We start from the raw sequence: 71,262 nt of genomic DNA, 5'->3' as shown, positions 1-71,262 counted from the left end.
TAGATTGCTTTTCGACCGAACCAGCTGTATACGCTGTCAGGTATATCTTAATTACATTTCCCTTTCCTCTCTTTCTCCTTCCCTTTTTATTTTTAAATTTTGTTTTATTTTTTTTCATCGCTATCGTCATCGTTATCACCAACTTTCAGTCATCATCACTATCATCATCATTGCTATCACCAACTATTGCTGTTATCACTACTATCTCTAGCACTATCAGTAGCTGTCATCACTATCACTGCCATCCTATCACTATACCTATCTCTAGCACTATCACTATCGGCAGCTGTCATTATCACTCATTACCATCAACTATTGCTTAATCAAATTTTACATTTTAGTTTATTTACCACACAACTTAATGCGGACAACTTCCGTCCATATGCCACACATGAGCCAAGGAAGGTCTTTGGTTCGTTTAAAAGAAAAGCCAAGACGTCCATATACCTTAGATGCAACGTTTTTAAGGTCTTGACCCGCCGCGGTGGCTCAGGGGTTAGGGCGCTCTGTTACTGATCCGGAGTTCCCGGGTTCGAACCCGACCGCGGCGGCTGCGTTGTTATGGAGGCAAAACGCCAAGGCGCCCGTGTGCTATGCGATGTCAGTGCACGTTAAAGGTCCCCAGGTGGTCGAAATTATTCCGGAGCCCACCACTACGGCACCTCTTTCTTCCTTTAATTCTTCTTTTACCCCCTCCTTTATCCCTTCCCTTACGGCGCGGTTCAGGTGTCTGCCGATATTTTATTTCTTATTTGGCAAATACTGCCGGCCTGTGTTACAGGCTTTAGGCAGGAGTGGGGTACAAACATATTGATAAAAATGACAAGTACATTGCAAAAGAAGCAGATAGCGAACAGAGCAAAAACCAGTACATACAACATAAAATCGATTACAGACATAGAACATATGACATCGATCCTGGCAGCAAACGAAGGCATCGGACTTGGCCCAAAACAAGAATACATAAGAGCCCTATACATCCTTCAGAGCTTGTAAAAATAAATTCACCGATTCGCAATTGACAACATCAGCAGGTAAACCATTCCACTTAATGATAGTATGGGGAAAGAACGAATACTTAAATACATTAGTTTGGCATGAAAACGCGGCAACTTTCTTAGTATGGTAAGAGCGTGTAGGGTGTCGAGATGTGTGCTCAACTAAAATTTCTTCATCTATTGTTAGTTTATTGTGATAATACAAGTAGAATAACTAATTTTTCTCGATGACGACGCATGGCCAGGTGTTCGTCCTGCGGTTTGCAGTAGGGTTGTTGGGGAAATATTCCAACTGTAACAATTAAAGATAAATCTAGCAGCTTTGCGTTGGACATTTTCTATTTTAAGTTTGTTACTTTCGGTCCATATGTGAGAGATACTACGCCATTTCCTTCCCCAAAAACCAATTTTCCAGTTTTCAAATTGATAGACCTGCCGCGGTGGTTCAGGGGTTAAGGCACTCGTCTACTGAGCCGGAGTATCTGGTGTCGAACCCGACTGCGGCGGCTGCGTTTTTATGGAGGCAAAACGCTAAGGCGCCCGTGTGCTGTGCGATGTCAGTGCACGTTAAAGATCCCCAGGTGGTCGAAATTAGAGTCACTAAATAAATATTTATTGTTTTAATAAGGTTTTATTTAGTGACTCTAGTCGAAATTATTCCGCAGCCCTCCACTACGGCACCTCTTTCTTCCTTTCTTCTTTCAATCCCTCCTCTATCCCTTCCCTTACGGCGCGGTTCAGGTGTCCAAAGATACATGAGACATACTGCGCCATTTCCTTTCCCCAACAACCATTATTATTATAACGCGACAGCGGTAAGGAGCTCGTGTCGCAGAAAAGTCGGTGTCGTCGGTGTCGGCTGTGAGCGAAAAATGGCTCATACCGGTGGACACCTGAACCGCGGCGTAAGGGAAGGGATTTTCCTTCCCTTACGGCCCGATTCGGGTGTCCACCGAGATAAATGAGACAGGCGTCCTTTCATATAATTAAATTGTCCAACGGGCCACGCGTAGCGCCGAGCGGGCGATGGCGCGTTCCGTGCACCGCTTGGCAACGCTGCAACAACACGCTGTCGCGTCTCTTAATTCTTAAAGACGAAGCTTAAGCGTCCTCCAAATTTTTATCGTTCAGTCTTCTGCATGGTGGTTATAAAAGCACCGGTCGAAAGGGTCAAGCGCCGGTGTTTGTAATTTTAGCCCGTGTTTGTTTAGACGAAGAAGCCACATACGTAGCTAAGCGATGCGCGTGTCTGAAGAAGGGCGCGCGAGCGGCATGTACAAATTTAAGCACGAGCCACAAATTTTTCGTGCCATTCGAACGCTTTCCAGCTCCAGTGCTAAGCAAAACGCTCTAGAAACGGCCCGAAACCGCCGCCTGAGCACTCGCCGAGCACGCAGAGCGCTTAGAGGCGGAGCTACAATAGGAAGCATTTATTCAGGCTACTCCAGTAAACTCAGATCGTGAACAGCCGCCGCGGTGGCTCAGAGTTATGGCGCCCGGTCGCTGACTTGACCCGAAAGGCGCGGGTTCGATTCCGGCCGCGGAAGTCGAATTTCGACGGAGGCGAAATTCTAGAGGCCCGTGCGCGGTGTCAGCTCACGTTAAAGAACCCCAGGTGGTCGAAATTTTTGGAGCCCTCTACTAAGTTGCTTTGGGACGTTAGACCTCATAAACCATAAACCATCGTGAACCATCAAGATCGTGAACAAGTAGTTGCATTTGTTGGCATGCGGTCATTTTTAAACAGCGCACAGAACGGGGCAGCACACATATGCGACTCAAGTGCATACGCGGTACGCTTCTGTCAAGCGCCGGTTTACGGTAGCTAGCATAGCCAGGCGTGTTCACACTGTCCAACCCACACACTGAGGAACTCTATGGGTCTATGGTCCAGCCCCTTGCTCCGAATCAATAGCGAATTGTGCCGATTGCAACGTCCTCTATGATGATACAGCATTTTACAGACCGCACTAAGTGCAGTAAAATTTTTAATTATTCGTCTATATATAGGTTTAAACGTGGCGCTACAAATCATAAAAGGCAGAATTTAGAGAGGAGTGTTTAAAATTACAACACGCAGAATTCGTGGCTCGTTTAGCGACTAGTATGAATGAACAGCTCCAGCCGTAAGATGCTGGCCGCGGCTTCCGAGCCCGGCGGCGGCTGGGAAGGCGCGGCTATATTTGTAGACGGTCCCCCGAGAGCGAAAGTTGCCAAAAAAATGCCAGAGAAGCAGGATCCACGCCCAGTTCGGCGGCCGAGGAGAAGATGGCGTCCCGCGAGAAAGCCAAAGGACAGCACGCGCCGAAAAGCGGACGTCTTCCGCGGAGATGGGTGGCCTGTTTCGTGCTGGCCATCCTGCAGACCATCATCGGCCTGGGCCTGCTGGCTGTAGGAGCAGCGGACGTTGTGTTCACGCTGGACCACAGCTGCAAAGACCGCACGGGAGCCTCGTTCCTGCAGGCGAGTCGCGTTCTTCGCTTTTGTCCAGCACCGTGTAAACACACGCGTAGCGCACGCGCGCTCACCCGCGACGTCGTGTGGGAAACGTCGCGTGCACGTGCGTACAGGCGTTGAATATCTGCCCTCGCGGCTTTTCTCACTCAGCTTCGCGGTCACCGCGCAAGAACTTCCGCGAAATGCGCGAAACATGCTGAGGGCCCTGGCGAGCGCGGCGTGTTGCTAGGGTACGTTGTACTGAGCGCGTGCGTCGTTGGTGTACGTTGTAGCGAGTTCCAAAGTCGTCGCCGCACTTAGTCTCCACTGACATCAAGTGTTACTTTTTAAGCAAAAGTGGCGAACTTTAGCGTTACGGACACTGTTCGTTGAGCTTAAATTTACTTGCTTCCATAGTGCGCACTGTAGATGAATGATAAAATAATAAACCTGAAGAAAACCCTTTTTCTTGAATAGTAATAGCAAGTTATCTGTTTTCTGATTAAAGACATACTGTTATGGGCGAGAAAATCTTGCCAAAGGAAGGGATATTTATCTGCCTACATGTTTCAGGTTATATATATGCTATATTCGGCGACTAATTTGCTGAATGTGAAGTGCAAAATTTGTTGCACATTTTTACTCTTTTATTTACAAAAGCTGCTATCTAGCTGTCTGCCTTCGTGTATGAATAATCTGACAATAGATAACTGGACTGGAACTCAGCTTATAATGCTTGTTGCAGCAGACAAGCACCACCTCAATAAGCTTGCATTAATATCTTCTTATTTTTGATATGCTTTCCTAGGGACAGAGATTTTAATTAGATACCCTTTCATCTTTTAAAGTGCTTAAAGAATGAAGCACCCGTGCAACACTGCAATGCATGGTTAGTGCACCATATAGGATACAACTTCAAAAAAAAACCACTTATTAACACTGGGTCACGTCCGCGGTGTACTTTGTTAGACCTCTGCCCAACCACAACAGTAAAAGAAATCAGTTTTTTAATGTGCGACATTATTAAATAAGCTAGGTATCAAAATTGTCAAGCTTATGATTTTTTTCTTGTGATTAGCTTCTTGTTTAGGTAAAGAGAAAAGCTTTATCAACGGAGTACTTTTTGGTTGTGGAGGAATTCTGTGCGGCGGTCCCAAATATGGGCGGAGCTTCACTGCAGACTTAAGATGCATCGGACTATAACTCTACTCATATCTAGAAGATAGTAACTCTGACATCTTAACATTAACAGAAACGTGGCAGCACTCGGGTATAACTGACGACAACATCTTACCTGATTCTCGCGGTTTTGTTGCTTACTGCGGAATGACAGACCTAATAAAAGAGGTGGTGGCGTAATGATTGCCATAAAGAAATACATTCCTTTCTTTCATATCAACATTTCGTCCCCCTCTAGAAATCTTGTGGGTTTGCATAAGTCTCTTCTTGGTATACATGCTACCAACCACCAGACAGAATTCGGAAACTTCAGTAACAAATTTGCGTGCCAACCTCTCAGATATCAGCTGGAAGCAACTTCCCAAAAGCCGACATTTATTTATTGTGATTTTAATTACCTGAATATCAACTGAGGTACGTTAACTGCATCGGCACAGGACTCTGTTAATTTCGTTGAACTAACCTTAGCCTTTTCTTTAACCCAACTAGTTACTCAACCTACATGCGGCCTTAACATATTAGACCTTGTTCTCACATTGGCTTCATACAATGTAAGCCCGACCTTCCCCATGGATGGTTTCAGCGATCACAAACTACTCCATTCACTCTAAAAATGCGGTCATGCCAACACAGCCCACCCCAGAGATAAAACTTCGATTATAACAGGGCAAACTAAGATGCCATTAACCTCGGCTTACAACCCTTCTGCGATTCCTTTCTGCAATCCCTTCCTAATTGATCTCTTAATGAAAACTGGCGTCAGTTCAAAGATAAACTCACGCAGTTAATGAATACCTATATACCCTGCATATCTTTCCGTGCTAACTCATCTAAGCAGTGGTACCACAGGAACTTTCGTACGCTGATGAAAAAAAAAAAACTTTTCAAAACAGCTAAATGGTTGGGAACACCTATATCTTGGGCAAAGCATAAAAACGCTGATAAAGAATACTGTGCGGCCCTACATAAAGCTAGGCATAAGTTCATGGCTCATGATCTGCAATCCTTCAAGCACATTCCAAAAAAATTTTGGAAAGTATTATCACATTCTGAAACTTCTGCAGATTTTCGTTGATTGATGAGGCTGGATTGTTCAAGACGAATGCCCTCAGACTTTCATTAACTTTTTCGCCAATATGTTCACAAAGGAAGACTATTCCGATATTTCATTGGCACCAGATTATGACCGACTACATGAGCCTCACAGATGTTACCGTTGATGGCGTTGCATCATTGATTAATAATCTAAACTGAACTATTTCATGTTATGTTGATGGGATTAATTAAAAATTTTTGGAACATACCGTGGCTCATTCCAGCGTCATACTCACTCATATCTTTCGGCAATCACTTTCAAGAGAAGAGGTACCATACGAGTGGAAAATTGGAAAAGTTAATCCAATTTTCAAATCCGGTGACTGAACTAACGTTGCCAATTATCGCCCAGTATACATATATAGCTTGTAAACTTCTCAAACACATCATTGCATCTAACACGGCACTACATTTAGACGACAGCAGTTTCTTCTTTTCAAAACAACACAGGTTCAGAAAAGGGTTATCATGCGAGACACAACTACTAGAGTTTACTAATGAGCTGCTTCACGGTATGGATGAAAATCTTCAAATTGACTGTATATTCCTCGATTATGCTTAAGCCTTCGATCGCGTTCCACACTGTCGTTTAATAGCTAAACTCTCATCCTTGCGCCTCGATTCTTAAACCATTCCTTGGATAAGAAACTTTTTATCATTTCGTAAACAATTCACTTCTATTGATAACTATTCACCTCCTTTAATTGATGTAACATCAGGCGTACCGCGAGGTAGTGTAATAGGGCCGTTATTGCTTTTAATCTACATCAGTGACCTACCGTTAAGCATTACCTTGACCATCAGACTGTTTCCTGACAATTGCATTATTTATTGCAAAATCCACTCTGTTAATGACCATATCGCTCTTCAGGAAGATCTACACCGCACTAATGACTGGAGCTCATCATGGTAAATGTCCCTTAACACTGATAAAAGCCAATTAATTATGTTTAGCCGTAAATGGTTTAATTACCTTTTTTTTATTCGCTTAATCATAGACCACTCACTCTTGCGTTATCATACAAGTACCTTGGCATCAACTTTTTACCTAATCTCTTATGGAAAACCCACATAGAAAAAATTACTGCCAAAGCTAACCGCGCACTAGGTTATTTAAAACGTAACCTCAGAGGTGCGCCTTCTTTCACACGGCAGCTCGCATATCGTGCCACTCGCTTTATTGCTCACAACTATTGCCGACATTCCAGCATAACTAGCATTAAGACGTATACTGACCCTTCCATCCTTAGAATCTCGCAGAACAATATCACTTATCTGCCTTTTTCATAAAATTGTTTGCAGCAATGATTCCTTCACCCTACCACTTACACAACTGGCCCGCACATCTCACCGATTGCATAATCACTTCAGTTCTAAACGCCTTTCAGGAAGGACCACCGCATTCAACTTATCAGCCCTGCCTCGTGCAGTCAGTTATTGGAATGGTCTTCCTGACAACATTGTTCACATCTCAAATGATGTTATCATCAAAAAAAAAAAAAGATAAGCAGCATTTTGTTCGGAAGTATGTTCTGAAGTGTGTTTTTCAATTTAGTTTTATTTTCTGGTTGGCTGCTTACTATTGTATAACGGTGTTAAAATAACCATCTTCTATTTGCTTCTCTTTTGAGCCCCAGTTATGTAACCCCCGTTCACGTAATACTCCAGTTGGAGCCCGTGAGGTATTTGAATAACTAAATAAATGAATTAAAGGGAGCCTGAAATGATCTTAATGGGCATATTCTAGTGCAATAGATCTGTAGAGGTGGTTTTTGTGGGTGTTCAAATAAAATTCTAAAGCTCTTCATGGTCCCTGAAATGTAGAAAAAATTTTGCAAGAATCGCTGCTCACAGTAGCTCGCAACCAGTTATGGCGACACACCTCACCGCGCGTCCCCTACCTTGATGACGTCAGTGGGCTGACGGGGCGAGCTTGAAAGCTGGCCCTTCTGCCCACTGACATTGAGCTTTCAGTTTCGACGAAATCATTTCAGGGCCCCTTAACTGCCAATTACTCTGCCTTTCTTTCTTTTTATGCTAATTGTAACTTGTGGGGTTTAACGTCTCAAAACGACACATGGGCTATGAGCTGCTCCATCTTTTCCACATTAGATTCACTGCAGGAAGGATTGTTGAGAGCACCACACTTGCGATTATTGTTCATGGTAGTGTATGCTCATCATAATCATTGAAAGCTTTGCCACTTATTTTAGGCCTTTGCACCAGTTTTAGGAGTGCAGCGCTTTTGCATTCGTTTTGCCAGTGGTACGCGCAACTGCTGCACTTCTGTCTTTGTTACGCAGAAGTGCAAGTCTAGTGCTGCATAAGTTCTTAGCTGGCTTGCGCTCTCTAAAGTGGAAATGCAGCTGTAGTGCACCAATATAGAGGTGCCCATATGTAGGTTGGAGAAGTGGATAAGATGTGACCGTAGTCTTAATGAAATGACGCTTCTTTCTTGAGAGGAGATGAGTATAGCTGTTCATTGTGTCAGAATTGTCTTTTTTTTTTTTGAGTGAAATGACTTACTTTTTTTTTTTCAGTGCAATGATGATTTCCTTGGGCTGGTTCATGGCAACACTTCATTGAGATTTGCTATTTGAAAATTCTTCATGTGGTTCAGGATTTTGGTGGCTGTTGATGTTGGCAGCACGCAGCTGTCTGTAATTTGGTGGCGATGTCAAGGCTAGCAGACATTCAGCCCTGCACTCGATCATTCATTTTGGAAGCAGCCAGTGCCAAGCTGTGTTTGAACTGCCTGAACTGATGCTGCACGCCGGCGGCACCACTGCGGAAGTAGTGTAGTGAGTGCAGCCAAGTCGAAGAGACCTGTCGATGTGTGTACCTGGTGTTGTATAATTATAAGGAGCACATAAAAATTTTCTGTTGCATTTAGTCCGTGTATCTTGTTTGCAGTCCATTTTTCTTTGTGGGGGTATTTTTCTCATTTGGTGGAGGTACTTCTTTCGTTATGAAACAATTTTGTATCACCACCGACAAGGTGCAGTAGGCATTAGAAGTGGCTGTGTGGTTTAGTGTACATAGCATGTCAACATGTCTTGTTCTCCTTTTTTCTTTTTTTTTTATTTCTTCTTTTTTATTGAAGAAATGCCAGACTTGGTGTTAGACAAAACCGGTGAACAAAAATTTCCAAAACTTGGGTCCATGGAAGAAACTGACCTTAGCGAGGAAAGTTTTTCATCATTTTGTGCAGCAAGATATTAGTCGATGTATTTTCCAGCATGACAGTCAGTTGATTCTGAGGGTCTGGCTGAGTTGTGGCTGACCTTGCAGGGTGTTGTGTGCGTCGTGTCGGGAGCCTTTGCCCTGGCCGCATACTCCCCCCGTCGTGTACGGGCACAGGGGCACCCCAACCGAGTTCTGGTGGCGGTGCATGTTCTGCTGTCCTTCCTGGTTGCGGTCGTCAGCTTCAACGTTGTCACATGTCTTGCTTCTTACACTGGTGACAGGACAGCTGGTAAGTTCCTTCTTTTTATGCACCTAACTGGCCATAATGGTAGCAGTGAGTAGACATGATTGCCTTAAGTTTTTTGACTGGCTGCATGCTTAGATGGGTGGGGTGGCACCTTGGCAATGACAGAAGCCATGTAGCCACCTGGAAGCTAAGCACGTATTGGTGGGTGAGTTGGCTCAGCATTGTTTTTAAAGGCACTAAAAAATAGACGGGAGAAGAATACACGAGACACGCACGCAGGTGCACTAGCAACTTATAGTTTATTCTTGTCACATGGAATAAAAACTGCGGCCACGTGATGAACACCCAGCAAATCAGTGCAGTCGTGCAAAGAGTGCAAAAAGAAATGAGATACAATACCATGTTTTTTGTTTACACACTTCATATATTTATGCCATATCCCACAGTCTGAAAAAAGTGAAAATGTTAATTTTTAGACCCACCGTTCTGCTCTGCCTGTCTAACTCATTGATCATGCTTTGCAATTCATCTCCTGAGTGGCTCAGCTAGGCAATGTCAACAGCGAATCGCAGATTAGTTAGGTGTTCTCCATTAACTCTTATCCGCAACTGTTCCCAATCCAGGCCTCTGAACACCTCCTGTAAACAGGCAGTGAATAGTATTGGCGAGATTGTGTCTCCCTGCCTGACACCCTTCCTTATTGGAATTTTATTGCTGACTTTATGAAGGACTATGGTGGCTGTGCAGCTGTTCTAGATATCTTCCAGTATTGTCATGTAGGGCTCTTCTACGCCCTGATTCTGCAATGCCTGTACGACTGCCGAGGTTTCTTTTACGCTTTCTCGTAATTAGTGAACGCTATATATAGGGGTTGATTATATTCTGCAGATTTCTCTATCACCTGATTGATAGAGAGAATATGGCCTATTGTCGAGTATTCTTTACGAAAGCCTGCCTGATCATTTACACATATATTTCTTGCTTACATTTGTAGCATATCAAGAGCTCTTTCATGCTTTTCTGCTGCTGTCCGCCTCAAATATGTTAGTGTGCTTGTGTAAGTACGAGCATGTGTTCATTTTAAACATTACACTGTACGCGGATTTGACTATCAGTGAGCCTGGCTTTGTTGTGGCAGCCCTGTTTGCAGTCATCCTGTCCAAAGTGGTACTGACCTACACGTGCCATGTCCTGGGAGGTGTTTGTGCGGGTGTGGCTGTACCCGACCTGTGCCGCAATGGGGCCGGTCTTGTTACATTTGATGCTTTCCAGAGGGACGTCACCACCAAACAGGTGGGTATGGAGGGCAGCATGCTTAGGAGTAATTAGTTGTGAAGCAAGATGGGCTCTGACATGACTTTTACAGTATCAGCTGGTTTAGCCTAACCTCCCCACTCTTCCCAACCTGAGATCTTGTTTTAAAGCGAAAGCTTTACTGGCCGCAAACTTGCGGTTTCGCCGTGGCGGTGCTCCGAGGAGGCACATGACATCACAACGCGCACCTTGCCGCGGATCCGAACCGGTCTGGCCGGGCCGGTAGTGGCTGGCGCACTCGGCGCGAAATAGAAACATGCTTCATGTCTCCGCCAGTGCGGTCACAGTGCGCGGAAGCTGCCACACGCGTCGGCGGTCAAGCACAGTTGGAGTATAGAGGGTTTCGCTTTGGCCGACATGACGTCGCCGTGCAGCGCGCGCGCGCGCTTTACGCCGGAGCATAAACGCGCCTTAACAGAGCCTGCGCTTAACCGCTAACCAACGTATTCGGTGGCAGCATCTATGGGAGCCACTGAAACCCCACGCACACTCACTGAATTATATAAAAAAAAAAAAACCTGTGCCGCGGCTCGGAATCGAACCAGCGCCTTTGGCGTTTGAGGCGGAGTCGCTACCACTCTGCCACGACGGGTCAAGCTTTAACCTTGAATAAAGGCGCATGTAGTGAATGCACTCTTTTGATGCAGAAGTCTCGGCGCTTCCGCTACATATATCCTGTCCTAACAGAGCTAGGCCATGAGCAGTTTTTTTAATACTGCATGAAGCGACATCATCACATAGTAAAGTGTCGACGACACACGTCATGTGACCGTGCAATACAAGGATGTTTACATTTGTAGGTGGAAACAGCTGGTATATAACGAGAACGTTCTTGCAGGCTAGTTGGTTCATGTTTTTGCAGGCTAGTTGGTTCATGTTCGAAGAAATAAAAAAAATGCGCAAAATGATGAGGATGAAAGGTAAAGGAACTTCATTCGTTCCTTTCCCTTTCGTCCTTGTCATTTTGCGCAGTTTTTTCCTTTCTTTGGGTATATGGTGAGCATACGATACTTCCAGGTGAATGACCAGAAGCATACCACCAGCCCATGTATAAAGGGTCTGTAAAGTGGTTTTGAAAGTGGCCATAAAAGACGTGCATAATGGAGAGTGAAGGCTATTGAGCATTCATGCCACGTACTACAAGTTTTCAAAAGCAAGACATTACAAATAATTTTTAAAAATTCCCATTTCCACTTCTCTCGGCGACATCCAGTACCGTTCTCATGCAAATTCGGCTTTTGTTGAGAGGGCAAACATGGAGGGCCATTTTTAATCATCGGTATCTCCGGTGCTACATAAGCTAAATCGAAAACTTTTGCAGGAGGTGGATAGACGATTCAGTATCAGTACTTTGGCTTTTCTTACCCTCAGTGAAAAGTGTTGCACTGCTCCTTTAAGGTGTGAGGCCATCTCTGCTTCCCTTGATGACAGTGTGCAGTATCCCATGGTAAAGAGGGGACAGGTAGCTGTGTTGCTTCAAAACACAAAGTGAACAAGGAAAATCTCGGGGGTTCTTGCCAACGTTTCGACAAGAAGGCTTGCCTTCGTCTGGGCAAAGCTTTCTTCATTGGTGCGGCTTCAATAGGGCCTTCACTCCGAGGAGGAAGGCCGGGTGAGGCGGAGGAAGGTGTGAAGTGGGAAGGGTGTTCGGATGGGAAGTGTGAATCTTGTCCAGACATGATGGCTGCTAATGAGGATTAACCTATTGACCTGCAAAACTGCAATTAAGAAGTGCACCAGCTCAGCATAAAGGAATCCGGGTGAGGGTGGGGAGATAGTGAACATGGGATTGAAAGGCTGTGTGTCCACACGTGGGGACTGCGACAGGGGGCATGGTATGACTGGTTGGGCTGACCTGGGAAAACTAGGAGAACGCAATTGAGCAGCAAGGCAGAAGAAGAGAGAGAGAGAGTGGGGGGGGGGGGGTGGAGAAAGAGGGAAAGGAAAAGGGGAGGGGAACACTGTGTTTACTGACATGGCACTCATATGGATGCCGAAGGCAGCTGGGGATATCATCATGGCCATCATCTGCTGTAGTGCACAGTTTTCTTATCATGCCATTTGAAAATGCTTTTTAATGTAGAGGGCTGTTCAGTTTGAATGACTGTATTTGCGCTCAAATATAGTGCATCTGGCAACATGTTGGACTACACGAGAACCACCTTGCCTAAATCAGAGAAACACTGAACTGATTGAACAGCTTGACATTGTGGGAGGTATGTCTTGCAACTTTAATTTATTGCGGCATTTTAAAAATATGCCAGCTTTGAAACAAAGTCGCATATGTTCCATGCTCTCGTTAAAAGTACTCACCAGCTGTTAACGAATGGCTGCCTATTAGGTGCACTGTGAAATGTGAAAATTATTTTGGAACACTTCATTTACATCTGTGTCTACGGGCTGCTATCCAGGCATACACATATTACAGCTTTTGTTTATTATTATTATCAGTACCTCAAATGCCCCGGGAATGGGGTAATATATGAGGGATGGGCTGATTGTTCATTTAGTTTGAAATGATGTTCGATGCTTTCACATTTTGTTCTCGGATCTGCTTGGCTTTTGTTAACGAAGGGACAATCTCACAGTTGGACTGTGGAATTGCAGAACTACTTTGAAAATTTTTGTTTACAGTAGCCGACAGATTTTTCGGACTCCAATAATTTGGACTTGCTCGATATTTCGGACTTCGCTGAGGAACCATCGTGCACCTCATAAGAATGTGTACATTTCACGACCGATACTTTGGACTTGTAGGGTCTAAAAGTTCGATTTTTCGGACTAAACAGGTGCAAACAATCTGTGGAGATCATTTTTCAACCGAAAGTTCGTTATTTTGACCTAGTATAGACGCGTGGGCATCGCTGTCACAACCAACTCGTTCTCCGCAGCTGTGAAAGGCGCCATCTGGGATTTAAACGGAATCGGCGAGCGGCGGGTGCTGACGGAGTGAATTGGAGGGACTGGCTTGGATAGGCTTGGCTATTTGTTTTCCATCGTTGCCTTCGAGATTGCCTACAAAGAGCGCAAGGTCGCATTGAAAATGGTACAACGGGACAGCCGCAGTGTCCGCTGCGGCTTGGACGACACCACCTACGGTGCGGGGCAGCAAATGCAGCAGAGGGAGGGGGAGTGCATTCGGAGGTGCTGGCTTATGCTTGTGTCTTCCTGTGGGTTACCTCTTGGTCTTCGCAAGCGTCATTACCCCATGCAAACTGGCTGTTCTTGCTTAGCACGGCGGTGCATTCGTTCACGGCATGACTTGCGGCCACGTCGCGCTGTCTGGTATCATGACATGAGAAGGTGCGGAGATGATGAAAGCATGACTGTGGCTCACATACAGTCCGATATTATCGCTTGTATACGCGGAATATGGGGAGCGGCTATGTTTGCGATTTTGAAGGCAGATTTTTCTTGGAAAAGTTTTTTTTTAAAGTTCGCGGATTTTTTGGACCGTTGATTATTCGGACCATTTTCCGGGCCCCGCCGAGTCCGAATAATCGGTTGGCGTTTGTGCTTGCATTTCTAACGGTCATACCCCCAGCTGTTGCCCCCACCAGGTGACTGCAATGCCACTGCATCTTGTTTGCCTCCCCATTGACATTGGTCTTCAGAATCAGTGATGTCAAGTGTAAAGAGGTTTCAGAGCTTTATCGAGATGAGCATACCTGTGCTGGCGTCCTCAGACAAGTGCAGCCGAATTTAAGTGCTCAGGGAGCAAAATTTCTCGTTTTACTGTGACAGCTATGTGGGTGTACTTCTAAGCAGCTGCATTTGCAGCAGCTGTGATGTCTGTGCACACTGCACCCTCACACACCCCGTAATGCACAGCCTGCATAGCTGCTGCACTAAACCAGAAGGTTTACCTAGGCTGCAACACCCATGTACACGGCACAAAACTCCCAACACCCAAGACAAAACTAACCCCTCCATCGCCACACCTGTTGACTGCCTGCTGCACTGGGCTACTCCAACACTCCACAGCACTCCCCCCATCTACCTCTATCTCTAGAGATGGATTATGGATGGATGAGATACCATGAGTGACTGCACAAGACACATGATTGTAAGTGTGGTGCACGCCTACCCCACGCCACTACCTACCGTCACAAGCATGAAGGGGGAAAAAAAAAAACCCAGGAGGGCGCGTCTAATGGTAACCTTGAAGCCTAGTCATAAAATGTTAAGAGAGTCGGTCCTGCAAGTGATCGCACCGCATGATAGCTTGCGGTGATATTTATCACCATTGCGTGCAAACAGTGCACACTAGTGCAGCAAACTGACTATAGACCAACTTCCTTGAAATAGATTCCTGCACCATGGACCACGCAGACATGCTCACTAAAACATACCGACACCAAAACATTGGGGGCTGACTCAGATAGCAAAACACAAGGGGAGGGAATGGCTTCATGAGCACTTGGCTTGCGAAGGCTGGCCGCGTAGCACCACGCTCTCTCCCAGGTTTTAGTACACTAACTTTTATAGTGGCCGTTCCCCGCATTTAGCTGTTGTGTATTTCTTTGTTTGTTTGAAGCCTGTTTTGTGGCAGGTGAGCAGCCTGCCCACCATGTGAAAGGCTGCTTGGGAAGAGCAACCTGGATCGCAATCCAAGTCTTACCGATAGCAGCACCTGCCATAGAAGGGCAGTGGCACATTGCTTGACCAATGCACCACTGTGCCAGGAGCTGTAGGAAGACTCCCTGGGATTTATGAATGCAGATAGTGACCAATTCCGCATATATGGACATTAACCCATTATCACTGGATCTGAACACCAGAACCGAAATGAAAACCGAACTGCTAGCGCACTTAATCCACATTTGGCCTAACTATGCAAATCAACCATAATTTTTTTTCTCCTTCTCTGCTCACAAGTCGCGTCCCCTCGTACCTAGAGTTACTAAACACTCAGACTGGCATCGGCATTTCACGGCTACTGTGCGATTACTGAAATTTGCATTACCACAAGGGGAAACATCCAGGCAGTTTTCTTTTTCTCATTTTTTCCTTGTTGGTGATAGAGTTGAATTTTCACCTACATTTCAGGCACCACAGAACCAGAGCAGTGCCCCCACAACTGCAGCCGCTGCTCCCAGCAGTGTGGCGGGGCCCGTGCAGCTGCCCGAGGCTCGCAGCCACGTGCAGGAAGCGCCGGGCACGGGCGAGAAGCTCACTGTGGTCACTCTTCCCGAGGCGGATGTCATCTATGCCGTGCCCGAAAACAGCTATGTGGTGCGCCGCCCAGAGGGGTCATACGTGGCACCCCCGGGCAACACAAGGCTGGCTCCCTTCTTCCCCACCTATACGCGTGTTGCCATCGAATAGCGACCGTTGACCGCAGAGTGTAAATCTCTGCTCTCTAGTGTGGTGCCTTAACGTCACAGGTGCTTGCAAGCTGATCAGAGCGTGCTGTATGCTGGTTACACCTGGCGGCCGGAAAGGCGACCATTACCGCATAGTTGTCTGATTTACTGCTGCCACTGTTCGGTTTGCAGCACATGGTTCATTTTTTGAACCAGTGAAGAAAGACTAACGCATATCCGGTGGTTTGCTTTGACATCATTCGCTTGGCGAACTACAGTCTCGAAGGTTTGCATTGCGTGCCACCAGGTGTCACCAGCAGTGCACCTCCATCATTGCCTTCCTATAAGTCTTGTTACTTAGACATCTGTCCATGCTCAAGCCATTGCCGAGCTTGTGTGTTCTGTGCTTATCACTGGAGGTCGCATGAGCGGTAGTTGTTAAGACAGATGCCACAGACTCCCTAGCATCCTTCTTGTTCTTTCAAACCTGGAGCCACCAGTTGAGCTTCACACTTGGCTGATGTCCTTGTCTTCCAATCAAGTCACCTTTTTTTCTCTCTCTCGTCCTCATTTCGTTGAAGTATTTGAGAGTCGAACACAAGCTCCCATTGTGAGATTAGGTCTGGTCATTACTTGCTGTGCAGCTAGCCACCCCAGGATCTGCTGGGCAGCAGTGAAACTGCTATATTTACGTACTTGCAAATATTGGCTATGTAGCATAATGGCAACTCCCCAACTTTGGGAATTTCAGGAAAAAAAAAAAAAAACACGTTGGAATCTGTCACATGGGTCTATCCACGCAAGTGCCAAGCTGTTGACATGAGATTAAGGCAACTATTAGTGTGTACCGCAAAGCGGTTCTAATGAACGTTGCTGGTCGACGAGGGTAATTAGTGTGACCAGGCGTCAGTACAGGGAGAATATGGCAGCCGAGCAAACACTGTGCCGGCAGCCACCACTGCCTCGCCTATCATATCGGAGCAATGAAGATTAATCATAAATTTCTTCTTCCGAGAGACAGGCAAAATGGCAAGGTCGAAAAATTTGATATTATAGGGTGGTTGTGGCTAGCGCATGACAGTGGTATCCAGAGGTGATTGGGAAAGCCTTTATCTTACAGTGGATTTGAGCTGCATGGCAGTGATATAACCTAGTGTTGGTTGAGGTGAAGGCTTTTGCAGGATTTTGCTGAAGCAATAGGCTTGATGCAGCACTGACATTGTACGTACCGTGCGGCATTTGTTGCATTGGTGCCAAGATGTCAAAGGTTTTTCTGCTACCACGTGATGTGTGCCGTTCCAATTGCATATTGCTGGTGAGCTTCATCGTTCAGTTTCAACCCCTCTACTTGTGCTGCAGCCCTGTCAGCTTCCAAGCAGAATGAGTCATTGCAGTCACAGCTGCGTATCATGCATAACCTCACCATCAGTGTCACTCAAAGGCATTCTTCTTCCTCAAATAAGCTTGTGCAAACACGCGACTTTCTGCTTGTGTGCATACTTGGTGACACTTAGTCACTCAGCTTGAGCTCGGTGATGCTTATGTATATTAGTGAAGAAGGAAGAGCGAAACCCATTGCAGGCAACCACTGCGAAGTTAAGGACACGCAAAAGTTTTGTCTTTTCTCAGAGGTGCTCCTGTGCAGTACAGTTGTTTTCCTGAGGTAGGCCTGAAATGCAGCACTGAAAGTGTTCTGCTTGTACAGCTAGAAGCAATATTAGAGGGAACATGGGAGCACGCGGCCTTTGTGCTTTACAAAGCGCTGCTGCTGACAGCTGACAAGAATGGGCGGCATTGGGGTATGTGCGGAAAAAAGCGGCCGGCCATGCTTACTGGGTATGCACCTTTGCCGTCGATTCTCGCCGCATCTCGGTAATGGCGGTCTGCGAAGTGCCGTGGTCAGGCGCTGCAGTGTTTTCTCTCATATTGCTTCTATTTATGCATGTTCCTAGGTGATGATGAGCTTGACCCTGTAAGAGTGTTTGGTAGTGGAAAGTGAGAATAGCTTGCGAGCCACCATTTTTGCAGTGTTTTCGAACTGTACGAATCAAGGCCTGTGCATTAGCCTTGAAACGGAAAGTGTCAGTTTTTGCCTAGGCTTAGTGCTGTGCATTAGCCTTGAAACGGAAGGTGTCAGTTTTGCCTAGGCTTAATGAGGCATCACGTTAAAACTCTAAGCTCTTCACTGTGCTGATGTTTGCTACCTTACCTAAATATTCCTCAGTGCCTTTGGGCACTCCATGGAATCTCGAACTTCATTTTTATCCTGCACACTTTTTTTTTTTTGCTGGCCAAGTGATTTGGATTCAGGCATGAAAATGTGCTCATCTTGACCACAAATGTCCTCAGCCATTGGGGCCCGTTTTTCTCGAATGATGGTGCTCGGGTTGCATCTACTAGGAGGAGGCTGGTTACCTGCTTGAATCTTCATGTGACTTCTCTTCCCTGAGCACGGCCTATCTGGCCTTTGCATAATGCATGTCTTGATGCCACACCTGACTTGGGCACTCATATCTAATGTTTTGTTGACCATAGTGTGTACAGATACAAATTTAAAGTTTGGTGCATCAAAGGTCTTGAATATGCCGTTTACAGAGATTCATAACTAACAAAACCTGCAACTTAAAGGGCTGTCTTGTTTCTGGACCTTTGGACACAAGACAAAACAAGACAGCATAACATGGCACGCTCATCATGCCTTGTTCACTTCCGGCATCTACTGTGTGCTGTGCGATCCAAAGATTCTACAGTGTGCCTTCTGGTCTGTCCCTTTATGGTTGAAGTTTGCACTTGTGTATTACCAAGAGTGGCTACCATACCCTTGTCTCCCTTCTCTCCGAGTGTCGTTGTTGGACACTCCTGTCCTCCACTGCCATGGTAGCCGCTTACTGTATCTGCCTCTGTGCTTCTCCTCACTGCCAAAGTTTGGGGGTGTAGACTCTGTCTCCTCACAAAAGTTGTGCAGCACTGTGGGGGCTACAAGGCACACACACAGTTGGTCATTAAAGTGCGAAGTTTCGAAGTTTTGTGTTAAGTAGCTGGCTGGTGGAAATAAGAAAAAATACACTGCTGGCTACTATGGCTATGTAGCGTTAAGATTCAGCGACAGCCATTTATGATGTTGAACACACCATTCGGTGGCACCATCTATAAACAGGGGCACGAATGGTGCAAGTACTAGTTCATGTTGCTGCATACAGAGGACGGCACAACTCCGTGGTGTGGCGAGCAGTGCCACTTCCCTTCGCTACTTGTTTCTTCTTTGTGTTATGCCGACGGCACAAAACCAGTAAAGCACACAATGCTGCTTCTGTATGTGCTGGACCTCTAGAACTGGCTGGCTGCACTCCGCAGTTCTGCACAGCTTTTGTGATGTGAGGGGGTGTGTTAGGTTAGCAACGGTTTGCCAGGATGTTGTTAGAGACAACTGTGAGCTGCATTACGACGTGGCATTGTTTTCTTTGCCACAAAATGTACAAGATACCGGTGTCGGTTTCACAATACTCAGCAAGCAACTCTGAGACTTTCAGTCATGTGCGTTTGCGATTTTTTTGTTACTATTTAGGGTGTACACACGTTTAATTTACTTTGTTAGCGAGCCCAGCTACGACTGCTGGCCGTGCTTCTGCCACACATGCGTACGTTTTTTTTTTATGCGTGTACCAGAAGTATACATGCATAATTCTGCTGGTATGTGTACTTAAAGCCAGTAGCTCTTTGTGTGTGTGCCAGAGCTATTATGTACTTTCAGACTTCAGGGGACAGATTTGTAGTCTTTGTAAACTGTGGTGGCTGTTGTAGAATCTTTTTTTTTTTTCTTAGCACCACTAGGTTGGGCTAGTTTGCTTTATATAGCACCGTGTTTATATGGTGCAGCTTACTGTCTTATCATACCGCTCCCCCCTTGCCATTAGAGTAACAGAACACTCAGCGACTCAACAAGAGCATGTTGGCACTTTTCCAAAGGTTTGCTAATTGGCTGAAATCCTTGTTCTGTGTGTACCAAGGTTGCGTCTATGCACAATGAAAGCATTTGTGAAAAACACTTTCCTTGGCGCCTGCATTAGATGGCGTAAAAAAATGAATGTGCTTCATATTTTGTGTTTCAGTAAACGTGCAGATGTGTGCAAGTGAGATAACACAGTGTTAAGAGCTTTTTTTTAAAATTTTTTGCTATGGCAGCAATGAGTGTTGTGGCTTCTGTGACCAAAATTCAGTAAACATGCAGATGTGTGCAAGTGAGATAACACAGTGTTAAGAGCTTTTTTTTAAAATTTTTTGCTATGGCAGCAATGAGTGTTGTGGCTTCTGTGACCAAAAACTGCACTGACAATGCCGGCAGATTTTCCTGCCATGCAAAATAAGTAATTTATTGCTGATGCGCTTTCATTGTGCAGACAGTACAATTTTGTCAGCCTGACAGAGTCTTTTGGGTGTAATCATGCCTACCTAGTACTACTGTTTAATTTGATAACAAAAGTTGACCAAAGGGGTCTCCTGGAAACCACTGTATTGCAACCGAAAGCTTACATGGTGCACATGTGCAGATGGTATTTTTACTATTTTATTTGTTGCTATTGCATTGTTGTCTGTTTGCATGCACAGAGTAGCGAGGCAGTCGTTGCCACAAATTGTCTACTCCAACTGTTCATCTGAGGGCACGTCCCCCATTTTTTTTCCTCAACTGCCAACATTTGTTTTTTCGTGGTGTGTCATTAAACAAGAGTTAAAAAAAAAACTCCTTTCATTGCAAGGCCACAGTTTGAGCTGCACCTTCCACACTGTTTTCAGGTTCCATTTAAAACTCAACTATATTTCAAAGTTTTCAGCTACAACATTATTTTCCCCCCTTCCTTTTGTGCACACAGTTCTCACAACACTTGTTCCCCCCCCCAAAAAAAATGGAAAATGACTTCCAGAATGCATGTCATCAAATCCACTTTAAGTATAGCTTCATGAAGCCATCTACCAGTACCCACTGTAGTAGCCCAGTGCCTTTCATGCTTGGCTACTGATCCCAAGGTCACAGATTCGATCCCGGCCACAGCAACCGTATTTTGATGGAAGAAAAATACAAAAATGCCCGTTTGCTGTGCAATGCAAGCATGTGTCAACAAATCCAATGTTGTCCAAATTAATGCAGAGCCCTTCACTACGGCGTCCCCCGTAGCTCATGTTGCTCAAAAGTATGTAGACAAGTTTTTGGATGTCTGTTTTTCGCCTTGAAAGAGGCCTACAAGTCTGGTAATAGTGAAGATGAGCTCAAAACACTAGTGCGCAAAGTTGCAAACGATTTTGTACCGGCAGTTTCTGTCCCTGCCAGCACCAGCTCTGGAGTGCACCTTGATGCCACGGTCAACCTGCCAACCTTGACTACCACAGTCTGGTACCAGAGGCTGGCGTCACCAATAAGCACTGGTTGTTCCTGTGAACAACCACTGGGTTCAGTGACGTCACAATAGTTGGGGAAAGTGCACCTTTACGTCGCGGTGCAAATGTTGAGCAGCTGCTCGGACAACATTCAAAATCACATGAAAATATGTTCCACCCAACGCCAGTGACTGAAACTTGCTGCAGGGCATCTTTTAATTCCCATGAAACATATCATTCGTTTGCGTTCGAAATTTTGTCTGTACCCCTTTACAGAACAACTGTGGAGGTAAGAGGTCAAATGTGCGAAACTTGCAGGTAAAGCATGCAAAGTCCTTTTGCAATAGCATTTGAAATGGTGACATAACTAGTGCTTAAAAACGAGAAAGTCTTCAAGGTTCTCCGCAGTGCCAAGTGAAGGGCGCAAGATGACGTCATGTACAGTACCACCAAAACATTTCCAGTGCATAAAACTCTTGCTTTGAAGGAATAAAACCAACGCCACTGATGGCAAAGCCTGCCGAGCATTGTCTGGCAGAAATATGAAATCTAACCGTCCACAACTTCATACCGATCTTTTCTCCACTCCTCTGGTGCTGAGAGGAGAAGCCTAAAATTTGTCAATTACGTTGCCATTTTAAGCACTACTACAAAAATACTGGGCATGCTTTACCTGCAGCCTATATTTATTTGAATCCTTGAATATCATGGATTTTTCAAAAAGTGGTGCTCTCGCCCTTTAAAGTCATCACACAGTTTACATTTTTTTTATAGTATACCAATTTTTTTTCTTGTACTCTCAACTGCAACATGAGTGGAATTGCTCCTACAAGTCGCATAAATGACCACCACCTTCAAACTTAAAATTTAGCAGTAAGCTGGTAATGCACGCAACTGTGCAATTGTCTTTCTAGAATTGGATGCAGTGGTACAATATTTTTCCCTCGCCTAGTGACAGGTTATTTGAAATTTATGGCCATGAAATGCAACTTGCCAGTTGATTTCCATTGCGGCATGCTAACCAGCTTGTGCCAGATTGACGAGGATGGCAATGAAAGTGCTGCTGTTAGACGGGTTGCTAGTCAGTTTCAAGCGACCAGAAGAACTACGCTTGCAATTCTTGTAACAACTGGATGACGCGACTGTCGGACTCTGGGTTCTCTTGAATCAGGTGCAGACTTCTGACATCTGTAGCACTTTCGAGTGAGTATGTTGGCCTTTGCACACCAATCCATTCAGCTGCTAAAATGCAGAATCTGCACTGCTATGCCTGCTTTTAGCAGTGCTTGAAAGCAAACATCACAGGTATTGGAATTCACGAAAGCTGCGCAGTGCCAGGATAGTGGAAGACAATGAGACTACTTGTGAAAACTGCAGTAGCCGCTTAGAGGCTTTTTCAGGTTGGTCCAGTTGTAGCGACAACCAGTTATAACTACTGCATTTTCCACCTTTGTAGGTAGAGGCTTAATAAGTGCATTGCTCTATACACATTTGATCTGAAAACAACCCGCTAAAAATCATTAACTGCTTTGAAGTGACGTTACTTTTTGAGCGACAGCTGTTGAAGCCACATTTCGTGGTTCTGCGGCATTTGCTTAACAACAAAAAGACACAAGGAGCAAAGGAGATTGACACTGCTCACACCACGGATCTGTGACGTCTTCTCTGCACAGTGAACTAGTTCTTGCACCATTCGTACCTCTGCGTATAGAGGGTGCCACATGATGGCACAGTGAGCAGTGCATTGCGCATCACAAATTGCTGAATTCTGCTTTACACAGGCAGAGTAACTGGCAGCTATTTTTTTATTTTTTTTTCACATGCCTACTGCCCGTAGCAGGTGCATGGCATTCAGCAGAAATGGCTGCTCTGGACACAGCATCAAGAAATCCCAGAACAATCTCGCTTTTTTCATCAATATGCACTCCATTGCGACAGCAAATCACTTGGCTGCTGCTTTCATTCACACTCAGCAGACCTCGCAGTACTCAGTCCAGCCGTGGCTGGGTGGGCCGAGTTGAAGCACCCCCACAGACCTGTCCTTGGATGCAGTGATCAAGACTGACACAACAACGTCAAGGTGAAAAAAAGGAACCACAACGGACAACAACACGCAAAACCATGTTGTTCTAGTGGTAAATCAACTACACACTGAACAGCTGAAAGATTCATTCAGCACTCGTCAATGTTTGAGTTTCCAGCTGCAGTACTAGCAACGAAAGACTCATTATACAGCAGTGCTAGCCAGAGGGGTGTTTTGGTGTCGGAACACCCCCGAAATTTTCTGACCGCTACATTTGTACCTCTTCTTTCAGCCTTTTTTTCACCCATGCTATTTACACACCGCATCAATATATTAGAATGTAAAAACAAAAATAAGTGTCGGTTTGTTGGCAAAAATGGTTCCCGTTATAAAAACCAGATGGCGCCATTAAGCTGAAAGTAAGGCTGCGTCTCCGTGTTTGCATGCGCTGAACTAAAAGCGCAGTGTAAATATCTGCAAAACGCTTACATTTACTGTAAACAAGCTAAGGGACGTAGATGGCTTGCAACAATGCCTCCAGATCAGTATCTAAACTATGAAAATGCTCTTGCCCCCTTCGATAATCATTGAGGCTCTCTTTAATTTTAACCGGTGGCGTATAACACCCCCTGAAAGACATTTCTGGCTATGCCATTGGTACAATCGCACGCACAGTCAGTGCTTGTGGGCATAGGAAACTTGAATCGCACTGCAGTTGTGTACATGGAGGCCAACAGTCATGGAAACCAGGGAGCACAGGTGATTTTTTTTTTAATTTGTGGTATTGATCAATGGGAGAGCAATAATTTTTTATTGCTTAATGACAATTGACTAGAAAGCAGAACAAAAACAACCACATGCCACTAGTGGGATCCGAACCTATGACCTCCGAATTTCGCGACCAGTGCTCTACCAATTGAGCTACACGCTGCTCAATCTTCAGCTGCCCAACCTTCTGCTTTCGGGGGTATTTATGTGTAGTGTAACTGAACCTTGAGAATGTTCACCAGCTGCAACGCTACCCTCGTCTATAGCGGCGGACATAGTACGTCCTGTATTATAGCGAGTGCCATGTGAAAAGCGATCGAACAGTGAGGGCCGAAACTGCACGAGACACTCTTGTGCTACTTACAGCATCAAGACTGCCTGAATCTAAATGTACTAAAAGCATGGCTCAACTAAGGACAAAACTACCATCACCATTATCAGCCTAACTATGACCACTCCACGGCAAAGGCCTCTCCCATATCCCTCAATTAACCCTGTCCTGTGCCAACTGCGGCCACCTTATCCCCGCAAACTTCCTAACCTTATCCACTTGCCTGACTCTCCGCCGCCCCCAACTATGCTAGCTTTCCCTCGGAATCTACTCGTTACCATAAGAGACCACCGGTCCTGCACTGTCAATTTAACGTATTTACTCGCATAATTTGCGCACTTTTTTTTTTTACTTTAAATTAAGACTTCAACAACGGGGTGAGCAAACTATGGGAAAGTTTTGTGAACATGTCCTAAAAAACTCTACAAAGGTCACAACGTGCTGTATACTGCCGCGGCCAGATCCCAGAGGGTGCCTAGCAGCGTAAAATGCCACCTGCCAGAGGTGGCAGGTGAAGAGCTGCGCTCAAACCTCGCATTATTGTAATCGTCTATATATTTTTTACACTCACCATTCTGTTTTGCCTGCCTAGGTCCTCGATCTTGATTTACAGCTCTTTGCCCGAGTTACACTTGGCAGGGCATCATCAGAAAATCGGAAAATACTGCACTATTCTTTATTAATTTCTATCCCCAACTTTCCCCAGTCCAGATCTCTGAGCACCTCCTGCAAAAATGCAGTGAACAGTTCTGGAGATATCACTTCTCCCTGCCTGACAGCCTTCCTTACTGGTATTTTATCACTTTGCCTGTGGAGGACTATGGTTGCTGTGGAACCACAACAGATATTTTCCAGTACTTTTACATGTGACTTTTCTAAACCCTGGTTACACAATGCCTGAAAGATTGTTGAGATTTCAACTGAGTCAAACGCTTTATATCTCGCCTGGAAATATATTTCTCACTAGCTAAAAGAACCAAATTTCCCATTGCTACCTTTGAGGGCAACTCCTACGTAGCTACACTGATGTCACCAGTGACTGTTACAGAACCGGTGTGCCTATGAGACTGCCAATGCTGTAAGCCCTGTCTGCAGCGCCTAAGGCTGTGCAGCTAGAAAAAAAAAAAAAAAGTCAAATTGAGCACGTTTCAGTGGCAATACATACGCCACTATCTCACAGGAGAAATATTACACCAAGTTCTATGTATTAAATGTATGCGTGGATCGCTATATGGTATTCGCCTGCGACCACTAAATAATTTGTAATTAAACGTTTAGGTATCAACAGCCGAACATTGGCTGTGATGTCAAAAGCTCAGTATAAGTCATGCAAGGTGTGAAGGAACTGCAATATTACCGCTGCTTTGTAATTTTAATACACTAGAATGCCAGCCTGCCTCAAGAGTCAGAATGACAATGAATGAAGAAGAATTGAGTATACTGCACTTGTTTCATTGGTGTTTAAAATTAGGCTTCAATGATTAAAAAAAAGTACCAAGAGCAGTACATGCAAGTCATTATTGCAAATGCGTTACATGGCCAGGCGGACACAGTGAGAAAAATTGCCATTGTAATCTGAGTAACTAAAATTAATTATCTTTTTATTTACTGCAGTCAGTGTGCATATTTATACTGAAAACTCAGAGGCAGTGGCATTCAAAAACTATTCACGATTTGCAGATATGCGCGTCTAAAATTTCAGCCCAAATCGCGTAATTACACAAGGAAGACAGGCTCCTTCCAGGTGTGACATAGCAGCAGCATATGGTGCCTGAGAAGAATGTAGAGTTGCAGGTGTTGGTGATAACTTTTCGTTCTTGGCCAGTGAAATCAAAGCATCACGGTGCCGGCGGCGTGGGGCAAGCACTTTCTTTCAGTGACTGCTGCTTGAGTGGGTGATAAGATGCGGTGCCACTCTAGACTTCGCATGCGGTCAAGTGCGGCTATACCTTACTGCTGGCCAAGTGTGAAAATTTATAACCGGCGCCTGGTTGAAGCGCTATATGCAACAGCTGCATCACATCAAATTGGGGTTTAATGCCGAGTGCCGCAATCTTGCATGAGTAACTAGATGGATAGGGCTGAAAATTTAGACACTCATATCTCGGGACACAGGCGCATTAAAATTGTACAAAATACAATAGTCTTTAATTGCCACTGCTTCTCAGTTTTCAATACAAACATGCATGCTAACTGCAGTTAATGAAATGTTGACTAATGAATTTTTGTTAATTACTCAGGTTGCAATGGCAATTTTTCTCACTGTTTGTGTCCACCTGGCCACATAACCCATTTACAATAAAGGCTTTTGTGTACTGCTCTTGGTATTTTTAAAAAAAATCCTAACAGCGAAATTTTGAACACCCTGTATACTGAACTCTCACGTCAGAGCCATCATGAAACTGAAACCGTATGAGAGAAGAAATTCGATTGTAAACTAATTTAATAGCAGCTGTAGGCAAATACCACATGGTGATTCAGGTATACTAAGTCTAACATATAACTGCAAAGAAAAAACATGGAACTGAAATTTGGCATGTATATTCCTTTAAATGGCCAGATGACCAACACTGCACCTTCTGCAAGCACCGCATCTGCTTCCACTGCTTCAGCCATCTGGTGAACAGCCACCTCACTTGTAGGGTGAAGCACTCATTCGTCAAAAGGATACAGTCGTCGTATGGTGACAGATCCATGTCTTGGATGTTCGCTTCATGCCAGAGGACTTCGCCCAAAAACTTGTGATGGTCAGGGTAGCGCCGGTATCTGCATGCATGCCCCCACCCCCCTCCAAACCTTGAGTGCTTTTTAAGGCGTCTATACGTCGCTACATGGGCCTGATCTACAAATTTGAGCCATTTTTAGAAACAAATAAACTTAAAATATTCACTCAAACCCCCAAGGCTAGTTTCCTTTATGTCAGAAAAAGAAAAAAAAACTTCAATGGTTTTAGTATTTGCCTTTTTTTTCCAGACAGAAATTCACCTTTTGAGTATATCGCTGCACCCCCCCCCAGAAGAAAACTGACGGTCGCAGAGCATCAATACTAGTGATTGTGATATACCATGCAATGAAAAGAAATTCACATGAAAATTGATATGCTTGGTAATGAAAAAAATGAAAGAATTCCGAAATAATTTGTCGCTTGTGCTAGAAAAGTATGAAAAAACTAAGAAAAATCCTAGTTGAAATGTTTCATGGAAAAAAAAAACAAAACAGAAGAAGTAAACTGCACAGTGCTCCAGTTTTGTAAGTTTTCTGATAAGCAGACGAAAAGAACAATGCCGGTGAAAAATATCTGTCACGATTTTGTGTTGTGGGAGAGTGGCATGCCTGGGAGTTCCCCCTTTGCTGCATGCACATTCGATGCCTTTAGCTTGGGAAACTCTGAGTAGACAGCAAACCAGAGTATCCAGAAGTGTTACTGGATCACTGCCACAAACTATGCCAGACACCGTAAGCAGGAAAGCCAAAGATCTTGTCCTGAGAGAAACTTCTGAAAGTATGTATAATTATTAGTTTAATAAAAGTACTCATCAGACTCTCTGTGACAATCTGATCTGGTAATGGGGCAGAAGGTATGGAGCCAAGACACGTCCTCACTTTCCTACACAGCGGAATGCAGTCCCTGCTTGCAGTTATTTGCTTTCTCTTAAAACATAATACATCGCCAGACACAACTGTCAACACTGAAAGTTAGGGAGAAAACATCTTCTTGATTACAGTAAATTTGCTAGACATGTCTAGTTACAAGAAGCTTGCACTGATGGCGCCAGTTGCCCCAGCGATGGTGTGAAGGTACTGCAGAGAGCAATGCACCAGGCAGCAAGGTGCACCATCATGCAGCCAAACTATTTGGTGGAATGACACAATTATGCATGCTCCGTTCCTGTGGCCTTCTCTTCATTGCCAAGAAAAGTTGTCACCGAAAGTAGTGGAGGCATTAATGACATACAACATGACACAGTTGAAACTTGAAATAACGAACCTCAATTGAAAAAATTCGCAGAGTAACGAATTTTTTTGTTTTCCCAAGCTTTGCACCATTGAAAGCCATTATTTTTTTATCGCGATTTAACGGAGTAATTTTATACCGCACTTTCAATTTAACGAAGTCCTTGCACATCGTGTACACGTACTAGCCTCCTTGACAAGGCCGAGACAGACCATGCGCCCTTTTATGCACAAATGTTGCCAGTGAGCTTCAATCAGTAGAGCAGAACGTACTACTGCGCCACTTGTCATGTATACATATGAAACCTGCGGCGGCGCGCTCCACCACCAGCCATTTGTATAGTGTGGCGAAACCTACTGCATGTCACAGGCGTGAGCACCGGTTGGTGCTGGAAGTTCGATAAATACATTTTAAAATTTTTTTTTGATCAATCATTTTTGGCCATAAAAGTTCACAATGCTGGGTCCATATTCAGAGTTTGTGTCATAATCGAAACCATCACAACCGGCCTCACCTAATTGGTCGAAACGCCAAAAGCGGATGTTAGTTCGGTTGTGATTGTGATTGACGACAGGATGTAACTGTGTTGCAGTTGTCGTAGCGGCACATCCAGCGGCGCTACTTCTCTTTGCTGAGAAATGGAATGCGACCAACGCAACAGAAGAAAAATTCAGCCACAATTTGATGCCAAAGCAAAAAGGTAATCAGGAGCTGCTTCATTTGCCAAGTGGAATTCAGTAAATAAGAATTATATTTCAGATACTCTTTCTGCACCAAAGAGCCCGGAAGGGTGCTTAAAAAAGAAAATATTGCGCGCAACTACGTATGGTTTTGCAGTAATGGATGGTGGCTGCTTTAGCCGCTGATCGCTGCTGGTAAATAAAAGACAGCTGGCTTGCTCGCACAATACAGCGTTTTACATTTATCTTGAGGGGAAAAGGAGCGGAGAGGAAAATTTGCGGCATGCACTCACTCATTGCACAATGTGCGCTTGTGAACTGCTGGACCACCAAGATGCCATGACGACTTGCCGCCTGCAACATCACTAAACGCAAGTTGCTCCTGTGATCGGACCATTGTGCAGACAGCTATTTACGTTTTTCATTCCTTTTATGCAGGCACTGCAAGAACCATGAGATGCCACTGTTAGGCCTTTAATTTATGTTACATCATTCTACGTACGCAAATGCAGACGTGACGATAACTCCAGTGATAGTGGCGCAATCTGGTTTGCATGAAGTGAACAATTTCTGCAACAAACCGGAGCTCCCTAGGAGCTACCGAATCGTTCAAAGAAATAAAAAAGGCCAAATTTATCGCCCATCCAATTTGTTATAGGCAAGTTGAGACGAAGCAAAAGCCCTGTACCCAATATATAGCCGGCTGTTATGCCGAAAAACACAGTAACACCGACGAGTTCATTCCGAAACTAGAGGCTTTGCTTCAGAGCGTGCCGCCATGTTGACTTATCTCACTGGAGTCCTTGAGCATTTGCTATGGAGCGTACGCTATGTGTGTGAAATCACTGTCCGGTTTCTTCGACAGTTTTCGCTGCATCGGAACCACCACATCCGCTTCTGGTGTTTTGACCAATCAGGTGTAGCCGCTGAGGCCAATTGTGACGGCTTCGATTGTAACACAAACTCAAAATACGGACCCCGCTTTGTACCTATTTTTCCCTCAATATTCGCCAAGTAGTTTTGCTTGAACGGCACCTGAATGGCATCATCATTGCTGGGCACCTGCTGGCAGGCGCCTGTGCGTGTTCGCATTGTCTGCCACAGATTAAGAAATTGTTCGCAATCATCCCAAACCATAACGTACTGAATATAACGCACTCTTCTAGCAGGGACATTTTAAAAATTCACCTCATCTCAAAATTTGAATCAACCGTAATCATATCATGAGATTCTACTTTAGTTTACAAGATGCCATATACTAGGAGTGTTCAAGAATGTGCAACTTTATTTGGACTGCTGAAACATCGACTTAAAGGTGCACTAAAGAGGATTTTGAGTTCGTCTTTTTTTTCATGGGAATTTGATCTAAACACTCTGAGCATTCTTAGAAACGTCAAATTATTATCACATCGCAGCAGTGCCCTAGTCGTTTGAGCGTCTGCCTCGCATGCGGGAGGTGGTGGGTTTGATCCCCAGAGCCTCTGGGTACCCACCGGTGATACAATGGGTACAAGCTCTCCCCTGCAAGCTGCTCGGCTACTTTAGGGCGAAATGCTTGGGTCTTTGACCCCACCTTGAGTAGAAGAGAAAAAAAAAAAAATCTTTGTGCCATGGTGCTCTTTGGCCACAGGTGTCCTTGCACCATAAGAATTCATCATCATCATCAAATTATTATCCTGTGTGGCCGATTTCCCTATCAAATCGTATTAAGCATCCCGGCTCCTGCCTTTTTTTAAAACTCGCAGCAGAGAGCAGGAGGAGTCAACCAACATGGTTGCCATGTCGAAAAGCATGCACGGAGTGCCTTTCAGGCAATTGCGTGGTGGCTTGCTGCTCTGCCGTTGGCGGAGTAATAAGCGGCGTGATCTTCGAAAACTTGCGGGTTCCTGGTCGGGCTATGCTTAGGCGCTGTAGATGGTCACGAGCATCACTCCTGTGGCAGCAGGTGATGCTTGCAGCTTGCTTGGGGCTTGTTATTTTGGTGGTATGTTGTCTGAACCATAAATATGTAGTGGTTTTATCAAACTATTACTTACGTCATGTCCAAAACGAGTAACAAAAGTTACTTCGGGTGTCACTGCGGGTCATAGTACTTTGACTGGCCATTGCATAGCAATGAGATTGAGTCTCGCAAAAGCTAGTTGTCCATGCGTATTTTTACTTTCGTGGCCTTAATTTTCAGCTATTTTGTTTGCGACAGAAACAATGTTTTCACAGAAACCCCCCCAAAACAAATAAAAGCGACATCAAATTGTTCAAGAATGCTCTTTAGTGCACCTTTAACAAAATTTGCTATTAATTGAATTTTTCAGCTGCAAGTTTGGCATTGTTGTAACTAGGTTTGACATACAAACAAGACATTCAGGACAAGGCAGTAAGGTAATGTAACACGAAAAACAAAGAAAAAGAAAAGACTTCACAGCAAGGAAGTATTAACAATACATTTCAGCATAGCGCAGTTAAACACATGATCTTAGACAAGGAGACTGTACTCCCAATTGTAACTTCAATAGCAGTTTGGAAATTATGGGCCCAACCCACCTCATCAAGAAGATTATTCCAGTCAAAGAACATGGGAGGGGGGGAAAATACCTGAAGATGGGATGCAGTGAGCCAGTGTCACAACACCAGACTGGACCACTGTCAAACCACTGGCTGAAGTGAGCACGCACAATCTTTTGGTTAAAGCTGCATTGCCTCACAGCCAGCAGAGCTCTAATGATTACCCTTTGACAACACTACAAGCACCACGACAGCAGCAGCACCTGACCTTCTGACGATGCCGCCACTGCAGGCAGTGTACAGCAGACTGCCGTTGGAGGTGTACCGTAGCTTCCACACAGAATTATCGCCGTGCTCGCAGAGCTTCTCCTGGACCCCGAGATCCGGGACATATCCTGACACTGTGGCTCCCCCAACCAACAGCACACCTGCACATAGCAATGAAGCTTTAACACTGCATTAGCTCCTGGGGACTTGCATATCACACTCATTTAGCTCCACTCATACACGTCTACAATCAAGCTTTGAGATTCATTTCATGTAGCCCCAATCATACTCATGCCACTCTGCATTTTAAAAGAAATTTATATCCTTCTGATTAGTGAGCTAATCCAATTTAACCTGGGAATTATTGCACTTCCAGTGATGATACTGGTAATGTGCAATTTGGAGCAGTGGAACGCCAATTTAGGAGCAGTCTGGAGCATAAAAACTTCCAATCTAGAGCACTTTGAAGCAATAAAACAATGATTTTGAGAAGCACACTGCAGCGTTTAGCTTTTAGCTTCCAGATCTCTTAGCTTGGCAAACAATGCTGAAAAAGTTTGTTGAGTGTGACGCTATACCATTAAGCTTGCCATTTTTAGCAGAGTTCCACTTGACAGATTTTCGCTTCTAAGTACTGTGCTGTATATCCCCTTCAGGCACCAATTAAAAATGCTGAAAGGAAAAATTTTTTTTGCATAAATCACCATCAGGACCAAGCAGAAATGATGTGCAAAAAATTACGCAAAAATATTCATAATTGATCATATTTTATTTGCATCCACATATGTGGACATAGCGCCTCAAAGCTACTACAAGAACGTAAAAACTGCGACATTTGCTTGCTTTTTCTAACTGATCGTTAGGCAGGTGTGAATAAATGTTCAGAGAATTATTCTTTAGTTCATGACTTATGATATAGATAAAAACAGCCGTTCTGTGACGACAGGCAGAGGAAAATTAGGCATTTCCGGCACTTAACACCGCTTTTAGATGCGCAGCCTTCACGTCGGCACCGTTGTGTAATTAACATGTTCAGAAGTTGTGGCCAATGGTTGCTTTCACCATAGGCGGTGCTTAAAGTCTTCGAGTGATCTGAGCACAGGTGAAGAGGGAGAGAGAGAAAGCACCTTGCGGCGTGTTTTACGCATGGTTTTTACAAAGAGGAGAAATTTTTAAAGGTCGTTTTTTGCTCAATTGGAGTCAGAGACCTGAAACCTGAAAATATCGCCACACTCTACCAGTGTGCTGATTGTTGTTTTGTAGCCTTGGAGCACAGTGTTGACAATTTTGCCTGGGGTGTGCACAAAGCCTGCACTAACCCTGCATCATACGTATAGTGCTTCATTTTTTAAAACAAATGGCGGAGCACCATGTTGCACCATTGAAATGAATGGTGAAGTGCAATTGCAGCAGCTTCATGAAGTTGCGTCCATTTATGATGAACACTGGCCATGAACGAAAGAGGTCAGTCAAGGTGGCAGTTGAAATGCGCATTGCAGCTATGGTACTGAGTATCACATAAAACAAATGTCCGCAGATGAGGCGCTGGCACCAAAAACCAGCGAGCGGGAACACGCCATGCGGGAGCGATTTTCATTGTGAACTTGCACGAGTTTGAAAAATTTTTTGCGCACAATGTGAAGACGACGGGCATCGCATGTGTGCAAAAAGTAGGAAAAAATCCTCCATGTGAGTCCAGCATTGCCCTGTTGTACAGACACTTCCAGATCACTCCGATGGTATACCTTAATGTGAGTCTCGTGGGAAGAATGCAGAGTGAAGCAACACTAATGCACTGTCAATGCTTCTTTTCCTTCCCTATCCCCCCCCCCCCCCCCCTCTTGTGGCCTTAAAGCAGAAAAAAATATGTGTTCTATCTCACAGCGGGTAAGAGGACTAATAAGACGTTTAGCACAGACGTACCACCACTGCTACCGAGCACAGTTGGTGTGCACACACTAACTGGCCCAAACGCAGCAGGTATGCCCGCTACTGGTGGGCACTTGGCACCAATTGGCGCCCTCAGGTTGATCTGGGCATACACACTGACGGTGCGCAGCAGCGGTACGTGCTATGCTAAAAGTCTATAATAAAAGATTTTATCGTGCCTCAACCGAACTGCGGGAAGTGATGCAATATCATTTTGCGTTGGTGCGTATTCTTCAGTGCCACAAGATATTGCCCGGGCTGCAGGCACTAACCACGAATTTCTTCGAATTAAGAAGTGTTACATAGCAAAAAGCTTGCTGCCAATCCTGTGCCACTGCATGGCTCTTAGCCTAAAGTGGACAAAAATTACTGTGGGACAGTAAAAAGAACAAAAAATAAAATGTCCCTGCCCGTGCCACGAAGTAGGCGGATTGCGCCTTGAAGCCATTTTCACCATCCGAGCGCTCGATGGTTATGGCGCTCAGCTCAGTGGTCATGGCGCAGCCGAGCGTCATAACCACTGAGCCACCACGGCGGGTCCCCTTTTACGCAACTTAAAAAAACATTAAATCCTCTTATTTTGTAAATATTTTTACCATATGAGAAGCTCCTTTAAATGTGTACACTGATGTATAAATTTTCTTCTCGGGTACTACCCATTGTCATAGTGTCATGTTTCTCTATTGTTAATATACTAATCAATATGATGTTGATGTGTGTTAATTTTTTTTTCTGCATTTTTGTACTTCTGCTGTCCTGTGATGCTTATCTGTAAATGCATTCAGTTTACTAATTACACTCAATTTCTCATAAGAGATCCTACTACTGTGTTTTACTTTGCAACTTCTTGCATTGCACCCTACAAACCCTAGTATCCTTTACATGTGTTTCATGAACATTAAAAAAAAAAGTCATGCATATCTACAGGTCCACATCTGTATATAGGTACCTACAGCACCACAAAAGATCTACTGCATGAAAAATGAAATGCCAGAGTGATATAGCAAGGAGAATAAGAATAGGAGAACAAAAGCAATTAAAGTAGAATGTGCGCTCACTGCGAAAACCGTTTTCCAGTTCCGAGCCATAGGCCTCCGGTGTTGCAGCCACAGAGTTTGCCTTGTGGCCCACGTCAAAGCTGTGCAAATATCGGCCGTCCAGTGTGGTCACCTGGACAAAGCACAGAGAGAGAAAGAATTCACAACAGAAAATGCCCCATCCAGCACTCCTGGACCTGCTGGGTAGGGACATGCTGGACGCTGGCTCTGAGATTTAAAAAAAAATGGCCAAAAAAGTTAATCTTTAAAGATGGTTGTATATGTTTAGTATATGTCCTATGCTCTCCCGAAGTTTCATTGCTGGCATTGACTGAGAAGTACTCTAAAAAATTTCTTCATGAACCGCTGCGGCTGTGCATTGCGGGGAAATGCTCGAACAATGGGAGTTTTTCTGTTACGGTCTTCTGCTTGATGTTCACCCTGTGGAGCAGGTTTCTTCACGACTGTTCTCTCTCTTTGTTTTGTTGCACTACTGGGACCATAGTGAAGGTATTGTGAATTTTATATGAAATTTTCTTTTCTTTAGATACGTCGATGGACACTGCATCGCAAACATTAAAAACTAAAATTTGTCCTTTGCAAAAAAATTCTGGGAATGCCATGGGCTGTAGTATGAGAGCAGGATTGCAATGAATGCTGAACCAGCTTTCTGCCACATTCCCTTAAAGGGAAGCTGAAGCACTTTCCGGAAAAAATGAGTTCTCTGCGTCATTTTATAGCTTTTAAAGCGCCGAAAAAGAATATCTCATTCAAAAGAGCGGAAATGAACGCAAAAAGCTGTTTTTTAGACGAAACCGCGCCTCAAGGCGCCGAGCGAACGCCGCTCTTGCCCGCGATTGGCCGGGACCATCGTGACGTCATCCACGGGGATCTCCGGCCGGCACTGACGGCGTTGCTGCGTAGCGCGTTGCTTCAGCTAGCTTTTAAGGACTAAGTTTTAGAAATTATGGATAATTCAAGCAGTGTTGAACAGTTCGGACTTTCACCATGCATGTTCGAGCCATCAACAGCTTCAGAAAACGGCGAAACCAACGACGGCGCGAAGTGCGCCGGCAGCGAAAGTCAAGTCGCGGCATTTTCACGTGTCGGAAATCTCGACTGGATGGATGGATGACAGCTTTTATTTCTACCGGAAATGGAGACCCCTTACTACTCACCGCCCCCGGCATGCAGGCCTGGAGGGCAGGGGCCGGAGCCTCTGTGACTAAAGGTAACAAAGATTTTATCTCTTCGCGGCCTCAGCCACCAGGCGGATTGGCTTGTTTCTGCCGAGCAGGTTCTTCGCTGCGCAGCAGGGGTTCCCAGCTTTCTCTGCTATCAATATCTTCGTCGACTCCGGGGTAGTCAGCGCATTCCTATATTCTTTGCTTCCGGATAACCGTGGAATCACCGGACTGTCGGAACCTAGACGAGGGCGCGCAAACCTATTCCGAAAATGTTGAGAACTATAGACTAAACAGAAAACTGGTGCCACCGGATAAGAAGCTAAGTAATAGAGAAGCGACCTCATGGCGGCGCATGCAAGCCGGAAATTCTGTTAACCCAGTATGGGCCTTTCACGTCCTACCAGGGTAACACGAAAACCAAATCTCGACTGATACGTACGTTTTGCGTAAGTGCATGCGCGTGCATATTTTTTGTGTAGGTGCATATGCAAGTGGCAATGAAAAAAAAGTAAATTTCGCCGAAACGTTGTTGTGTACCGCTGCTGCATGAAAGCCTGGCCACCAACTTCTTTCCGGCGACAGTCTGTGTGTGTCTTCTCCTGGTCCTGCGTCATTTCTTTCGCTGGTTTTTTTCTCTTGACGAACTTCTTGTAATGCCTGTAAACATGATCTAAATCAGATCACCGGCACGCTCAGATGAGTCGCGCGAGGTAAAGCATTTGTTTGTTCATTTATTTATAGTTACTTGCCTAATTACTCCCGAAGGCCTTTTAGAACTACAAAAGAATGTCAAACTGGATGAGTTGGAGTGGGTACACTGCTGTACTGCAGCGCGAAGAGGCGAGGCGGCCGGGATGAGGAAGCTCCCGTGTGCGCTTTCCTTCTTTCGCATGTTTGGGCTACAGTTCAACCATAAAACTCCCCCCCCAGCTCACCTTGCAGACGCCGTCCTCAGACAGTGACAGCACCGTGCTCTGGTGACTACGCACAAACGGCCAGCTGCTGTGCAGAAAGAGCAGGTCCCGAATGGCATGGTCGTGCAGCTGCACAATGAACAGAACCATCGCGCACTAGGGTTAGTCGTGGCTCGTGTTCTTACCGTGGTGACCAGTGAAACAAAGTGTTCTAGGTATCTTGGAGGGAGGTACTAATTCCGTGCTGACACATCTGCTATTCCAGACTGATAAGAAAAAAACACAGCTCCAAGAACTTCAACCAGCTGGACGGACCCTAAACAACTACTTAAAAGGATTGCTGAACACAAATTGAACTCTGCATTCCGATGACAAAGAAGCTACTTGCAGTGCAAATGGAGCTTTTATGGCGTATAAAAGGCCAGCAAACAAGATGCAGCTGTCACCACCACCGGCCAATTTCATAAGTACACTGGCGTGTCAACACAGTTTTTTTTTGTGTGTGTGCAAACCCCAGAGGCTAGGCTACACACACACATTCACTTCAATATGATGATCATGGAGTCCTTTTTGGTGCAGAAACCATGAATCTGAATGAAGAGCTGGGAAAATTTTCAAGTGCAACTTTCTCAGCAATAAATGCATCTTCTGATAATGGACTAACATCTACATACCCAGAAAGAGCCATAGCATCGATCTGTACTGAACACAAATGGGATGCAGTTTCCTCAGTGTCCATCTAACAGTTTTGGAAGAGCAAAAGCCATCAGTGTGGCACCAATACATGTTGAAAAGAAATGACAAACAGAAATAAACTGGGAGGACATCTGATTACCACAACCTAGCTGGGACAATGCGATAGCATGAGAACATCGTTGTGAGCTGCCATGTACGACCACACAGTTGACGGGGTTTTTCGCGTGGCAGCCACAATCCAGTCCCACCCCTAGGGGGATTTCCCCCTCTCCACTTTGGCATCTGCCAACCGTGGCAGGTCGCAGCTGGCTCCTCCATGTACCAACCATGATACGTGGCAAGTGTGTGATACTGTTCGTCCCAATGGGGCTGTTAAGCTATCGCATAAAAAGCTGTCACGCACCTACCTACTTAAGCTGTAAAACACCGAGCAAGCGCCCGCCTAAAATTTGAAGATAATCATAAAATATTGGGGGACGGGTGCTTGTTAGGTCAAGGTGTGAATATCTAGAATGCCACATGGTGGAGTGGGCCCTTGCTTCGTCCGACATCCAATCATTAAATTCAAGGTCGCTAAAAAAACAAACACGAACAAACAAAAACGGATGCGCATGGGAAGAAAATAAACAGACTCTAGCGGCAGACTGCGCCGCCTCGGCTCTTGACGTGCGCTCGAGCTGGCTACGTGGAGCCACGTGCGGAGTAGAATAAAGACAGTTGATTTCTGGTTCCCGGCCTGTTCACTTCGTCCGCATCGCGCTCCGTTAATTTGTCGGGGACTAAGTCTGTCCCTCCACAGTTTGGTGAACTCAGGCATGATATACGCGGATAACGCCGCCACAATTGCGGCGCCCAGGCCCCAGGTCCCAGTTCATACACCAGCTGCGGAGGACATCGCCAGCGTCCACATTCAGCTGCCGTCATTTTGGCCTCAGAATCCTGCCGTATGGTTTGCGCAAGTGGAGGCTGTGTTCGACCTTCGGCGCATCACTTCACAATGCATGAAGTATCTCCACGTCGTGTCGACTCTCTCCGCTGAGAAAATGAAAGAACTTGATGACGTTTTGAAGACGCCCGACCCTTCCTCCCCGTGTGATCACTTCAAGGCTATGGTCCTGGCCCGGAAGACCATCTCGGAGCACAGCCGCCTGCAGCAGTTGCTCACCACTGCTGACCTTGGCGACCATCGACCATCTCAGCTCCTCCATTGCATGCAACAGCTGCTCGAAGGCCGCCCACAGGACGTCAACAGCCCGCTACTCTGTCAGCTGATTTTTCAGCGCCTGCCTCAGGACCTCGTGGTCCTCGCGGCAGTGGTCGCGGAGTTGGCTGACCGTGTCTCGGACTACTCTGGCCTGTGTTCTGTGGCTGCAATTCCTACCGCCGCATCGTCCACTCTCATCGACCGGCAGTCAAGCCTCGAGGCTAAAATCGACCACCTCACGAGCACTGTTGCTGTACTGCGAGTGTCGATTCCTTGCCGCTACCAGCGTTCCTCTCACCAACGGTTGCACCATCATTCCAGTTCCAGTCATCGATCAAGCCCAGCCCGTGACGGGTTCTGCTGGTACCACTGCAAGTTCGGCGCTACTGCCCGACACTGCCGGCAGCTTTGCCTATGGTCGGGAAACACGATGGCAAGTCACTGATGGCGGCTGGTGATTCTGGCTCCACATCCAGCCGCCTACTATACGTCACCAACAGGATCTCAGGATGCCCCTTCCTTGTGGACACCGGTGCACCGGTTAGCGGGACAGAGACTTAGTCCCCTACAAATTAACGGAGCGTGACGCGGACGAAGCGAACAGGCCGGGAACCAGAAATCAACTGTCTTTATTCTACTCTACACGTGGCCCCACGTAGCCAGAGTGAGCGCATGTCACGAGCCGAGGCGACGCAGCACTGCTGATGATGATAGTGCCCCTACACAGACATATAATGTAACCACATGTTCGGAGATCCTCTGCGCTAGCACCACTGCGTATGGCTTACAGTTCGTTGGCTCCCCCTTTCCTATGCTCCTTTCATCACATTCACAGTTCATAGATCTTCTTTCTGGTTTGGTCTTTCGACCCTCCCAAGCTTTTCTTTGAAGACTTGACCTTGAGCTGCAGTATATCATCTGAATGACACCCTCCCCCCCGCCTTCCGTGATGAGCATCACGACAGAGATAGCAAACAATGGGGGCTTGTGCATTTTAGTATCTCTGGGGCACCAGACATAATCGCATGGGCGCTTGCTCGGTTATTTAAAAAAATTCAAAATCTGATCAAAAGGGGGGTGGGCACTTATTCAAGCATGGGCGGATACTCAGTACTTTACAGTACTTAAGCAGGCCACGTTAGAAATGTCACATTTCTAACCTCGGTCAACTTTTCTCATCCAAACCAACACAGATTCCGGAAAGACCACTCATGTGAAACCCAACTAGCTTTGTTCCTGCATGACATTCATTCCTATCTTGACCGCAATATCCCAACTGTTGCGCTATTTCTAGATTTCGAGAAAGCTTTCGATAAAGTGCCCCATTCCCGCTTTGTACTTAAAATGTCCCTGTTAAACATTCATCCTAGTGTCTTGAACTGGATTTGAAGCTTTTTAACTGACCGCATGCAATTTGTTTCCGCTAATGGCTTCTCATCATCTTACTCACACGTTCTTTCAGGAGTACCCCAAGGCACAGTTCTTGGCCCCTTGCTCTTTCTAATATACATTAACGATTTGCCTTCCACAGTAACATCTAGCATTCGCCTTTTCGCAGATGATTGCGTACTCTACCGCCCCATAACTAACGCCGAGGATGCTTACATCCTCCAAAATGACCTGGATAACATACAGCAGTGGTGCACTATGTGGCTAATGTCCCTAAATACTACAAAGACTGTGCAAATTTCTTTTCACCGCCGCCGAAATTATACTCCGCCTACTTATAAAATTAACGATACTGCCATTATTTCTGCTAACTCTTTTAAGTATCTTGGTATTAACCTCGCTAGTGACTTATCATGGTCTTGCCACATTAACCACATAATAAACTCATCTAATCGAGCAATTGGGTATCTCCGACGTAACCTGCGCATGACACCTTCTTCCTTAAAATTACTAGCTTGTAAAATATTTGTGCGACCTAAACTTGAATACGCTTGCGCAATATTTGACCCCCATCAGTCTAACCTTACCTCAGCCCTTGAATCTGTTCAGAATCAGGCCACTCGCTTTATTCTTTCAAACTACTCGCGATACTCTAGCATATCCCCCTTGAAGTTCCAACTACAACTTCCTTCTCTCGCTTCCTGTCGCCGAATTTCACGTCTCTGCCTTTATCACAGGTTTTTCCATTGTTCACCCCGTGACAGCAAGCTCATTCTACCAGTACGTCGAACACCCTGCACAGGCCATACAAACAGCGTCATCCCGTATCGTACCCGCACTACTACTTTTCAGAAATCATTTTTTGTTCACACAGCTCGCGACTGGAATGACCTTCCCTCCGACTTAGCACTAATCCCTGATCCAGCCCATTTCAAGACTTTCAAGACTGCCATCGAGGAAGCCATGTCATCGTCTTGATTCCCATGTAACATTCATTGTTAACCGCTTTTCTTGCGCCTGCTCCTCATGTAATGTCCCATCAGGGACCCTTGAGGTTCAAATAAATAAAAATAAATAAATAAGTGTGTGGCAATACATGCTGCGGCATTTGTTACTACTACACAGCACACAAATTGTACAAGATCAGACAACAGACAACATAACAAACAATAATAATAATAATAAAAAAAAACGCAGACCAGACCAGAACTCTCCAATAGCTAGTAGCTTTGAAAACAGCAGTAGCCAAAAATACCTAAGAAACATTTTCGGTTTCTCAGTTGAGATGGAAAAGCACTCACGTCATAGACAAAGTCAAGTGGCAGTGGCATCCGAAGGTCAAACAAGGTTAGTCCCTGCAAAACAAAAAAGCAGAGACAATAAAGAAAAAAAAAAGAATGTTCAAAGCATAATGAGTGAAATTTCTAGCTGAACACAGGAGCAAAGAGCCAATTCTTACTCAAGCGAACAATACACAAATGAGCTAGGCTTTATATGCACCTTCCCATTGGCAGAGCTGCAGACGGCCATGTTGGGGCAGATGGGGTCGGCCGCCAAGCTTGCCCTCTCTCTTGTGTCATAGGCACCTGCCAATGGAGACAGCGCCGAAATAAGCCTCGCTCTTGAACATGACAGTACATAAATTAACCTCTGCAGTGGTTAAAGCGTTCATCTACCGAGTCGGAGTATCCAGGCTCGAACCCGACTGTGGTGGCTGAGTTTTGATGGAGCCGAAACGCAAAGAGGTGCCTGTGTGCTGCTGTGCAATGTGCAAGATCCCCAGCTGGTCGAAATTACTCCTGAGCCCTCCACTACGGCATCTCTTCCTTCCTGTCTTCTTTCACTCCCTCCTTTATCCCTTCCCTTGCCAGGGTGTACACTGAGATATGCAAGAGGGTTACTGCTTCATTGCCTTTCCTCAAAATCTATTTTCAATTTCAATGTCTAAAGAAAACTGGTCCTGCTATTCTTGAGAAACACTTTCAAGCCATGTGTTGAAAATATGGGCAAATACCTTTCTAACTGCATCCTCTTCATGTTATATTTTGTAGCGATAGCTACAGCTACATTAGCATTTCGAGCCTTCAGCGTCACCGCCACCCTATGGCTGCGCCGCCACACTGTCACGTGGTTGGTCCCGTGGTGCGGAGCGGCTGCTGGCGGCATGGCGCCATGGCTGATCACGTGGTTCGTCACGTGACCAGCCACGTGGTGCAGAGCAGCTGCTGCTGCCGGCGGTGCGGCGCGCCGGCGAAACCGAGCTGCCACAGCTGTGCGCACGCACCGAGTCAAGTGGGACGAAGATGAAGAAGGAACGCCCAGCGAAACGGGGCGGCGAAAGACTGATATTGCAGTTCAACTGAGCAAGTTCCACTCAGCCAGCTGTAGCTATCGCATCACTCCAGGTTTTAACCAAAGCTAAACCACCACCAATTTTTTTCATTGAAGATGCAGATTGGAGTAATGCGTTAAAGGAGTATGGGCACCTAATTTTTGGTTGCGTGTTCCCTTCTTTGTAACGATACAAAATGCATTACAGTCAAACTCAATTATATCAAGCCCAGTTACATCGAATTATACTTTTCATCCAATAATTTCTGAGCACCATAAAGTTACAACGTAAATGTGTAGAAAAATGTACGGCTACAACGTGCAAAAATTAGCCATCACATCCAAGAGATCGAACTTCGGGCAACAACACCAGACGACTCAAGAATTTTGGCTTTCACTCAACATATCTTGGGGGTTACCTTCCCTGCAGGTCTGCTCGAACTTCGGACAACCACATCAGCTCAAAAAGTGGCCATCCCTCAGCACATCTCCGGAAGTTAGCCTTTCTGCATGGGCCAGCGGTTGAGCCGGAAACTCTGTCTCCGAATCAAGCAGATAACAGAAGAAGCCCGACATTACATGGCCGAGCTGCATAGCAAAACTGGGTCCAGTTTTGCGCTTCGCTCAAGGGCACACGAGTACGGCACAGACATGGGCCATCCTGCGTTGCTTGATCAAGCCCAATAAGGCACAGTTGGCAACCAGACACACGCTACAAGAAATAGCTCATAATTCCCCGGAAACGATCAGGGTCTCATAGATGCCCTAAAAACCTGATACCTGGGTGGAAACTTGGTGTGATCCTGCCTCCTAAAATACGAAAGGGAACAGAGACCAGAACTAGACGCTCCGATCACGAAGGAAGAAGTGTATGTCGCAGTGAGAACCTCCCAGCGCAACACTGCTCCCGAGGCTGACAAAATAACCAACGGCATGATTCGACATCCGAGCCCGACGCAAATCCACAGCCTGACCGAATACCTGATTGAAGAACTCTGGAGCAAGGGCCACGTACCGAAGGAGTGGAAACTGCAGAAATCGTGACCATTCCAATACCCGGCAAGAAGCCCGCGATCGATGCACTGAGTCCCATCTCACTAACTTTGTGCCTTGGCAAGCTGTACAAGAGTCATCCAAGCTCACCTCCAAAACTACATAGAGGATAATGACCTGTTCCTGCACACCATGCTGGGCTTCAGGCCGGGACTCTGCACAAGAACACCTCCTGCTCACACTCGACCTGAAGGGGGCCTTTGACAACAACCCTCACGAGGCCATACTCAAGGGACTGAATGACATCAGCTGCGAGGAACACATCTTCGATTATGTCAAATTGTTCCAGACGGCAACCACTGGAACAGGCCAGACTCAATCGTACTAGATCGAGGTGGAGAACGAAGGCGTGCTGCAAAGGTCCCCGATTCCTCTTTAACATCGTTATGCTGGTGCTGAACAAAGAGCTGCGGAAGATCCTGGACCTGGGTTATGCCCTGTTCGGCAAAGACATCATGTGCTAGGCCACCAAGGGCTCTCTCACCTCTGATCCAGAAGGCCGCGACGGCCGTGGAGAAATTTGTGGCCGCAAGCGCGATGCGTTGCACGCCCGAAAAGTACAAGGTGGTCAGGGTGCACGGAGGAGAAATCTACAAGCTCCATAGACCTTTACCTAGAGGGCCAGAAGATCCCAGGGAGTAACAAGACCAGGATTCTGGGTTTCTAGGTCCAGAGCAACTCGAAAGCCTTCCACACCGTACAAACCCTAAGGTCCGCCACGAACCAGATCTTGCAGATGATCAAGAGAATAACAAGAACACATTCCGCCTCATTCAGGCCCCGGTGATCAGCAGAGTGACGGGCGGCATGCCGTATCACCACCACTCAATAAACACGCACGACCAAGAACAAGTCGAGCAATTATCAGAGGCACATACAAAACGACGCTGGGTCTCCATGTCACCCCGTCGAACGAGAAGTTAGCGGACCTCGGTATCCATACCTTCACTGAGTTGTCGGATGCGGTTCGGGCTTCGCAAAAGGCCAGCCTGCAGAACACGGCGGTGGGCAGAGCAATCCTTTACCAGACCGGAACAGTAAGGGAGCTTCGCGCTCTCGATGGGTAACAATCGCTCCCGCCAGAGGTCAAAAGCAGGATCAATGTGAGCCCCATCCCAAACCACATGAACCATTCTCTCCACGAAAATCAGCGCAAGGCTCGCATTGACCGACAGAGGCTACAATTCAAGGGCGACCTGCACGTAACATACGTGGACGTGGCGGCATACCCCGAAGGGGGTCTTTGCAGCAGCCGCCGTGAACAGCAGAGACAACTCCTTGACCTCCGTGACCTCCGTCAGTACAGAGAGCCCAGCTGCGGCTGAAACCATAGCCACAGCGCTAGTCATAAAGCACCACGACAGGGTGGGCAGGGCACTTCACGTCGTCACCGACCCGCAACAGGCCTGCCAGAACTTTACCAGCGGGTGAACGCTGCTGGCAGCTCAGATCCTGGGCACGAAGCTGGAAGAATACCATCAAATCACATGGATGCTGGGCCACGTGGGACTGGCGGGGAATGAAAAGGGTGAACTCCTTAGCTCGAGCGTTAACCAACCGAGTGGGGCAAAACGAATCATTCGACCACTCCCCACCCTTTACCTTCGTGCCCCAGCCATTCAGTTACTGCTAATGCCTCGAGATCCAGTGGCTGTAGGATTTATCCTGCCGCTCACAAAAAGCTCACAAAAAGCTCAGCATTGATGACGCCATAGCTCTAACACTTATTCAAACAAACACATTCCCAAACCTACACAGATACAGCAAGATGTACCCATCACAGGGACAGGCAAGGAGGTGCGGAATCACGGGGGGCCGGAACAGTCTGTGGCGCCAAACTTGGCCGAAGAAGAAGAAGCCCTAGTGGGCGTGGTAGGGCTTCATCCAGGCGACGTGTACGATTTCAGATGCCGCCTGCCACCTGGAGGAGCGAACAGACTCTTGCGGGGGCACTTCGTAGTCAGTGTCACTAAGTTGTTTACGCAGTACCTCGTAGGGGTTGAAGTAGCGGCGCAGAAGCTTCTCGGAGAGATCCCGTAGGCGGATTGGGGTAAGCCACCGATCGGTGATGAAGGGTGTAGCGTTGAGCATTGCTTTCTTGCTGGGTACGGGTTCGCTGTCGAACTAGCTGGCGGGCGGCCTCTGTGTGCCGAATGAACTGTTCAGCACCGAAGTGTGGCCTTGCAGTAGAGCATCTGCCTCACATTCGGAAGGTGCTGGGTTCGATTCCCAGTGCCGCTGGGCTAACCATAGGTTTTTTAATGGGTATGAGATTTCTCCCGCCTGGTGCTCGGCTCTTCTACGATGAGATGCTTGGAAAAAGAATCTTAGACCAAAAACGTAATATTGCAATATCGGGGAGTCCGCCCCTGGTGCGCCGACATGTCCCACACTCTTGCGCATTTCATGGGAGTGTGGGTGCAAACCCCAACACTTAAAGACGCCTGGCACATCATTTAATCGGTGGGAGGTACAGCTGTCTGGCTATACCCTGGCGGGACAAGAAGCGCTCGTCCAGCAAGTTCGTTGAGCAGCCATGGCCAGTGGAGTCCTGGAATGACGAAGCCACCCACTTGAACACTCGAATGAGATCAATAATCTCATTAGTTCCAATAAATGTTTCTCCTCCTCCTGACTGAACAGCCCCTGCAGAACCTGAGGACTGGAAGAAATCTAAAAATTGACCTCTTAGGTGCCCTGCCTATGCCGAGTGGATCGTAGAATTATGTTAAAAATGAAACTATACAGAACTGCTTCTGAAATTCTGGTCGCTGCTTTCCTGGAAAAGATGGAGCAAATTCTTTGTCGCGTGAGCTTGACGAAGCCGTTGCAGGTGTTGATGACTTGTGGAACCAGTTGTCTGAATTTCCTGGTGATATTTGTGACGGGGCAGCCACAGGCGGCTGTTTCTGTGGATGATGACAATGAGACCGCGGGAGAGCTTGCAGACAAAGACGTCATTGATGATGTTGCGAATAACCAGGACACGACTGATGCAAATTGTGACGAGAACTAGTGAGAACCTGTGACAACGTGCTTCATGTGCTCAGCTTGGTTTGTCGCTATTACACGTCGACAGAAGGCTGCGGTCTGAGCCGTCGATAACTTTAAAAAATGTGTTCTCTCCCAGGCAATGAAGAGGAAGAAACAAAAAACTTCACCACTATTTTGCTTGGTAATATGCACGCAGTAAGCAGCTATTATAGAAATACATATTTTTTCATCTCAATGTGCTTGTATATTGTTTAACTGACTGCTACTTTTAATCAAATTACAAGTTATATCAAACTTGTGGGCATTTCCTTTGCGAGTTTGATGTGTGCAGGTTTGACTGTAGTATACATAAATACCATGCGGTATTCGGCTACAGCCATTAAATGATTAATAATCGAAATTCTCTCTCATGCTCTTTCGGTTTCAATAGCAGAGTGATGGCTGTGACGTCAAAGGTCTGTATAGGTCACGGGAGGAATGAAAACACAGCAATGTCGTTTTAATACGCTACGATGCTAAAGACAGCCTGCCCCAATAGCTGGAATGACAAGGAATGGAGAAGCAGCACCTATATTGCAGTTTTTTCATGCACTGACCTGATGTCACACAGCTGTTGAAACCAAAACCAAAACAGCACGAGAGAAAAACCTGACTATATATTATTTAGCGCTCATAGGCAAATACCACGTGGTGATCCATATACAGTAATGTCTTAAGCATCTTTGTGAAGAAGTAAACGAGACACCAAAATTAGGTGCATATCCTCCTTTAGCCACTCAGAATGGGTGCAAAAACCACAAAGTACATAAAAACTTGTGTTCATAGTTAATTCTGCTCAATTTTCTAGCAAGCTCCTGTAGAAGGCTACCTAATAGCATTTAGTTGATTTGAGTTTCAACCTAGAAAACTGCAATGCATTTCATAAAAAGAAGAGCACCTCTCAAGTAAAAAAAAAATAGTTCTTGCCAAAATAACACTAAGGTAGTTTACTGTTCACTTATTTAATGAGACTCTCAGAAGAGAAACTACAAAAGTTTTCTGCAGATCAGCTTGCTATTTCTTTGCGAAGTCACAAGGTAAGCGGAACCAAGGTATATATTAGACTTTTCTGCAGCTTGCAGAGCATCATTTGTTTCAACACCCCAGGTTGACGCAACATAGATACAACAGAATCATGCAATAGCATAGCTGAACATCCCGAAGTACCAAAGAAATGAAACACTTTATTTTTATTTGGGCAACTTCTGTGCAGCCAGGCAGAAATACTCACGAAAAAAAGAGCAAACTCTTACGTTGACAAAGTATTTTCATGCGTGAGACAGCCATTCACATGGAGTGCAGACCCCGGGCTATGTGCCAGGGTGTTCTCACGAAGGCATGGCTGCAAGCCGTATTGACTGTTAGCATAACTATCTCTCACTGAAATGGCTCCAGGCAATGGTATTTTGCTTCTGTTACGATGCTCCCACTTCAGTAGGCAGAGTAGAAGGTAGTTAAAATATGCCTGACTAACAGTATTGAAACAAGTGAAGACATTCAAGCAAAAAACAAAATCATAGATAAAAGCAAAGAACCTTCACTTTTCAGTGATTTTAAAGAAAGCATGGCATCTGTCAGAAATCACTGCAAGCTAGAAGAGCACTAGTGTACCAGTGAGAAGCTGGTGCATTTCATTACCGCTGCAATATTAATGTGCACTCTGAAAGTGGGTGCACGTGTAAAGAGCATCGCTCTATACAGGACCCCCAGTGATACAGTTGCACACCCCCGTAGGTACCATGAGCATCAGTTTGAGCAAAGTTACAGCAGAGGAATGACAACCGAGAGTAGCCACTCACAGTTGTCGTAGGTCATAACTTGCTCCCCGCGCTCCACGTCTATCACAGCCAACCTCCTGGCTGTGGTGGCTGCAAGAATCTGCACACAGCAAGCAACACATCAATCAGCCCCGCAAACTGTCATTTCTTCACTGCAAGGTATTTTCGATATCGTCAAGACAATAACGCACTTGGATGACTACTAGCGTATTCAATTCAGTACTGTATTTAGAATTCTGTTCAGCACTTCTAAAACTGCACCTCGGCTCAAAGCGTTATGCTATTTATATGCTGTAAGGTTCTGGTAGTGGCTTCAGTAACCTGACTGACTTGATTATAAGTACGGCTTAAATGCGAACATAGCTCTTGGAAGCAAGCTATGCTAGAAAGGAGACACCTGGTACTCAAAACAATCAGCAGCACGGCTACACTAGACGCATTACAGCTGTGAATTTCATCTAAAGTTGTAAAAGGAAGCACAGGGCTTACTTTAGCAAATGAAGGCATTATACGAACAATACGCACAGCAAACATGTTAAGCAGTTTCTGTCCACTGCACAGTAAACGGCCCCCAAAACGATGCAAAATATGTCTCTTGGAACTTACACGTGAGCCATCACTGGTGAAACGTACTGCATTGATGTTCCGTGTCATGCCCACAGATGCAACCTGGTGGTGAAACATAATCTATACACATCAAACATGCACACCCATGATTAGCGCTAAGGAGTACAGGGTCATGCCTACTTATGGTGAACATTCGGGCGTGTGACTGCACTCTTCGGAGTGCGACATGGCTGCGCATCAAAGCAAAGTGGCACAGGTGCACACATTGGCGCTCTGAAAGGTGCAGCCACACATTAACGTGTTCACCCAAAGTGTGGAAAACCCTGCACATTCTATTAAAGGGTCCTTGAAAAGGGTGTTTGAGGTTGGCTATAAAATGCTCGCATTATGTAGAGTACAGGCCAACAAGCGTTCACGCCGCGTACAAGACCTCAAAAGCAAGCTGATAATTTACAATACAATTCCTAAAACACTCGCTTCCGCGCCTAGCAGCGACCCTACAGTGCCGGGCTTTCGCCCGAATCCACGCTCGTTACGTCATGTAGCGCTCGTTACGTCAGCAGCAAACTGCTAGCATTGGTTCGCGCGCATTGGCAGCCAGCGGAGGGGGCGAGTGCGAGGGGCCAGCGGAGGAGCGCCGACATTTCAGCGTGCAAAAAAGTGATGAGAGGAGAGGAAAAGATGCGAAGACGCGGAAATTCAAATTTTGACTACTGATAACTCAGAAGTGCTTGCTGTTGGGCTAGTTGGTTCATCATAAAGTTGAATGGCGCAAGGGAACAAACACAGGAAGACACAGAGGCAGAAAGAGGCGCTCTTTCTGTCTCTGTGTCTTCCTGTGTTCGTTCCCTTGCGCCATTCAACTTTAAGATAACTCAGCTTCCACAAAACGCATCTAAAAAATTCTTGCTGGAGGATATTTGTGAAGCGGCGTCCTTAGAATCCTAGGCATATCACGTCTTTGTTGAGGCCCCCTTTCACAGTCCCTTTACGTCGCCACTGAAGGATGCTTGAGAGCGAAAAGTAGGTCACTATAAAGATATATTTTCAGTTTACTTGTTTCACTCAAAAGGCTAAAGATACTATGCCAAGACGGAAGAGTGTACATTTCCTCCTAATTGTATGAATGCTCTCAGTTGCTTCTAATCAGTTTTAACTAGAACCTGTTCAGGAAAGAACTGGAAGACATTAGTAACAAAAGCAAGGTAAGGCACTCTTCTTTTCTAGTAAAAGCTTATTGTGACAGTCTCTAGATTTCCCCAGTGCTGAATGGGTAGGGCAAGTGAAGGATTAAGGAAGCTGATAAGGGTTATGGAAAAGTGATAGATAAGGAGGCAGCCAAAAATTGCTTCACCTGATAGCACATGAGCAGCTCCATGTGTTGTGCTGTGTAAAGGTTGACTTTCCCATCATAGGCACCAGAGCAGAACAGGTACCTGTCCTGTAGGTATAAAAACAAATATTTAATGAGACGAACAAAGTGAAAATAACTGCTCAAAACTTCGATGTTGCTGCTGGGATGGTTTGCATTCCACAGGTCATACTTCAATGCAATAAAAACGGCAACAACAAAGAAGCTACCCACACAGGGTGAGATTTCAAAACAGAAGTCGGTTGAAAATCGGAATACACAGAACAGAACAATCAGCACAGCGCCTGTGTTTCCTCTCCATTTTCGTCTCAAGATTTACCCTTAATAAAGTGTTTTACATGTTGCGAGTGTAATTACGTTAATATTCTTTATATGCCACGGCATCGAGGTCGACTATTCTCGATTGAGACACAAATTCTGCAAAGACAGTGTAAGATAATACGTTTGCCTTCATTTTTTTGTTTTCGGATTCTGCTTTTTTTCCCGCAGCGCATACGTAGTAACGCAGGTACAGTGGAAAGTGCAAGGATGTTTCAGAAGCTGGAAGAAGTACGCGCAGCTATGTTTCAAAACCTCGCAAACGGGCCATCTGCGCAGCATTTATATTAAAAAAAAGGGGGCAAAACAGAAACAAAAATAAGCAATCTTATCAAACGCGAACAAGCCCGTTGGCGCTGACTGCTGCCGTTGTCGTGAGGAACGGCACGAAAAAGTTCCGTCAGATTCGACGAAGGTGCAGCAAGTTCACTGTCCGTAGATTATACGTCACACAGAACGGTGCGCGTTGTCAGCTCTGCAAACAGCTGACCCACCGAAAGCAACGCAGGTAGCCTCCTTACCCTGGGACTGAAGGACACAGCACGAACGCTACCTTGGTGGTACCGAAGAAAAACGGGAGACCCCTCCTTCTGCATCGTTCGCTGTGCCGCCGGAGGGGCTTCCCAAGGCCCTTACGTGATGACAGACAACAGCACCAGCTGACAACGCTCCCCAGGACCTGCGCGCTCCGTCAGAGTCATGTCGATTCGGCAAGGGCGGCAAGCACGCGCATGTTTGTACGCAGTCCCAACCAGTCCAGCAGTACGGCGCCGTGGGCACGGTGGCACGAGCGCTAGAGGCAAGGTGCGAGCGCCAACGCCACACGGGCCGCGTCTTCATTGCGCAAATGTCCAGCGGGGTCTCGGAACGATCGCGTCGAAGACATCCTCCTCGGCAGGCAGGCGGAACGATGCATACCTTGCGCTCGGCACCAAACTAGGTGCGACACTTCGAGGGGAGGGAGGGCTTGTCAACACATGACGACGAGTTGACGGCAAAAAACCGTTTCTAACCTGCTCAAACACAGATGCTCACTCCTGCGACACAAATCATACACACATGACATGAACACAGCAGACATAGCTTCAGCGGCTAGAGTAAACACGCTACGGTTACTACGATAGAGCAAAGCTAGTGAAGCAAAACGAGGTGGAAATGGCCTCCTCGGAAAGTGTTTATGGCAATGAGGCCAACTTGACTAACTGCATAATGGGTTTTCTCTGACCAGTTCCTTTGGCAAGATACCTCTAGAATAACCATGATAGCAGTACTACGCAGTACCTGGGTACCTGATGGTGGCACAAAATCGGCAGGCTCAATTTTTTTTTAGGCCTGGGTAACTGTTTGCTGCCGCCATGCAGCAGCACCGAAGCGTCAGATTAGGTGACCAAGCGCGCCCTATTTGAACGATTGGGCTGCAACACGCAGATACCTACTAATACAGCTAGTCACAAGCAAGGCTCCAAATGTGCTTCATTATCTAGTCGGCGACTGCAACCATCCCATTATAGATTGGTAACCTTCAGTGCTTAAAGTCTGGCTCCATAGCAGGACAGGCGGATAGGGAAATAAAGCCGGAGAGAGAGAAAGCGGCTGGCGGCCTGTTAAGCACATTGTTTTACACGAAGGTGAGAAATCATTTTTAAAGGTCATTGTATGATAATTTTAAGACACAGACTTCAACACAGACACAGACACAGCCAGAAGATCGGGCTGCTGACCTACGCCAAGTGCGCCGAGAATTGAGTGAATGCGGCTACCCCAAGCACTTCGTGGATTCTGTTCTTCAACAGTGTTCACGCCCATCAGAACCAGTTGGTCCTCCTTGCCGAGCCCGAGCCGCTATCCCATATGTGCTGGGCGTGAGCGAGTCTTTGGCTCGCGTTCTGCGCACTTACGGTGTGCACGTCGCTCACGTTCCTGCGTGCAAGCTGAGGCATGAGCTGGTGGCCGCCAAAGACAAGATAAAGAGAAGTTTCCTGGCGTCATCTATAAGATTCCCTGCGCAGACTGCGACTACTGCTATATCGGCGAGAGCGGTAATTTCGAAAGGCGATTGAGGGACCACAAGAACGACGTCAGGAACAAAAAAAGGATTGCATTTAATGCACTTGCGGAACACGTGGAAGCCGCGACGCACAATATAGCTTGGGAAGAAGCATCAGTCATCGCAAGAGAAAAGAATTGGCTGTCACGTCGATATCTGGAATCCCTGATAATCCAAACAACAGACAAAACCCTTAACCACAACGCAGGCAATCTCCGGCCTACGTACGCAAGATGCTTGGGGCGATTACTGCGACGCACTTAAGCTTTGTGCTTTGGGCTTTCCGCCCCGTGATCAAGGTTTCCGTATGGAAGCCGAAACGTCTTCGTTTTAAACAACAACCTTTTGGTCGGCGTTCCTTTTTCTTCATACATGAATCTTCTACCCGACCAGACGAGTTTTCGTCAGACTTTAGATTTCAGACTTCAAACAAACGATCCCCATGCTCTGCCAGTGTCCTCGTTGTTGTGCAGCCTTGGAACTCGGCCAGCTTTGGACTGACTCGTCGTATGAGGGTTTACCTTTTTGCTTCCACCGTTTGTGTAGTACATGCTGTCCACTTTGAATTTTTCTTTGTCTCGGGCTTCAGAAATTATGTTCATGATTCTTACTAAAAACCACAGTGAAATTTTCGAAGTGATAGAAAAGAAATGTTTCGACCACCAACTGACAAGAAGAATAAAAAATGGTTGCTTGCTCTGGATTCATGCAGTCTCTACATTCTAACACAGGGGGGGTCTCGGATCCCTTGCCCCTATTGGTGGGGGAGGTGGGCCTGAGAACCCCTGAGACCCCCATCTTTAAACACTGGTCACCTTCTTCTACCAGTTCTCACGTGGAAGAAGGAAAGAACTTAGGAGAAGCCATTACGTCACAGTTTTTGAAGCTGGACGTGAGGGCTCCCCCTCGCTAGTTGGCCGCTGTCTCAGTGCGCTTGCTCATGCGCAGCAGAAAATGAAGCAGACAACGCCGCTGCGCCCAACGTTACTATTTTCTGCGCCATCGGCCAAACACGGCCAGTAGACCTTGCGAAAACACGTGGCTTCTGGCACACTTTTTGCCTTGCAGCTCGGATAGCGAGGGCCTCCTTCCTCCACGGGTTCCAGAGTAACCGCACGAGAGTGTTCTTTTTCCACTGATGCACCAACTGCATCTGCGGCCACAGAGCATATCGCACTAAGCTTTGCCCTTCGCTGTCGTATAGTGGACGACTTACCTCTCTTGCGTGGGCTACTGTTGCGCATGTGGTCGTGCCGTGGTGGAATCTTCTTATCGCCGCGACTCGTGGGCCTACTGCAGTCACCGTAGGACGCTTGTATCAACGCAGTGCTACGTCACTACCGGCTGACCTTGATCAACTAGGTCTTCAACTGCATCCGTTGGCTGGACCCGTGCGGTCGTCGCATCGTTGTGATTTGCGGCCACAGACCACCGCACTAAGCTCTGTCTTTCGCTCTTGTAGGGGAGTGGCTGTTGCTAATAACGGACCTACATTGACCCCATTTTTTGCCGCAAATCCCAATGCTGCGTGTGCTTTTATGATCGATGCTATATGTGTGATTAAAAATGGGTATTGACATTGTTGCATACCGCATCCGCATAGGTAGCTTTGCCCAGCGGGTATCCCATGAACATGCAGCGACACCACAATTTCGGACAGGTGCCACTCTTGTGAGAAGATTTTGTCCCAGCACTCGACTTATTGTTGTGCTGTTTTGTGACACTCAGCTTTTGATTTGCTGCGGCGACGTAGAAACAAATCGGGGCCCTGACAAGTACGATTAAGTTCTGGAACCCTTGAGGGATGCAGCGCCATCACGCGACAAGTTTAACAAGGAACTTCTCCGAAAAATCAAGTACCTTTCCGCAAGTATCACGGATATTAAGAAACATCTGTCTAAAGTAGAAGCAACATTACATGCGCAAGCTGACAGAACTGAGGCCATATCCAACTTTACAGAATCAGTTGCAACCATCTAAATACGACTGAAGGAAAAAGGAACGCCGACCAAAAGGTTGTTGTTTAAAACGAAGACGTTTCGGCTTCCATACGGAAGCCTTGATCACTGGGCGGAAAGCCCAAAGCACAAAGCTTAAGTACGTCGCAGTAATCGCCCCAAGAATCTTGCGTACGTAGGCGGGAGATTGCCTGCGTTGTGGTTTAGGGTTTTGTCTGTAGTTTGGATTATCAGGGACTCCAGATATCGACGTGACAGCCAATTCTTTTCTCTTGCGCAAGAGAAAAGAATTGGCTGTCACGTCGATATCTGGAATCCCTGATAATCCAAACTATACAGACAAAACCCTAAACCACAACGCAGGCAATCTCCCGCCTACGTACGCAATATGCTTGGGGCGATTACTGCGACGTACTTAAGCTTTGTGCTTTGGGCTTTCCGCCCAGTGATCAAGGCTTCCGTATGGAAGCCGAAACGTCTTCGTTTTAAACAACAACCTTTTGGTCGGCGTTCCTTTTTTTCTTCAGTCATGAATCTTCTACCCGACCAGACGAGATTTCGTCAGACTTTAGATTTCATTAACCATCTAAATAGACCTGTCGAGTCTGTCGAAAAAGCATGCCTCGCAGGGTGGAGTAGTCGATCTCGTAGATGACGTGAAAAACCGTATGCACCTTAAAAATATAATATTTTCAAAGGCTTTCGAGAAAAGGAGGAAGAAATCTTCGAAACTTCAGAATCTATCATGGTTAACTTCTGCAAAAGCATCTAGGCGTAGAAATCAGACATACATTAAAGGTTAGACTCATGGAAGGCGACTATAACCGCCCAATCACTGTTACATTCAGCATTCTTGGTCACGCCTAAAGGTTGAAAGACTTTTGAAAGAGCCGAAGGTATGGTTTGAGGAAGATTTTTCACCGCGCATCCAGCACGCGTGCAATCAACTTCGGGATTTCGCGAAAGCAAGTCGACAACCAAAGGAGAAATAGAAACTGAGATTTGACAGACTTACTTTACAACATGTCCAGTGGCAAAGTTTTCCAACTACCAACTGCAAATAGTCAGCCCTGACGGAAGTGCAGCACGGAAAGCCAATAAAGACAACCAAAATTTTCGGTAATTACTGCTAACTTCCGCAGGATAATAAGAAGAAAGACTACCTCGCGGACTTCGTCCATACATGTTCTGCTGATGCAATTATTCGAACAGAAGCTTGGATAACTCCTGATATTGACAATTCTGAGCTGCAAATTTCAAATCTGTTTTTCGTTTACCGCAAAGACGGAAGGAAAGAAAAGGCGGTGGCGTTATGATAGCAGTCAGAGAAAATATTCGCGAGAAGCATTTACTCGTTGATAGCAGGCTTGTAAATTTATCGGTGCCGTGTTATCTGCCGTATGATACTCTGATTATCGGCGTTTGCTGCAGGCCACCAGATTGCGTAGAAGAGTTTGCTGATGAGCTTTACAACGTCATAACAGCAGTTCATGCCAACTTTCTAACTCTCTTATCAATATAGCCGGTGTCTTCAATTTGCCAGGCATTCAACGCCCCGCACACCGCACACACGATGGAACAGAGTTTCTGCATTTATTATCATTTTTCTCTTTGTCGCAACTAGTTACGACTCCGAAACGAGGCTATGCCATTGTTGATTAGGTTGATACGCATCCTGAAGAGGCGTGCATCAAGGTAGTAGAGTGTACTAGCGACCAACGCGTTGTCCACTGTCTGTTCAGTATCAATATTACACCAAAACAGCCTTTCCAGACAAGAACTATGATTTTGAGAGAAAAATTACGCTCTTTCTGTGAGCGGTTCAACTACTTCTTTTGTTGTGTCTTTGAAGACGAAGAATCTGTATTTATTTCTAGTTTACCTTCGGATTTAGTTGCAGCCTCGGCCATGCCTTGTGTACTTATCAACTGCGAAGGTATTTCTAAATCAGTTGAGAATTTACCTTCGTATTCCAGGCCAGGTTCTGATGATATGGTCCTCAAAAATACTGAAGACAATGCAGCACTACAGCTACTAAAAAACAAGGGCACTGGATGCTACAACAAGTTGTTCGCAAACCTAATGACCTCCCTATCATTACTCCTCCTTCCCCGCTTCCAGATAACCTCCGAATCGCCCCCATTACAAAAAAAAAAAAACGCTGCAGCCGATAGCAACCAAGCCAGACGTGCTGCTCGCGCTACCAATCACGTTCGTCCTATCGATTCGACGATCGTACGATCGTGCCTTGATTCCAAGAGAAGGCAAGCGCAGCGGGGTCGGCAGAAAGTTGGGTGGGCGGATGAGACTAAGAAGTTTGCGGGGATACGGTGGCCGCAGCTGGCCAAGGACAGGGTTATTCGGAGAGACATTGGAGAGGCCTTTGCCCTGCAGGGGGCATAGTCAGGCTGATGGTGATGATGATGATACACAGACCCATCACGAACTAACGCTGGAGCAGCTGCTTATTCAATCACGTCTCGCAGCCATGTAGTGACACACACCCTGGGGCCTTACACTTATCCCCCTCCTACAGCCACCCTAGAGACCCTTAATATAATTAGGACCTCTCCCTAGCACCCCTAACCCCTCAGGATATACCATATATACCGATTCAATGCAGGCTATACGCGCAATCCATACGGTTCGTATTCCTGCACAACTGCGGGACGATCTACGAAAAGCTCTCATCAAGCTACGTCCCCACACTGTCCCACGTACTGAGGGTGATTCCTGGCCACGCTGGAGTCCCAGACAATTAGGTGGTGCATCGCCTTGCCCGCAAACTTCAACACCGGGTGCCCAGGATTCCCTGGCTTTATCCACCCAGGTGGGACACTACTCTCCACTATCAACAAGAACTAAATTTTAACAAGATAAACATGCGGGCCAGTTGGTGTGGATACGTCTTCCATTCGGCGTAGTATTAGCTAGCGAGGTGGGTCAGAAAGCCCTCAACGAGGTTTTCAACTAACGGCCCCGAATGCCGATTCGGCGTGAATCCAATGTATCCAAGTGCCGATTCGGAGTGCAAGAAGGTTTGTTCCTGGGTGACATTATTAGCCACAATGGCATTAGGCACAATCCCGATCTCGTGGACGGTCTTTTGTATGGCCAAAGCCTGAAGTCAAATTGGCCATACAAATATTACTTGGGGTCGTTAACTCTTTTAGCAAGTACCTACAGTCACCTTCCTGGCGTAGGCAGACAATACGTTCCCTCGCCAATCAAGAAGCCGATTTTAATTGGACGCCAAATCACGAGAAGGAATGGCAAGCGCTCGTGTGTCTCGTCGTTTCTTTCCTTGCGTCTTCGTCCATTGTGCGCTATTCAATCCTGTCATGTATGTCAGGAGCTGGGAGATTCGGCGCTGCTTGCCATTTTAACGCGATAGCGTTAAGGAGCTCGCGTCGCAGAAAAGCCGGTGACGGCGTTGTAACCTAGAAGGATATATCTTCCTTGGTAGTACACGAAGCACGAGAATCTCCGAATAAAAAATCTTGTGGAGACACGGGGAATCATTTAGAGAGCGTGAGACAACTGAAACGTTGCCTATGTACACGAAGTAAATTGTTACATAATAGAAAAATAGGGCTGAGTTAGACTGATTGGTTCGTGACCAAGAAAAGGCTGGACAACGAAGGACGACGTAGAAAATGACTGTTGTCTGCCATCTGCTCTTTCTGCGTTCCGTGTTCAGAGTGCTGTTTGTCGCTTTATTGAGAAACAGTCGTTTACGCTTCGCCCTTGCCTCATTCCCTAGCCCGTAGGCCCCCGTTTACGCACGCCTGTTCACAATGAGCGGACAACACTAAGGTGACGCGAATTTTGTCTCGGGGCAAGAACGTGCAGCCGAGTTGATGACCAGTCTGATGGAGTCATGAGAAAGCGACCCGGGAAGGACATGCAATGCCGGTAAGAGAAAACCGGTGCTCTTTTGGGGTGAGAGTGGACTACGAGGCAAGGGACAGCAGATAATAAACGCGGGGTTATGGCCTTTTGTTTTGCGGTCGACTTGGCTCGGTTGCTGCTGCTGCGGTTGCTGATCATGGTGATGATAGTGTGGGCGCGTAATCCTGAGAGGAAAAAAAAAAACTTGGGCTTATTGCAAGCTGAAGTATCACAATAGTGCTTTCAATAAACGCAACAATTCGTCTTCGTCCTTCCTCTCCGCCTTCTGCCCAGTTTTTCCTTCCCCGACAGCGTGCTTCAGGCGTTCGCTCACATGCACGCAGGCCCGCACGCTCATTTTCACCGAAGTGATCAGCAATTTGAAAGGATCATGTTGGACAGGAACCGGTGCCGCCCTTTTCGGTGTAGATTGCAGACTAAAAAGACCTTTCACTTTATTCTTTTCTAGGTTTTTCGCCGTGCAGCTCGGAGCGTGTAGCCTTTTCCCGACTGCTTGTCACGCAGCTGGACAATAAAGCCGGCGCACAGGTCGACTTCAATAAGGTAGACATGATGGTGCATGCAGAACAGAAAAAAAAAAACATTATACGTGGAACCGCAGTTTCGACGGGAGTAATACGTTTAACAACACAAAAAGGCTACGCCTTGAAGACAGTCGAAAGCCAACGAAACGAAGCCCGGCAACTGTCGTGGGAAAACATCACACTCCATGGGTGAGCGGGTGTGCATGCAAGAGCTGTTTCGTTTGCATTGTCACGGCCATTGGATTGGTTGAGTGCCATGACAATGCGCAAGGGGCAAGCATGCATAATTGCATCCTTGCAAATATTACACGCATGTCATGCTCTCGGCATTCTTTCGCCGCATGTAAGCGCTGGAAGTAGGCAGGCAATGACCCCAGGCAGTCTGCAGTTGCTTCCCCGACCACTGTGCAGCCGAATTTGAACCGGGCAGCAAGCGGCGCGTTGCGTCAGTGCACGGGAGCTTGGCGGGGCATGAGCATCTATAAGCACAAAAAAAATCATGCGCATTTCAACCGTGGAACCGACATCCTGAACAAGAGCCGTCCGCATGTTAACTCAACAAGGATAGCAGTGATATTAAACAAAACATACGTTCGGGAAACATATATGCAGTTGGGCCGAGTAAGACTGGGGAAAAAAAAAACTCATTGATTTTGTGAGCGTGTGCAGGAATGGCAGAGGCGTTATTGTTTTCACCATCGATATAAGGAAGCAAAACCTAGGTAATTGGATCTTGAAGTAAGTCGTTTAAAGTAGTTTAAAAATCTCTTTGTGTCCAGTCTTCGCTTTCTAACGTGGGCCGAAGAAGGAGCACTTGCTCTCGGGATTCATGGCCGTGCCGCGGGCGCAGTGGAAGGCGTCGGCGAAGGGCGCAAAGTTCCGCACCGCCTTGTTGCAGTCGACGCCCCGCTCGCGCGAGCACGTCATGTAGCAGAGGGTCATGAAGAAGGCCTGATCGCCCGACAGTCCTGCCGGCAGCCTCTGCGAAATGTCGTCCTTCGCGTCCAGGACGGAGGCACGGTACGCGGCGTAGGCGACCTCGAGCGCAGGGATCTCGGGAAACACGCTGCTGCCCTCTCGGCCGCTGGCAGTGCCTTGGCTGTCGCGTCGCTGTCCTCTGCCACTGTCCGGCGAGGAGTGCACGCAGGCGTCCTTGTCCGCGAACGCTGCCGTCGAGTTCCTGCACGGGTTTTGAGTGCCCAATCAATGTGCTTTGCGCGAGAAACTAGGCCTGTTAATTGGTACAAGAGGCGATGGCGCACAAGACGTAGAGAGGACACTGCTGCTGAACCAGACTGGACCCGGGTGCATCCACCGAAGCAGACAGGAACTCGTTCTGCTCTGTCCTATTCATCCGCGATTATTTTGTTGGGCTGGTGAGGTCTGTTGCAGTATCCTGTCTAGTACTTCGTCAGCTCCATCTCTCAAGCCCACAAGGCTCAAAATTGTACTTTGTGCGTGCTCTGAAACCGTACCGCACCTTAACGAAGGAACCACTCAAGCATGACCACGGGCAGTACACGCAGCTGTGGCCGAGCTAAGCTGTCCAGCATTCTTATTCGACCGCAGGTAAACTGGTGAGGACGACGAAGAAAAGGAATGTGACACAAGCTGCATGCTATCTATGTAAAAGTAACGCGTTTCGATATATCACTCTGGGCCATTGAGACGTGTTAACCGAGGGGCCTTAACAGCGTTGTTGCGAGGCGGGTGTGAAGCAGAGCCGAGGTCCGAGGAGGCAGAGACGATATTAACTGTTGAATGACGCACAGTGTATGCGTCTGGTGTACAGCAGAACAAAAAAAAATAGCTGTGGTTCAACCCATGGAGCGAATCTAGTATGACGAGCGAAAGCCCCGTTAAGCATAGTTAGAGATGGTTTAGTTTTGATTAAAGTTTCGTGGATATCAGTGGCTTGGACGCGTGTCGAAGCTCTAGTGCCGGTACGTTGCTCATCCATGGCTTAAATTGTGTGAAGGTATATAAGCACACGCCGCGCGCTTTAATGTAGCGAATGGCGCGTCACGTGATTTTCGGCACTTGCGAGAGCGCCGTTGGCTCCGCATACGCACCTATGGCGAGGGGCAGCGAGTCACGTGATTCGATAGTTGCGAGCGCCGTCGGCACAACAGCTGTGGCGAGTCACGTGGCATGACATCAGAGACAAGCCTCCGCTCCTTCTGGTTTGAAGGTCAAATTTCGTAGCCACATGAGCTTCAGCTTTGTATGGGAGGACTAGAGCTTTCGCTCTAAAATAAGGGGACACTTGCGCTCCGCCTTAAGGCTATGACGCGATAGCGTTAATAGGTCCCTTTAGCGGAATCTCTTAAGACGCGAACATTGAGAACTAAAACGAAGACCATGAGCACTTTATAGTCGCCACTATGCCACATCAGGCAAAGAGGCTATGCACTTTGCTACAAGCTAGTACTACTTCCGTAATAAGGCCCTCTGTAATTACACGCTTGGTCATAATACAGTCGTAAGATACTACTTATCGTGAAACACCACACGACATGAATATAAACCTTCGCGTGTACAGTCGACCACAGAGCGCTCGAACTCCGTGCTGCCTGCGCTACGCAGCTCCCAGAGCGACGTCTAGCGGCGGCGCCTGCATGGTTCGAGATAGCACGTGTCTGATGCTCAGACCATACTCAGAGATGCGCTATCTCGAACCAGCGCAGACGGCACTGAGTTCGAGCGCTCTAGACAGGTCTGTGGACGACTGTACCCAAACTTTACAAGCGCGTCTGCATGGCCTAGGGTTAGCGCGCCTGATTCACAACTCGACGGTTGCTGGTTCGAATCACGACTGGAGCTCTTGAAGTTTTGCTACAAGCAGAAATCGTTTACTTTAAAAAATTACTCCGCATTTACAAATTTAACCCGCATCAAGTCTTGTCGTTTAACTACTTTCATTCCGCAGATCCACACGTGACGTGAGTTTCGCAGCACTACGCCAACGGGACGACGCCGATTTTCCCGCTGGACGGCACCCTTAACACTATGGCGTTAAAATGAGAGCCTCAAATGCAAAAAGAAACCGCTTGATTTCAACGCTCGCGCGCATGAGTCATTACTAACGGAAGGGTGTATTATACTTGGTCCTAGCTGGTTATCGTAATGACGGATGGTGCAGCAGTAAATGACGATGGTCAAGCATGGCCAGGGCATGAGCATCACCGCAAACCTCGAGCCGGCAACGAGGAGAAAGTAACGAATTGTTTCCATTACCTGGATAGAAACGAGTCGCCGAACGTTCCGTTTGGGTGCCACTTGAGCCCCTGGCTGTCCAAGGCCTTCACTAAGCTCAGCGCCATCAAGAAGCCGAGGCCTCCATAGAACATGGCCTTTGTCCCGTCAGTGTAGTACAGAGGGCTGGTCGCTGCGCCCACCGCCACTCGCACAGTTCGCAGGGGGCCGTCGTAGTAGTGGTACGGCAAAGCGTAGTTCACCGGGTAGCCGAAAGCGTCCGCGTCCGCCAGCGATTGGTACTTGGTGGCCGTGCTACGGCTCGCCGTTACCCAGTAGTCGACGAACGATACTCCCGCGCTGGGAAACGTTCCATAGAGTTCCTCGAGTGTGCCGTTCTCCAGGTATCGGTCGGGCGGCCACAAGCGCAGGCGTGTGGAGGCCAGCTTCTCGGCGGCGAGGAGCCGGCTCGCTTCGTCCATCCAGGGCGTTGCGTTGGCCATGGTCGCCGCTGCGGAGACGAGGCTGTCGAATCCAGCGTCGACGAAGGCGCGCTGTTGCCGCGACATGTGCGTCACCGAGTACAGCGCGACGACCAAGAGGCTGTACAAGGACTCGACGAAACGCTCGCAGAAGTACGGCTTGTACTTGTTCGCGGCGGTGTCGGTGCCGTAGCGAATGACGAGCAGACGGTAGTCGGCGGCCGGCGCGCAGAGCTGCACAAAGGTCCAGGCGATGAGCTCCATCAGTTGTGCGTTGCTGTACTTGGCGAACACCTGCCCGAAGGTCCTGAAGAAGCCGGCGTCACTGAGCAGAACCAAGTCTCTAGCTGTCGTCTCTGGATCCAGCTCCAGCTGCTTCAAAGCTTGGAGCCACTGTTCCGATTGCAGGGACGGAGTGTGCGTGCCTATGCTCGCTACTGGTGTCATCAGGGGCTGCAGGACTGGAGGCATTCTGGCAGCGTAGAGGTTGTTGAGAACGTCGCCCTCCATGGCGTACATTGCTCTAATGGCAACATGGTCAAGCGCAGGCTTGTCGCGTCTGTGTGCAAGGTGGTTGTAGAAGGACGTCCAGTAGCGCACATACTCGTCCGGCCTGGAGCTGAGGTGATGCTGCCTCATAAGTGGTATAAGCGGACCTGGATCCAAGAAGAAGCGCCAGCTGAGCGCCGACGCTGATCGAGGCTCTCTGATTCGCAGCCAGATCGGCACCTGCCACTTAAATGCTAGCGTCATCAGGACATCGAGTGCCCTGGCGCCCCGGGCCTCCGGCGCCTCCGGCCAAGGAACTCTGAGGGTGTCTTGGAACTCGCGAAATTTTTTTATGTCGGAACCGTACTGAGACGGCTTGTCCACACATATCGAGTACATGAGAAAGGGTTTGCGTCCGGCGTGAAGAGTTCTCGAGCCGTCGCGGAGCATGTCGTGGAAGGACGGGAACCAGGATTTGCGGACGTCGTCCATAGCCGACTTGGAATAGTGGAGGTAGTCGGCGCTCTGACGCGTAAACCAGGAGGAGCAGACGTAGGCGCTGAAATTCTGGCACGGGTCGATGCTTTGGTTTAGGTCAACGGTGAGGAGCCTGGCGTGCCGGATGCAGCCTTCAGTCTGGCAGAAGCGGTTCGGAGGCTTCGGCGCCACGCGCAGAACCATCTGCACTATGCTGAAAAGCACGAATACCACGATTGCGATGAAGCAGGCAGCGCCAGCGATGCGTCGCTTCTGAACTGGCACTTGGGTCGTGGCGGGCGGAGAAATAGGTTTCGACTGAAAAAAAAACACAGAAATGCACTTTAATCGAAATGGCTTCGTGGATCTGCGCCGAGTCACTGGCACTGATTTTTATGCTTAGCGCGTCATAAAGAAGCCTATGATTTCAGATGTCATGAACATGCATGCTGCTTCCAGCAAGTCGATGGAGGGGGAGCGCTGAAAGGTGACCAAAAGCACACCTAATTAGCCTTGGCTTCAGTGGTACTTAGGAGGTGAGGTAAGGCTGTCCGGTCAACAACAGTGGCTCTCTTAGATTGTGATGATTTGCGAATGCATACTTGAGTTCGTATCAAGCTCAACGACGCTCGATTAATTCCGCCAGGAAACAGGCAAGTGTACGCGGCACATGACAGTCATGCTAGAGACACTGTCGTAGTTCGAATGCGTTACGCAACTGGACCGGCCCACAAAGTGCTATGAGTAACATTTGACAGATTTTCTGCCTAAGGTGGCCACCGTTCTCCAAAACCAGTTGATTTACAAAGGCCGCCACCTACAGTTAAAGAATTCTGCCTCAAGCTCAAGAAATCTGGACAAGCGCTTTTAGTTTGTACGGCTGCCGCAACGCGTTGCCTGGCGCTGGACATAAAGAAATTACCGCGCCAAGTTTAAATTGTTTGGTTCACCGCACACTGATTTCCTTACGGACGCGTCACACTCTTCGGTGCGGGCGCAGGAAGCATTTTATGTCAGTTTCTGCAGCGCGTAGGAAGAGTAAGTTATCAGTATAAACATCTTCGCATATCATTTCACAGAAAGCTTTAGTCTTCCCTCAGCTATAAATGAAAATATTCCCGTTCAGTTATGCGGTGTTCGTTATTGGCGCCCGACAGAAGGCATCAGTTGCTGAAGTCCAGGAAACCTGGGCACTGATAGAACAGTTAGAAAAAGAGAACTGGTTCAATAGCTAACGAGGGTCTCGAGTCTGGCAGTCTTGATGCCATGGGTAGCATAAGAAGGCTCTCGCACAGTTTCCGCCCTCACCGTTCGATCACGTTTCACGTGACACTCGCGGTAATACAGGACGTACGTACTACGTCCGCCGCTGTCGACGAGGGTGGCGCTGGCGAACGCCCTCAAGGTTAAGTTACACTATACGTAAATACCCCCGAAAACGGAAGTTTGGACAGCCATCGCCGTAGCTCCGTTGGTAGAGCACCAGACGCGAAATTCTGAGGTCGTGGATTCGGATCCCACCGGTGGCATGTTGTTGTTTTAGAGCGAAAGCTCTGATTCACGACGAAAGCTGCAAAAGCCGTACAATCGCTGAAGCCCTGAATGAATAAATAAAATGGATATTGCCGCTACTGGGATCCGAACCTGTGGCGGCGCGAACAGATCAGCTTCGCTGGCCACTGCACGAGAGCACTATATGCCCTCGCCGCTGCCGGTCACGCCTACTGTTAAACTATAACACGCTCTTCCGCTGTGTGTTGCACATTCTCGTTTTCATCAACTTCCATCTGACACCAGCTAAACCTGAGTCTGATATCGTCACCGACGACCCAGCAAAGCAAAACCATGAGCCAAGCAGGCTAAGCACATCTACGCACGTCTGCTCGGTTTAGTGCTGTGCTGCCCCGTGTGCTAGGCGGTCAGGGCTCCTCAAGCTGTTCTCGCAGCTTTTACCTGTCCTCCTCGTGACTTTTTTGTTGCAGAATAAATATAATTTAATTGGATTAATTACGTTAAAACTCTACAATTTTTTACTTCTGCTTTCTAATAAATTATATTTAAGTAATTCCCTTATTATTCTCTCATTGATGAACACTACAAATTAAGGAAGAAAAAAAAAACACCCCTCTTTGCTCCTTGGTTTCGGCGACTGTTGGCTTCCGCCACCGATGATGGTGCGCAAACTGCGTGTCGTACAGTCAATTTCCTCCTCTCACTACCAAAGAAAAGGAAACGCAACGGATACGATTAGAAAGTCGCTGGGAAAGGGCTGCCGGCGGTTGGTGCTAGAGAGGTTAGGTATAGACAGCACTGAGAGGCATTTCACTTGGTGCGAACACAACCTGGATGAAGATGCTGGCGTATACAGTACTGAAAGAAAGTAGCCAGAAAACCCCTTCCGAGTCCCTCGCACAGAAGACCTGACCTCCATTTAGCCTCTGTTTTAGACCGCAGACGCCATCTGGTGTCAATCGCCGCACTTTGCTTGTGTAGCACCGCTGTCGCGATGGTATCCATGTAGTACGCAGCCGCGTTTCGATGGAGGCGAAACGCAAAAAGGCGCCCGTGTGCTTTGCGATGCTAGATCCCCAGGTGGTCGAAATTATTCTGGAGCCCTCTACTACGGCACCTCTTTCTCTGTTTATTCTTTCACTCCCACCTTCCTTCGTTCCCTCGCAGCGCGGATGAGGTGTCCGCCCAGAAGTGAGTCAGTTTATTTCCTTAAAAAAAATGACAATATATACCCGTGCGCGCTATAGCTTCGCGTGTTTCCTCCTGGCAGCTTTCTACTGCGATAATGACGGCTATAGCCTCCATTCTAGAACGCCACGCATCGGGGCACGTCTCTGATGGTAAGTGCTATATCCTCCCCTCCGTCCACCAACACACGAAGAGGGCTGTCGCACGATCGTGCGACGCGCCCCTGTAGTCGCTCTTTAGCCTGCCCTGTGGCTCGAGATAGCGCTGGATTTCCCAACTCTGAGCCAAGGCCATCAAAACTATCCTTCCTGCGGTGCAGCGAGGGAAAGGGGTGGATACCAAATAGAAAAAAAGAAATCTCACTATGCTTTCGAGGCAGTGAGCTGGGAGCTTGTTGGAGGCCCGTCCACTTTCGTAGCCTTTGAAACCCGGGCGCGGCGACGTCTGGCGACACCCGTCCGCAACCGGCGACTGTTCCGACGGCCCGCTGAGTAGAGCCGTGGATCGATCTGTTAGGTTAGGGCCCGCCTGTATGGAGATGGGCGACGCGGCTTCAGACGCCTCGTTGGTCGCTGCCGGGGACGACGCTGTTCCTGCGGAAACAGCAGCGAGGCACTCGGACGGATCTCTCTTGGAGGAGGAACTCTCCTGCTGCGTGTCGGGAGAGCCGACCCCAGTGCTAGCGCCACTGAGTCCACCTCGGGGCACCGCCTTTCCCCCACCCTTGGAGGAACTCTCCTGCTGCGTGTCGGGAGAGCCGACCCCAGTGCTAGCGCCACTGAGTCCACCTCGGGGCACCGCCTTTCCCCCACCCTTGGACTTGCTGGATGACGCCGATGAGCCTTTGAGGGCCCTGTGCGCCTGACGGCCGCGTTTCCTCTTCTCTTCGCCCCCCGTGGCCTTTGACATCGCGACAGAGAGGACGTCCTTCTTCGTCTTCTTGCTCGCGCGGGTGGGGCTGGCGCTGGCGCTGGGCTGGCAGCTGGTGCATTATCCGGCAACAACACGGGAAGCCGGTGCTTGCGGGTGTCACTGATCGATCTATTGATCACTAAATCAGTCAGTAATTGAACGAATTTTCACATCGGAGTTTGTGTAGAATATTTTAGCGCGTGACCTGAAGACGAGAACCCCTGGGGTCCCATGCATCGGCGTATATGTTCCGGCAGTTATCGGGTATTACACAAGTGAGAAGCGTTCTATGCGATGCCACGAGTAACTAAGCGGCTTAGCTCTCCCACATAAGAGGCAGGCAGTAGGTGCGGCGCCGAAAACATTCAGGATTTGGCAGCGGGAAGTTACAGATCTGTTACACGACGCGAAGAGGCATGGGAACAATTAAGCTTATGTGCTTGTTCCGGGCGAGCTTGCGTATACTTTCACTCGGGACAGTAAGGTCAGCGGGCGTCGCAGCTCCTCAACTGGAAGCTTGTCCCGTTTTAAGTGGCCTTTTGTTTTGTGTGACTGTTCAGAATATGTATGAAGGAAGCCAACACCCAACGAAACCTAGGAGCATAGGGGAATGTTTCAAATTTTTATAGCTGTTGCTTTTTATTTGGTTTTATTTTGTTTCGTTATTTGTTTTCATAGCTTAGAGGTAATTGATTACAAAGCAGAAGAAAATCAACCACATGCCGCCTGTGGGATCCGAACTCACGACCTCTTAATTTAGTGTCTGGTGCTCTACCAACATTTTTTTTAAAGACGGCAGCTGTCAAATCTGCTTTCGGGGGTATTTATGCTCCGTATAACCTAATGAGTGCCACCCCCAACTCATAGCGGCGGACGCAGTACGTCCTGTATTACCGCGAGTGTCACGTGGCACGTGATCAAACGGTGAACGAACTTGATCGAACCCATAGCGGCGGGCGTCTCAGTTTGTGAGCCCCGGCCTCGGGGCTTTCAACGCTACAAAAGAAAAAAAAACATTATTATGATCAGATACGACACCCCTCCCCCTCATACACACGCACATGCACAAAATTATAACCGTTGAAGGAGCCACCGGTTTCTCATGCACGATCCAGCTGAATCAGGCAAGGTGCCGGCGATGAAATTCGTATGGGAAAGACCGTGTAGATGCTATAGTTTTAATTTTCGTATAATTTTAGACTGTTAGAGCGGTTGAACCGAGCGGGAGGAGAGGGAGGGTCTCTCCGCGACCTTGCCGAGGGGTTTCGAGCCCTCTCGAGAACCCAGGGGAAGGGATGCGGCTGCACCTCGTCCCTCTCTCAGCGCTTCTGGAAGTTTCGGAGTTGAGAGCGTGTTGCATGCGGTTATTGGTCTGGCTTCGTCGAAGGAAGTAGTCACATTATGAGTGAAATGCGACAGCATTACATTTCACATTTGTCGCGGCTTCTGTTGTAACTTTTGTGCGTGTATGAATCAGTTTCTCTGCAACTGTCCGCCCGTCAACGCCGTATTCGAACTGCTATAGCAAGTATCCGCTAAGCTAAGGTCGACGTTTGCACATATATTTTTAAAGATTTGTTACTTCAATTCTCTATTTAGGTTGCTGTTTAGAAACAGGTTGGTCACAACCCGGCGGGCAGGTTCTGATGGCGTCTCAAGGTCACGTGACCTGTCTCGACCAACCAGCGAATTTTGTTTCGTAGAACAGTGGGGGTTTTGGTGTGGCGACCACTGCAATGCTATCGAATCAGTGAATGTTCATCATCACCATTACACTCGACACCATTACAATAACCGAGCAGAACTTCGGAATGACCGGACTGTACGGAGACGTGCACCGTTTCCTTTGGGTGTGTTGGCCACTTCCAGCAGGAGGCTGCTGTGACTGGAATAAGTGATAGCGATGACACTTATACCAACTGAAATGTGCAGGCAGCAGTGCTTACCCCGAGTCCAAACCAGAGGAATTAAATTATAGGTGTGCTGGATAAGGTCTTGGCACTCCCTCAACCGAAGGGCGACCAAACGTTGAAAAGTGGCTCTCGCAGACTGTGGAGTCTCAGATTAAGTAGTATTAGCGTTGACAGAGACATGTCATCATCATCAAAATGACCTGCTTCTCTCGGGAAGATGAGGAAGCTGAGGAGGAGAAGTGACTCGTGCCTATCGTATCTTGCGCCGTCTGCAGACCAGGGAGGAGACAGTGTGAACCGCACCGGGAGAAGCTATAGATTATGCGCCCCACTTACGGCTACCCTGGCCAAGACTACAGACGGGCGACGCCTACTCACGAACCCTATGCGCCAGCAGGTCCGCCCTACGCCGGAGACTACCATCCCGCGGCGGCGCCGTACCAGGCACAGCCGGGCCCTTACTGGGCACCCCCTCCTCCTGGATGCCCACCCTATGGCACCGCTTCCTGCAATCCCGGCTACGCCCAGCAACCTCGCGCTCCTGAGGCCAACTACGGCGAGCAGCAGCCGCGCCCCGACCCTCCCGGCCAGAAGAGCGGGTACGGCGCGCATCTCCGAAGCAGGATTCTCTTCTGTCGATGGTGCTACACTAGCGCAGCTTCCTCTTTAGCAGCGTTATTATAAGCCCTCGTTCGTCACCCAAGTTCAGTGGGCAGTGGATTGGTGCTGCGTTTTGAATGCAAACAGTTTACCCCGGGTGGTGCGCTACCTGTGATGTTGCGTTCTGAGATGCTTTTTAGCCGAACTCGCCGTTTAATAAGGATTGAGGCGAGCCGGGAGGCGAAACCGGAAGTTGGGGTGTTGTATCGTTGGCAGAACGGAATTACGCGTCCCCGAATGACCCTGACCAGGATGAATTTTTCTTTAATTGCGAAGTTTCTGAGAAAGCTTCCTTTGTAGCCGTATGGCTGCGCTTAGGTGGATGGCAATGAGTAATTACTCCCTTACTACAAATTTACTCCACCTTGGGGGTTTCCCCTGAACATGTGACCAACAGTGTGCATTGATATGCCATGACGCGATGGATGCGACAGTTGTTTTGGCGAGTCTGCGAGCGGAACACCACTGCAAAGGGAGGGGGCCATGAAACGCATCCTGCATATGACGGAAGGGTGCCGATTTAACCGCTCTCTTCCGCCCAGCGACAACACGCCCGTGGTGCTAGGCGTGGCCGCCCTGTTCGGCTGCTGCCTGCTGGTCCTGCTCGTCGTCCTGGTGTTCGTCTACATGGACAGCGACAAGCACACCGTCACTGAAACGGCGTACGGAAAGTGGGCCGTCGTCTCCGACGCCAAGGAGTGCGCCGGCGTGGCCAAGTACGCGCACGCGCTACAGTCCAGCGCGATTTGAAGGTTATCGCGCGACCGGCTGAGCGTTCCAGACACCTAGCGGCCGGTTATGGAACAATGAGAGTCACGATTTCGCATTCTTCTCGCCCTCCCTAGCTGTTCCATTCTATACATCGACACCATGACGAAATCACCACCCTTTCTTTCTATTCTAAGCTTCTTTGCGATCAAGTGTGGACTTGGTTACCTCTTATTTTCGCGAACGATAACAAAATTGATGGGAAAGATCTGGTAAAGCAATGCCATCACTGCCTGTTCGATGAAACAAAAAATAAATAAAAATCTAATTGCCCAGCAGGGAGTGGCGGCTACTTGAATAACAGCAAAGAGAGTGAAGGAAGCTGGCCTCCCTCGCCACGGCAGAGGATTCTGGGCCATGGCGCTGTTCCTGTTGTCGGTCGACGCTCGCGCGGTGACCTTCAAATTGCGCTAGACTGTACCTGTGCTTCCGTGGGGTCGGACACAACACCGTTTTGCTTCCCGTCTGTCCTCTGCCTCGCGTATGTGGTAGGCACTGATGTAGAGGGTGCGGCAGGTGGCGGCTAATTTGTAGTAATTGACAGACAAAAGTAAACTTCCACGCTGCATTAAACCACGACCAGTAAGGAGAACTCGTAACGTTCAGGAACGCTCGCTTGCCCCGATCACTGTTAAAATCAATACTTTTATGTGCAGCTTTTTCCGCAAAACTGTAGAAAACTGGAACTCTTGGCCTACACATGTATTCCCTTGTGAAGATTTCGTTGGCGAACTGGAATGGCTTTTTAGAAACTAAATTG

At 47.3% G+C, this 71,262-nt stretch overlaps 3 protein-coding genes across 7 annotated transcripts; 1 reads left to right on the top strand and 2 right to left on the bottom strand.

The window, feature by feature from the left end:
* The first annotated feature begins 3,101 nt into the window (after positions 1–3,101).
* LOC144106984 (uncharacterized) lies at positions 3,102–17,639 on the top strand. Its single transcript, XM_077639958.1, has 4 exons — positions 3,102–3,461; positions 9,000–9,183; positions 10,280–10,434; positions 15,505–17,639. The coding sequence occupies exons 1-4, from the start codon at positions 3,267–3,269 to the stop codon at positions 15,781–15,783; spliced, it is 813 nt and encodes a 270-aa protein (XP_077496084.1). The 5' UTR covers positions 3,102–3,266; the 3' UTR covers positions 15,784–17,639.
* A 5,381-nt stretch (positions 17,640–23,020) lies between these two features.
* Positions 23,021–51,771, bottom strand: LOC144106982 (uncharacterized). 5 transcript variants are annotated; one of them, XM_077639953.1, is made up of 13 exons: positions 50,987–51,666; positions 50,130–50,216; positions 48,815–48,877; positions 48,230–48,308; positions 41,514–41,599; positions 41,315–41,368; positions 36,746–36,853; positions 36,348–36,467; positions 34,645–34,756; positions 31,659–31,818; positions 29,182–29,253; positions 26,925–27,019; positions 23,021–23,192 (listed from the first exon to the last, which is right to left on the bottom strand). In XM_077639953.1, the coding sequence occupies exons 1-13, from the start codon at positions 51,059–51,061 to the stop codon at positions 23,101–23,103; spliced, it is 1,203 nt and encodes a 400-aa protein (XP_077496079.1). In that variant the 5' UTR covers positions 51,062–51,666; the 3' UTR covers positions 23,021–23,100. The 5 variants fall into 5 exon arrangements, 4 of the variants coding, with proteins under 4 accessions (XP_077496079.1, XP_077496082.1, XP_077496081.1 ...); XR_013309174.1 differs by having other exon boundaries at positions 23,160–23,192; positions 29,182–29,242; positions 50,987–51,668; XM_077639956.1 differs by lacking the exon at positions 36,348–36,467 and having other exon boundaries at positions 50,987–51,771.
* A 7,145-nt stretch (positions 51,772–58,916) lies between these two features.
* LOC144106706 (endothelin-converting enzyme 2-like) lies at positions 58,917–63,861 on the bottom strand. Its single transcript, XM_077639548.1, has 2 exons — positions 62,144–63,861; positions 58,917–60,086 (listed from the first exon to the last, which is right to left on the bottom strand). The coding sequence occupies exons 1-2, from the start codon at positions 63,751–63,753 to the stop codon at positions 59,696–59,698; spliced, it is 2,001 nt and encodes a 666-aa protein (XP_077495674.1). The 5' UTR covers positions 63,754–63,861; the 3' UTR covers positions 58,917–59,695.
* Between the last annotated feature and the right edge of the window lie 7,401 nt (positions 63,862–71,262).

This window comes from Amblyomma americanum, chromosome 10 (assembly GCF_052857255.1).
Source record: "Amblyomma americanum isolate KBUSLIRL-KWMA chromosome 10, ASM5285725v1, whole genome shotgun sequence".
NCBI classification, from domain to species: Eukaryota; Metazoa; Arthropoda; class Arachnida; order Ixodida; family Ixodidae; genus Amblyomma; species Amblyomma americanum.
The sequence above is the reverse complement of the archived record's forward strand: the minus strand, read 5'-3'. Positions and strand labels throughout refer to the sequence as shown.

Coding starts and splice junctions, on each gene's coding strand:
- LOC144106984 (XM_077639958.1), top strand. CDS start 3,267: ATGGCGTCCCGCGAGAAAGCCAAAGGACAGCACGCGCCGAAAAGCGGA. Junction 3,462..8,999: donor CGGGAGCCTCGTTCCTGCAG/GCGAGTCGCGTT, acceptor CTGACCTTGCAG/GGTGTTGTGTGCGTCGTGTC. Junction 9,184..10,279: donor CACTGGTGACAGGACAGCTG/GTAAGTTCCTTC, acceptor TTGTTGTGGCAG/CCCTGTTTGCAGTCATCCTG.
- LOC144106982 (XM_077639953.1), bottom strand. CDS start 51,061: ATGCAGAAGGAGGGGTCTCCCGTTTTTCTTCGGTACCACCAAGGTAGC. Junction 50,217..50,986: donor CTGTGTCCTTCAGTCCCAGG/GTAAGGAGGCTA, acceptor TTATACCTACAG/GACAGGTACCTGTTCTGCTC. Junction 41,600..48,229: donor AGTTATGACCTACGACAACT/GTGAGTGGCTAC, acceptor CTCCATTGGCAG/GTGCCTATGACACAAGAGAG.
- LOC144106706 (XM_077639548.1), bottom strand. CDS start 63,753: ATGGTTCTGCGCGTGGCGCCGAAGCCTCCGAACCGCTTCTGCCAGACT. Junction 60,087..62,143: donor GGCGACTCGTTTCTATCCAG/GTAATGGAAACA, acceptor AAACCCGTGCAG/GAACTCGACGGCAGCGTTCG.